The 59,407-nt window shown below is 50.5% G+C and overlaps 2 protein-coding genes and 1 pseudogene across 2 annotated transcripts; 2 read left to right on the forward strand and 1 right to left on the reverse strand.

Annotated features, from left to right (window-relative positions):
• Positions 1-2,877: 2,877 nt before the first annotated feature.
• IQGAP3 (IQ motif containing GTPase activating protein 3) lies at positions 2,878-44,146 on the reverse strand. The gene is made up of 38 exons (XM_070397670.1): positions 44,110-44,146; positions 40,274-40,361; positions 35,682-35,838; positions 34,973-35,050; positions 34,296-34,372; positions 33,536-33,603; positions 33,332-33,445; positions 32,952-33,130; positions 32,396-32,474; positions 31,732-31,895; positions 30,675-30,762; positions 29,607-29,770; positions 27,308-27,465; positions 25,660-25,781; positions 25,396-25,559; positions 24,338-24,428; positions 23,353-23,520; positions 23,121-23,260; positions 22,857-23,027; positions 19,685-19,768; positions 19,474-19,545; positions 19,304-19,373; positions 16,503-16,711; positions 15,553-15,705; positions 15,096-15,259; positions 14,519-14,743; positions 13,496-13,636; positions 11,480-11,564; positions 10,413-10,645; positions 9,941-10,073; positions 9,707-9,809; positions 8,840-8,966; positions 7,566-7,653; positions 6,545-6,757; positions 5,890-6,056; positions 5,545-5,646; positions 5,030-5,138; positions 2,878-4,004 (listed from the first exon to the last, which is right to left on the reverse strand). Exons 1-38 carry the CDS (start codon positions 44,144-44,146, stop codon positions 3,891-3,893), a joined length of 4,899 nt encoding a protein of 1,632 aa, XP_070253771.1. The 3' UTR covers positions 2,878-3,890.
• On the forward strand, positions 36,735-38,362 carry LOC138996094 (putative protein FAM10A4; annotated as a pseudogene).
• A 6,021-nt stretch (positions 44,147-50,167) lies between the features above and the next one.
• TTC24 (tetratricopeptide repeat domain 24) lies at positions 50,168-54,792 on the forward strand. The gene is given in 7 exon segments (XM_070397097.1): positions 50,168-50,873; positions 51,055-51,258; positions 51,697-51,825; positions 51,994-52,106; positions 52,439-52,537; positions 53,981-54,079; positions 54,724-54,792. Coding segments are annotated over 7 exon segments (1,419 nt in total).
• Positions 54,793-59,407: the final 4,615 nt, after the last annotated feature.

Genomic DNA, 59,407 nt, shown 5'->3' on the forward strand with positions numbered 1-59,407 from the left:
CAATGACTTCCTATCTCCAGCCTGTGACGTTCAGCGGCAGCATGGAGAGAATGTGCACAGATGGCTGTGGGGCCTTGTCCCCGGTCTGTGAAGAATTTTGGAGAATAGAAGAGGTGTCAAAAGACTGGAGGTAAAAATAGAAGGCTCCAATCTTTAAGAGAGGGAAAGATAGATTTTCAAAATTCTAGGCTTGAGCCTCCACCACATTTTGGAAAATCAGAGAAGAAAGCAGGGGTCATCTGCAGTAGGTGGGGGGTTGCAAGCCACTGCCTGCTCAGTGTGGACATCACCGGGAGACTAACACTGCCGAGAATCTCTGCCGACTCCAGGCCTGCTAATCACAACTTGCATTTGAACAAGATTCATAGGTGATTTGAATGCACGCATTCAAGACTGAGAAGCACATCTCATCACAAGAAAAAAACAGTAACAATGTGTGGTGATGGCTGTTCACTAGACTTATTGTGGTGCAATATATGCAAATATCAAATATTGCAATATACAGTCGTGCGCCACATAAGAATTTTCGATCCATGATGGACTGCACAGATGATGGTAGTTCCATAAGATTATAACAGAGCCAAAAAATGTATATCAGCAATGACGTCGAAGCCATTGTAATGTTGTAGCACAAAGGTTGCAAAAATCAGCAAGTCTGTGATTGAGACGGCAAACAGCTTTAGCCTGGTGTGGTGGAGGAGCTCCGAGAGGAGGTTCCTGAGGAACGGACTAAAGAGTTGTTGGTGCTAGAACAGGAACACATAGCTGAAGAAGGGGCAAGGGGAAAGGAGACTGCAGGAGAAAAGGATGAGCCCCCAAGAAAAGTCATAGTGAAAGGTTTTAGCAGAAGCCTTTGTTCCTTAAAAAGTTTGAGCCTAGCTGGTTTGGCTCAGTGGATAGAGCGTCGACCTGTGGGCTGAAAGGTCCTAGGTTCAATCCCAGTCAAAGGCACGTACCTTGGTTGCTGGCTCAATCCCTGGCCCTTGGTTGGGGTGCATGCAGGAGGCTACTTAGGCAGGTGCCCTGCCAGGGAATCCAACTGTGACCTCCTGGCTCATAGGTCGCTGCTCAACCACTGAGCCACACCAGCCAAGCTGAAGCACAAATTCTTAACTTTGACAAAGTCCAATTTATTAAAAAAAAAATTATTGTTTTGGTCACTTGCTTTTTAGTGTCCTAGGAAATCATTGCCTAATCCAAAGTCATGAAAATTTGTATCTATGTTTTCTTCTGAGTCTTACAGTTTTAGCTCTTACATTAAGGTATGTGATCCATTTTTTAAAATAAATATATTTTTATTGATTTCAGAGAGGAAGGAAGAGGGAGGGAGGGAGGGAGAGAGAGAGAGAGAGAAACATCAATGATGAGAGAGAATCATTGATCGGTTGCCTCCTGCACAACCCCCACTGGGGATCAAGCCCGCAACCCAGGCACGTGCCTTTGACTGGAATCGAACCTGGAACCCTTCAGTCCACAGGCCGATGCTCTATCCACCGAGTCAAACCAGCTAGGGCAGGTATGTGATCCATTTTAATTAACTTAACTTGATCTATGATGGATGTTTGTATCCCTATGGTGAGGTAGGGGTCCAACTTCATTCTTTCATATGTGGATACCCAGTTGTCCAGCACCATCTGGCAGGAAGACTAGTCTTTCCCGTTGAATTGTCCTGGCGCCCTGCACTTACAGTTTTTATCTCGCCAAATTGTCCTCCAAAGCGGTTGCTCTAGTATATACTCCCACCCACCGGAGCCAAGTGCCTGTATCTCAGATTGAGCACTGAAGGTTAGGAAAGGACACTGATAAACTGACGCTCCCCAGGGACAACCACTCACCGGGGAGGAGTCGGAGGAGGCTTGAAAGAGCGGGCTGAAGAAAGGGGAAATGTTTCTTTCAGAGGAAAATACCGGGGAATATAAATTCTGAGTGGCTGGGCCTGAATTTAAAGCCCTGTCCTGCCCCTTACCAGCTGTGTAACCTTGGACAGACACCAACCCTACGTACCTCAGTTGCATTACATTGAACAAAGACAGTGACCACATACCTTTGTGGAGGTGCCATATCTGCAAATATCCCACTCCATGACAGGCCCTAAATAATGGAGGCTATTGTGACATTCCTATATGTGCTGTATGGGGCCCAGATCATGTGACTGTGGGGGAGCATCACAGTGGGATAGTGCTGGAGTCATTTGGTGAGAGTTTTAATGACTGATCATGTGTAGAAACTTGGATCCACTGGGATGTGTCACTGTCACCCAGAGCAAGGCGGTACTTGAAGTATTTGCTGTGACATGTTAAGAGGGGAAAGGATGTGACAGACTGAATGTGACAGCAAGACAAATCCCGAGTGACATGATGGGATGGAGTGCAGGGAGGCAGGCTGCAGCAGGCAAACTTGTGGGGGCCCAACAGGGGCTGCCCTGCCCCTCTTTCGGGGGGAGGGGGGGCTTTCCTCACGGGAGGGGGATTGTGTGCCATGTCGAAGGAGCTGCCGCTCAGGTACCTTTGGTGTTGTCACCCAAGGCTCTGGAAAAGACCCTGCTGGAAATGTGTGCAAAACAGGTGGGGTGGAATCCGGACTGGTTTCTCCTCTTCTTGGCTTCAGTCTTCAGAGTGGCTGATAAAAACAGAATCGCAGAATCGAAACCTAAGAATTTCTTCCTCCTCCTCTCTGTCCCCTGGGGAGGTAAGAGTGGCATAGACGCCACATCTCATTAAGCTTTTACAAGCTCAGATGGGCAGAGTGGTCCCACGTGGGAGGCAGGCAGGGGGGCTTGGGGAGGCTGTAGGAAAGATCTGTCCAAGACCATGGAGGCCTGCTCTGCAGCACAGGAAATAAGGGGCAACGACTGACGTGAGGTAATAGCTGCTTTTATTAAAATGGTATCAGAAGGGCAACAGGGACAGGAAGTTGGTAGATGTGGGGACAAGAGAGAGCGTGGCAGAGACAAGACTGTAGATCTACCAAAACTGCCTCAGAAGAACCAACTCTAAGGGGAAGGCTGCTCTTTGTACCATATGAAGCTGAAATAATGAGGTCTGAAACACGAGTGGGAATCTTATTGCCCTTGACCTCAGGGAGACTTTAAATCCAAGGTATAAAAGATTGGCATAAATATTAGTTTGAATACGGGAAATGAGAAATACTTTTCTGAGCTCAAAAAGATGGAAGAATTAAAACCACGATCCAAAGTGTAAGCCTGGGAGAGAGGATAAATACTCTAGTGATCCACACATAAAACAGACCATAAACAAAGGAACGGGATTTGAGGTTAATGGAGGGTCATCTTGCCGATGCCACCATGGAGGGTAACAGAGCCACAGCTCCACATGGGCATTATCGAGTGCTGTCCACTCCCTCCTGGGTGGGAGGGGGAGGCTGGAGGGTGGGAGGCGTCATAGCAGCAGACTGGCCTGGGCTTCAGCAGGGCGGGAACACCCACTGCTGATGAAGCAGTAGGGATAGAGAGCCTAGCCCTGGCCTTAGGGACTGCAGAGAAGGGAGAGGGAAATAAGGATGCAAGTGCAGTGCATGTAATATTGGGGTGACCACGGGAGGGCAGCAGCAGACACCGTGCAGTTGTCTTCCCCGGCCAAAGGGCAGGGTTCTATCTATCCCATCCAGGTTCGCGCCCTACCATCTAGAAAACCATGGGGTCCTGGGACTTAAAAGTCGCATAGCCAGACTGTGGGGCAAGGCTGACTTGAGCCAATTAGAGACCCTGCTTGTGGCCAGGTAGGCAAATTCCTTCCAGCTAGGGAAGAGGTGAGGCTCCTTGAACCTTGTCCAGTCCTGAGCTCTGGGTGTCTGCAGGGAAGCCGAGTAGTGATTAGTGTTAAGAAAAGCATCCAGCGAAATAAGGGCTTGGGTAGCACCCACTGCCTCCGTCACTTCCGCAAGAACTTCTTGTTGAGGAGGAAGATGAGGAGGTTGACATTGACCTTGGCCTTGCTGAAGAGTTTCATGACAGCCACACCCTCGTACTGGAGCTGCAGGAGGTCCTAGGAGAAAGGGAAGGGGCAGGGAGGAGAGTGTAAGGGCTCTTCACTGTGGCCCTGCCAGTCCACAAAACACCTCGGAGCCTTACACAGTCACCCAGTGGCCCTGGCCACTTCAATGGGGCACTGCACCTCACTTCACAGATGAGGAAACCAAGGCCAGTGACATGACCAAATGTCAATTCAAGCCGAGTCGGGCCTGAAACCAGTTTTCTCATTTGCTCTATGGTTGGGCGTCAACCTCTGAACCAGGAGGTCGCGGTTCGAATTCTGGTCAGGGCACATGCCCAGGTTGCGGGCTTGATCCCTAGTAAGGGGTGTGCAGGAGGCAGCTGATCAGTGATTCTCTCTCATCATGGATGTTTCTATCTCTCGCTCCCTCTCCTATCCTCTCTGAAATCAATAAAAATAAAAAAATAAAATAAAAGCCAAAACAGCAGAACAAAAAGATTTTTTTTTGTTTTGTTAATCCTCACCCAAGGTTATTTTCTCCATTGACTTCTAGAGGGGAAAAAGGGGAGGGGAGGGAGATAGAGAAACATCTCTGTGAGAGAGACACATCCATTGGTTGCCTCCCGCACGCACTCCAACTGACGCCGGGGATCGAGCCTGCGATCCTGCAGTTGGCAGGCTGACACTCTAACCACTGACCAAAACTGGCCAGGGCAGCAAAAAGATTTGGATTTAAAACCACTGCTTTCCTGAATGGCCTCTGACTTAGGCCGGTTCTTAACCTTTTATCCTCAGAGCCTGTAAAACAGGCATAATGCTTCAGAGCTGTGGAGAGGATTAAACAAGATAACGTGTAAAGTCCCCGACTTGCCAGAGGGGTTCCAATATTAATCCTACTTCTGCCGTTGCCAGCCCAGTCCTTCTCCTGATGCAAAGACCCTCACCCTTTCCTTCAGGAACAGACGATGCTGATTGGGCGGGGAACAGAGCGGATGTCATCTGGGGTCGGCCTACGTCATTAGGCTCGCACCCAAAGCCTGGCAGGCGTCTTGAGGCTCATGAGCGTGTCCCCTCACCTGATAGTGAAGCTGAAATCGCTCCATGTCCACACCCAGGAACTTGGCATTCACTTCGAACTTTCCCGCCTCGTCTCCAGGACTGATGTCAAAGATCACATTTCTGAAGCTGTCAGGAACAGGATTCAAAATGGGGACTGCTGCCTCTTTCCGGGGTCATAGTCCCCCCTCTTCCACCCACGGCTCCTCATCCCGGGCAGTGCCGTGCCACCCGGAGCCCAGCCCTCCCCTCTGTCATCCCAGGGCCCAGCTCTGTCTTGTCCCAATTTTACTTCTGATCACCATCCCACATCTATCTGCCCGGCCCCAGGGGCCTCTGCCGTGGGGTGTCTAGAACGGTGCCGACTACGCCCACTGTCTTTAACTTTCTGTGTGGAGATGTCCGACCTCCCCACCATCCTAACAGCTCCTTCAAGGCAGGGACCATGCTTCTTCTCCCCTCCTACCTGGAGCCCAGCCCAGAGCTCCACCCCCAGATAATGGGACAGGACCTTCTGCCCTCCGAAGGAACATACTGAGAGGCGGGGAGATCTTCAATTTCCACCAGGACACCCTTCTCCAGGAGCTGGGCAGCAGTGTAATGAAGAGAGAGCTGCTTCTTCCCTTTCCCAGAACTCCTGATTAAAAAAAGGCTCCAGAGAATTAATCCAATAAACTCTTCAGCACTAAAGACAGTGTACTTTCTGTGGCTGGTAGGAAGGAAATTAGACCCTGAGGGGCAGTTTTCACTGGTGGGAGACAAAGGAGGGCCTGCACCTGAGACCAAAGACCCGAGTTAGGAAGGGGCCAGCTGGCAGAGAGTGGGGCAAAGGTTGCCACGGGCAGGGTGAGTGGTCACACATGAAGAAGGCAGCACCTACTTGGACCCGGGGCCCAGGTGGTCCAGGCAGGCCCGGATGTACTGGCTGTAGTAGTCGCCCTGCTCCTCATAGAAGCTGGTCTTAGCGTGCAGGCCTTGGAGTGTGGCCCGGAGCTTCACCAGCTCTGCCTTCCGCCGCTGCCGGTGCCTGCGCTGGTTACGGATGTCCTGGGGTTGGGGGACCAAGGGAGGGGGGGTTGGCCCTTCCTGGCAGGAGAGCCTCAGGGCCTGACCCAGGCCCAAGAACAACTCACTGTACCTTCAGGAAAAGCAGGAAGAGGAAGGTTTCAAGGCTACTTTTCCTGAGAGGGGGACAATCTCAAGGATGCCATCCCAAACCTTCAAAGGCTGTCTTTAGGACCTTCCCCACTGAGGAGGAACTGTTTCAAGGCTTCTTGATCTTCAGTAAAAGAGAGTTGCAAGAATACCTCCTTCCCTAATTTTAAGACCTTTCTTTCAAACAGGACCCTTTGGAGGTCTAGTGGCCTTCCCCTGGCTGGTGACAATTTGGGGTGGGCACTTCCCAGGGAGAGGCCTGCCCTTGAGGTGCCAAAACTATGCACACATGTGCATGCACACATACAAGCACACACGTGTACACACACACACACACACACACACACACACACACACTGATCCCAGGCTCAGGTCATTACCTTGGCCAGTTCGTCCACCAGCCCCTGGTAGCCATCGCTGGCACTGACCAACCCCAGGCTCTCCAGTCGGCGCAGGTTCCGCAGGGCGCGTTTCTGCTTCTCTGCCAGTGGCAGGAGGGAGTCAGCTTTCAGTGAGCGGTGGCGTCGAAGCGGCTCCGAGTTCTGTGCCTCACAGGCCTGGCGCCGGCACATCAGCCGCGTGTGAGCTGCTTCCTAGGGGGCACGGATGCTGCTTTGACAGGTCTGTCTGGCCCTACTAGCCTGTCCCCAAGCTAGGGCAGGCCCCAGAGGCACCAGCAACAGGGCCACTTCAGGGTGTCATCAGGAGCGTGCCGCCAGAGCCCGGCTTCTGGGGTGGCTTGTGAAGAACATCAGGGGGAACATCATAGACACAGAAGGCCTCATGGATCGCCAAGGGGAGCAGAGGCCCAAGGGAGACCCAGTGGAAGTACAGCATAAAGGATGCCAGACAGACACTGGCCTCTGGGATGTGCCAGGGTATCTGGGCATTTCCCTCCTGCCCTGAGTGCTGGGACGTGCCTCTACTGCCATCCCACTTTCCTCTGGGAAGCCCCTGGCTGAGTCTTCACTCCGCGGACCCAGTTTGCCCCTGGCTCCCCACCCACTTACCACTTTCTCCTGCCTCCAGGCCTTCAAGCGCCCACCCTCTCTGCCCAGCACCAGCCCTTTGGCGCTCGTTCAGGTCACCTGCCCAGACTGCCTCTTGGCACCCCCCAGCACCAGCCTGATGTCAGGGGCTGGTGTCCTGCGGAGCTCACCCCTGTTTCAGCGGGGAGTGAGGAGGAAGGTGGAGTCCCCGGGCTCTGCAGCCAGAGGCTCCGCACAGCTAGGCTGCTCTTCTCAGCCTGTGGGTCTCTGGGGTCAAGGGCAAAGGCCTTGGCCCACCAGAGTTCTCATTATTGGTGAGCAGGGGTGTCCGCTCGTGGTAGATGGTGGGTGGGGTCCAGGGGAAGGAAGCGGCAGTGCTGGTGGCGTGAGGTGGAGACGAACGATACAGTACCTGTGAGCTGGATACTGAGAGGGACAACATCTCCTTGAAGGAGTCCCCAGGGTGGAACTGCATGATGTCGGCCAGTAACTGCTTGGTGCTGCAGGAGGAGGGGGTCGGGGGGGAGGTGAGGGACAGGGCAAGGGTCTGGATGTGGGGCTGGCTAGAGAGCTGACAGCAAGTGGACCCCGCCTAGCATCATGGCTGCCAGGGACACTAGGGAGGGGGAGAGCGAGGGGGGGTGTGAGGAGAACGCAACCCCGGAGGGAGACCCTGTGATGCAGGAAGCGCTACACAGTCTGAACATTCTGTGCTCGTCCACTTCCGTGTCCTCTGCCTGCGGGGCCTCCCACAGAGTGTCTTTCTTTGAGTTTTTGGCTGACGTACGCACTGGCTCCTCTGTGAGACCTTCCCCAACCCAGGTGTCCTCCTCAGCGCTCAACGCACCAGACACCCACCTCCCTCTTGGTGGCTCTGGCTGTGTGTTCACCCCTAGTCTGACCCGCTGCAAGGCCTTGGATGGCAAGACGGAGCTGAGCACCCAGCTCCCCGGTTTGAATGAATGAGGGTGAATGAATGAGGGGCTGCCTTGCTGGCAGGGAGACCAAGGTGGTGACTTGGCTCCTCTTCTGCCCGAAGACCAGCCCAGCCCTTTGCGAGGCCTCTCTCACTTTTTAAAAAAAGTATGTTTTTATTGATTTTAGAGAGTGAGGGCGAGAGAGAGAGAAACATCAATTGGCTGCTTCCTGCACCCTCCCTACTGGGGATCAAACCTGAAAACTGGGCATGTGCCCTGACCAGGAATCGAACCGGTGACCTCTTGGTTCATGGGTCAATGCTTAACCACTGAGCCACACTGGCAGGGCCTCCCTCACTTTTGCAGAACTGGGGGAGCCAAGCTCCAGGCCCATCTCCTGACCATCACTTGGCAACAAGAGGGGTGAGAACACGAGCTCCACAACAAACTGGGCCACTCATTCACCTTGAGTTTCTTTCCTCAACTGTAAAGCAGTCTGTTATCCAGGTTAATGGTAACATAGAAAAGCATTTGATCAACAGCACAACGATACACAAAGGTCCGTTGTTGCCAATGTCCTGACTCTTCCTTTGCCTTCAGCTACCACACAGGTCAGAAGCGGGGCTGCCGAGAGGCAGCAAGGGGAATGCGTTAGGCTCAGGGAGAACCTTCTGCAGGACAGGGGAGCCCAGGAAGGAGGTGTAGGCCATTTTACTGGCCTGAGTGGGAAAGCTCAGGCAAGCAGGGCGCTGTGGCCACGCCCACTCACCTCAGAAGAAGGCTCCGGGCACTGGTATCATCAGCATCTGTCTCTAGCCCTTCAAACTTGTTGGTAAGTGTCAGGGACACCTCTAGCTTGCTCAGATCCACGCTCCCATTGGCGGCGACATTTCCCCCTGAGGTGGGGAGAGAAAAGGGAGAGACAAGCATACACCTTCACATGCAGAGACAGGGTCACGGTAGACACTGCTCCATGCACCCCTCTTCCAGGAAGCTTCCTCACACTGACCCCAGCACCACCTTGTGCCCTCAACCCTGAGCACCAATGGGAGGGCTGTTACCCACAGAGCTTACCCTTGTGTTACTGGAGACCCGCCTCCCCAACAGCACCAGCCTGGGTGCCCTGAGGGCAGGGGGCTGTACCTCCCTGAGCCTGGAGCTCCTAGCTCTCTATCTGTCAGCACCTCCATTCTGTCTATCCCAATCCATATGCTTCCTCCCAATCCATAGCTCCTGAAATCCTTAGCAAAACATTGATTGGCTGCCACCTGCAGCCTCCCCACCGGGGATTGAGCCTGAAACCTGGGCATGTGCCTTGATTGGGAATTGAATTGGCAACCTCTCGGTGCACGGGACAATGCCCATCCAACTGAGCTACACTGGACAGGGCTGTCTCATACGATTTAATTGGCCACTTATATGATGGTACTGTGTCTCTCTACTGTCTTCCCACTCTCTCCATAGTCTGTGTCCACGTGTCCACCTCCCAATCAGAGGGAGAGGGAGGAAGAGCGGGTAACCAGCTTCCTGGCACACATCCCTGGCTGAACAAAAACTCCAGAGGGCAGATGAGCATGCCCTGCTCACCTGCCTGTCCCTCCCTCCCTGCAGGCCCCCAGCTGGCCCCCGCACGCACCGATGAGGTCAGGGACAGTAGGCAGCTCCCCCAGGTCCTCCAGGAGCTCGTGGAGGGGGTCACGGTGATCAGGAGCGATCCAGTCCTGGTGCTCCAGCAACAGCTGCAGCATGGAGGCAGGAAGGAGATGCAGGGTCTGAGCCACGCCTTCCTCCAAGGGTCAGCCCGCCACCCACTGTGGGCTTCCAAAGCCCTGCCCACCTGCCCAGCACCCCCCAGGCTGCAGCCCCTCACCCTGTGTGTGTTGACCAGCTCCCCCACGGTGATGTACACCATGGGTTTAGACACAGCCACCATGTCCGAGTACTCGTCCATCGCAAAGCGCTCTTCTGGCTCTGGCACCTGGCAGGCGCGGCAGATGAACCTCCTACTCCACAGGGAGAGCGTGTGAGATGGGGCGGGTCAGCACCTCCTCATGCCTCTGGCCCTCTCCAGTGACTGGCCCAGCCAGCACTGACTCCCCAGTCTCAGCTCCCACCCTCTGTCCTGCCTCCCTCTCTCCCGGTTCCCCCCAAACCACTTCCTTCAGTGGCCCTCCTTCCCTCCACCGGGGAGTCCTTCCAACAATCTCCCCTCTAGCCCACTAACTACTCTCTTCACCTCATGCCTCTCTTCCTCGTGGATTCCAGAGCGGGGAAGTGGGACATGAGAGATCAGAAGAGGAGAAAAAGGGGACAGAGAGGAACAGGGTGCCAGGACCCTAGACCTGAACTTGAAGTGCGTCTCCTCCAGATAGTCGTTCAAGACTTGCAGGTGCCGGCTCTCCCCAGAGAAGGTCTTGCCAGCTGCGGCGTGCTGCAGGAGCTGGGCCACAGCCCCCAGGGTGTGGCGCTGGGGGGTGGCCAGGGCTCCGCCTGCTGCCATGGCCACAATGTCAAAGGCGTCGGGGGCCACTACCGCTGGGTTCAGGAATCGGTAGTACAGCAGGTTCCCTACCACCTGAGGGCACAGGAGACCGTCTCAGCAGCGCTCTGGGCTCTGCCTTGGCAGCCCAGCCCCACCTGCCCAGCTCACTGGGCTAGAAAGACACCAAGACCTAGAGCAGGCCCTAATCGGTTTGGCTCAGTGGATAGAGAGTCGGCCTGCGGACTGAAGGGTCCCAGGTTCGATTCCGGTCAAGGGCATGTACCTTGGTTGCGGGCACATCCCCAGTAGGAGGTGTGCAAGAGGCAGCTGATCGATGTTTCTCTCTCACCGATGTTTCTAACTCTCTATCCCTCTCCCTTCCTCTCTGTAAAAAATCAATAAAATATATTTTAAAAAAAAGAAAGAAAAGACCTAGAGCAGACCGGCAACTTGCTCAAGGTCACACAGCAAACTCGAGCAAGAGGTAGGACTAGAACCCAGATCTCCTGACAAGTCTAGGGTTGTCAGTTCATGTCCCAATTGCCTTTCCATCTTCCACCTGGAGCCCTGCGGGTAAGCCAGGGTCCATTTTACTTCTTACATTTTTACAGGACAGGGTTTTTTGTCCTCTTGTCTCAGTCTAGGGCAGGGGTGGGCAAACTTTTTGACTCGAGGGCCACAATGGGTTCTTAAACTGGACCGGAGGGCCGGAACAAAAGCATGGATGGAGTGTTTGTGTGAACTAATATAAATTCAAAGTAAACATCATTACATAAAAGGGTACGGTCTTTTTTTTTTAGTTTTATTCATTTCAAATGGGCCGGATCCGGCCCGCGGGCCATAGTTTGCCCACGGCTGGTCTAGGGGGTTCACAGGCACCATTGGGGCAAAGGTCAGCCCGGGAGGCTGGGGAGGAGAGACACTTGCCTTATAGATTTCATTTTCCGCGGCATCAGGGAACTTCTCTGCCAGAGTCGTCTTCAGGACCTTGGCCACATACCGCATCCCATAGCTGGGGATACAACAATTGGTGTACGATGTTCCTGCCCATTTCTGCCAGCGTTCAGAGCTCAGCAGGTCAGGAGTGCCTGCCTGCCTCTCCCTCCCCAGGCTCAGCCACACCGGAGTTAAGCATCAGCACTGACCCGCCATAGCCAGCTCCCTGATGCCCTCCTCCAGACATCTCTGGATCTTGTCCCTCCCTCATGCCCTTGGGTCAGTAACCCAAGACCAGGGCCTCATCCACTAGGCTCTCAGTTTCCCACCTGGCCTGAGAGTCTCTTCTTTGGCCTCTATAGTCTCCCCTGGGGACACTAGAGTATCTACCCCGCCGCCCCCCACAGAGGCACCTTTAGCCTGTACCTTGGGTGCCTGATCCTCACAGCCAGAGCCCTGTCCCAGGACAGCCAGGGAGGCTCTGAGGTGGCCAACCTGGTCGGCTATCACAGAGCACCTGTGACGGGCCTGGCCTGGGCGAGACAGGCCCAAAGACAACAATGAACTGGAGTAGGAGCTCCTGTCCTGACTCTACCACTAACCAGAGATTTCAGCTTAGGCTTTTTTTCTTCCCCTTTGGAAGCTGTTCCCTGGTCTGGAATATGGGAATGATTATTCTTTTTTTTTTTTTTAATTTACTGATTTAATTATCTTTTTAAATTTTATTTTTATCCTCACCCGAGAATATGTTTATTGACTTGAGAGAGAGAGAAGGGGGGAAAAGAAAGAAGAGAGAGAGAGAGAGAGAGAGAGAGAGAGAGAGAGAGAGAGAAGAAACATTGATTGGTTGCCTCCCATACATGCCCCGACTGGGAATCAAACCTAAAACCTAGTTATGTGCCCTGATCAGGAATCAAACCTGAAACCTTTTGGTGTATGGGACAACGCTCCAACCAATGAAGCCACTCAGCCAGGACTATTTATTGATTTTAGAGAGAGAGAGGAAGGGAGGCAGGGAGGGAGCGTGGGGGAGAGAGAGAGAGAGAGAAACATTGATCTGTTGTTCCACCTATTTATGCATTCATTGGTTGATTTTTGTATGTTCCCTGACTGGGGATCAAACCCACAAACTTGGCCTATTGGGATGATGCTGTAACCAACTGAGCTACCCAGCCAGGGTGGGGAGGATTATTCTTGCCCTCTCTATTTCATAGGGTTTTTGTGAGGATCGAGTGAAATGATGCCTGTGAAAGTAATGGTGGAGTGCTATTCAACATGGCAGACTTTTTTTTTTTTAATTATTCTTCTTCTTATCATGGATGGACCACCCACAAATTTGTTTAAAAGCCATTTCTATCTCCTAGGGTACCAGAGACAGAAGTTTACAGCTCATTGTGCGCTTTCCTTTATTAGCTCTAGCACAATCCTTTCTGAGTCCTAACTGTAAACTCTTAATCCAGGTTTGGGGAACAGTTTTAAACGCTGTGGGTTCCCCTCACCTGCATCCCCACTTTGCCTCTTGTAGCTCTGAGCACCAGGAAGACTGGCTGGCTGAATGATGACCTAGGTGAGGCTCACCTTGTCAACCTTTCCAATCATGTGCTTTTCAAAAAACCCTTACTGACAAATGTTAAGAAAGGAGAGAACTATAAAGTACTTAATGATTTGAAGTATTTCTTATTTTTGACTTTGTGGGCTGGAGAGTCCTATCTCCCCGCCCCCCGCCCCCCCATTTGCTCTCAGACAATAATATGTCCCCATAGTCACTTGATGTTTCCTCTCTGGCTCCAGTGAAGTCCTGACAGGCCACATGCAGACCTGCATCTGTATTCCAGCTCAGCCTCTAGCAGGGTATCCGTGCACTCTCTCCATGCATCTCCTAGAAGCCCTAGGGCACCCCCAGCCACATCCCTTCCTGTCCTGCCCCACCCCTTCAGGACTGCTCCTCTCTTCCCATCACGGCCTGGCCTGGCCTGGGCAGGGCGGGGCTGGGGCTGTTGCACTTACGGAATTTGGTCCACAGATGAGATGATGGCTACAAGGAATTTGTCAGTCACGGTGAGGAGGCTGCGAAGGGAGATGTCCAGTCGTCTCTGGACCTCAGGGTGGCTCAAGGCCTGCTCTGGGGTGACGTTGTAGGGGAGGTGGCTGTGGGCAGAGAGAGACAAGGTATCAGCCAGAGTCCCCCTCCCATGGCCTCCCCTCCTAAGGTCTTCCCCCTTAAACTCTTCATCTAACAGCAGGATTTCATGCACACACATGCTAAGGGCAGCCCAGCATGCTTAAGGGGATCAGGCCAAAATAAGGAGAAGGACTCAGAAAGGACTGGATCCATGTGAGTGGGAAGTAAAGAAAGAGCTGGAATAGCCACGGGGAGGTGGAAAAGTGCAGAAGAGAACGGAGAACCTGGAGTCTGCAAAATCTCGCAAGGGGAACTGAGGACACCAGGGCTGCGGGCACTTAGGCTTTGGCAGTCAGAGCAAGAGGGAAAGCTGGGCCAGGGCCTGGCAGTCCCCCCACCTACACGCCTGTGTGCCACCGCGAGAAGCCACCAGCACTGCCTGCCCTCCTCAGTGGCTCCACTTCCCTAGTGCCTATGCATCTGAGTAATGCCTCCAATCTGTAAGGCCAACCTATTTCTCCCGCTATCTCACTTGCCTATTCATCATAAATCTGAATATTCATCTGTACCCCTATCAATAAGGAGTCCATATCCCAACTCCTAACAAATCTGACATGCCATTTACAAGCACTGACACAGCAATTAAACAAATTTGCATGCTCATCTGTGCTGCTCTTTCTATGTTAAGCATACCAGGTCCAGTGTCATTTTTACATCAGTCCTATGTTAATTACCAGAGGAGGTCTGAAAGCTTACCTTATTTCAACCTATAGGGCTGGTGTCGTATTTGCATAATCAGCATGCTCATTTACATGCCACTTTCAAAGTACACCCAAGCTTCCCCAGTGAGGCCCAAGACAGATCTGATCAAAGAGAGCTCCCCCTCTGTCCTCTGCCCATCTGCTCACCTGCGCTGCCCTGTCTGGGCCTCGGTCTGGTTGACCCAGCTCTTGTAGATGTGAACAGGGTCTGTGTGGATGCTTAGCATCCTGTCCTCCAGCACGTCCTGGATCACCTTGCTCAGGATCTCCCTTAGGGCACTCTGTCCACGCCCATTACGGTAGAATCTCACCACCAGCCTCACCACAGTTGGGTTGCCTGTCACCATGTCCTGGGGTTGTTCTACCTTTGACCTATGGTAGAAAGTTCAAGAGGTCATTGAAGCTGGTCTCCTGCCTCTGTGTAGGGCAAACAATTGCCTTTCCTTTTTGAGATTCTGGCTCTTTGAAGCTTGCTCTGGTGTCCCTCCTCCTAAAAATGAGCTGTTAGCTCTAGCTCATCTTTTGTGCGAAGATGTCAGCCCATGTCCTCCCACTGTGCTGCCCTAGGAGATGTCTGGCAGGCACTCCACAGGAGGCAGAGAAAAGAGGTCTTCTGATTCCATTTCTAGCCTCAACCCTCAATGAATTGCTACCTTGTGAAGGAACCAACAATGGCATCTCTTAACCTGTGCTCTTTCCATTCCTTTGCATCTGGAAAACCTACTTGATTTCCTCCTGGAGCGCTGTCTTGAACAGCTGGAGCAGGAGATAGGCCTCGCGGCGGTTGGAGGCATAGTTGTACAGGCTGAAAATCACTGACTCCATGAACTTGGTGGTTTTATTCTGTGGCATCTGAAAGATCAACTTGGCCAGGTAGATGGGCTGAGTCTGCAAGCAATGGGGGAGACGGGAATGACTGCTCATGCGCCCTGAGGACTAGTGATCAGAGAAAGAACGCCTTTCCCGATGAGAACTTGGAATGGAGAAAGCTCCGTCACATTTTCTCAGGGGCACTGGAAACATTTCAGACACATGGGGGGGAACAGTCTCTCTCTCGGGGGGTAAGGCGTTAGGACCACAGGAAAGGACATCTCCCACGGACGCAAAAGCTCCTGAAGGCCTCAAGGTCCCAGACCCTCAGGAGATGGTGCAGACATCTCCTTCCAAAGTCCTCTGCTCACCTGGAGCAGGTAAAAGAGGTGCTGGTAAGCTTCTAGTTTCTGCCGTTTCTCTTTACTCAGCGACTTCAATCCCTTCTGCTTGTCCAGAACCATCATATCCGACAGCTGCTCCTTATTCTTCTTGGTCAGCTTCTTGCAGTGGAAGACCACCTCCTGCGGGGGCGGGGGCAGGCGGAGGCGGGGAGAGCGGATGATACAACCAGCCCAGGCCAGCCCCCAGCACAGAACATATGGTCTAGAATCAGCGCCTGGAAGAGCCAGGGATTTCTGCTGTTCAAGGCATTCAAGGCTGAGCCAAGGGAGATAAACAGTTCTAGGGTGAGGAAGGGCCCCTCCTTCTGCCCCAAAACTCCACCTGGCACCCCTGCTCTCACAGGGTGAGCCCCCAGAGGACTGGGTTGCCAGGCTGAGGCATCATGTCTACTGGTTGTGCTGTTAGTTCTTCTTCTTCTTCTTTTTTGAATTTATTTGAACCAAAACTGACAATAATTACCAGGAAGCAAGATCTAAAATGCTCCCCTGTTAGTTCTTACTGGACTGTTGTACAAATTTAAGTGGAGCTATCACTTCTACCCCATCCCTGCATAATTGTATGGTAATTTACAGTTTAAGGAGCTATCTATGTCTACATTTGGCCTGGTGAGGCGGGCCCTCTCATTATTTCCACTTTACTAATGAGGAAACAGGCTCAGAGGTTAAATCACCAGCCCACAGTGCCATCACTAAGAATCAGCAGAGCCAGGCATTCCAATTGGATGTCCAGCGCTCTTTCTACTATATCACATGTGTCCAACAGATTACTAGGGCAGAGGACTCCTGGATCAAGCACCCGAGCAAGGTGATGAGATCCAGACATTTAAAAATAGTGGATGAGCAACCACAGAATGTCACTATCACTGCTCCAGAAGCAGCCAGATTTGGGGGAGAGGGTGCGCCGGCAGGCCCCCCACCTGCAGGGTGATCCGGTTCTTCACCAGCAGGCCAATCTTGATGTCCATGAGGTTGAGGTCCTGCTCTAGCTGCTGGTTGGACCGGATCGTCCTGACCACTTCTTCCTGGAGCTTTAGCAGCTCTGCCTCAGCCGAGAAGTCCTGCTGGCTTTGATTCAAGAGGTGGACGAATCTGCGCACCACGCTGAGAGGGGGGTGGGGCGTGCGGACTGGCAGGAAGGAAAGAGGCATCAGGATCAGAATGCGCTCACCAGAGGCTTCCCCGCCCACCCCCACCCTAGTCATGCTACCCTCAGTCCCCCTTCTGGTTACGGCCAGCAGGCCCCCAGACCCCATCTGGTTCTGCCTGTAGCTGGAGGACAATGGGCAGCCTCCCAGTCAGTCCTGTCCCTGACCTCCTCATTAACCAGTATGATGAGGACGAGCTGTCCTTCCCATGCCGGTGGGCTCACCCCGACCTGGGCCTATCCTAGTGGTCTCCACACCAAAGTCAGAGCCCCCGCTCCCTTTGATGATACCCCTGGGCCCACCTACTCCGCTCTACTACCCACTTCTGCTGAGCTAACTTGCTCTCATCCTTCATCCCAAGTTCATTTTCACCTATCAGCCTCCACTCGGCCTTACCTGCCCCTCACACAACCCTCCTCTGTCAGGAGAGTCTGCACAGGGAGGAGCAGGAGGAGAAGGGATGTCCAGTGGGTTTTATATTAGAGGGAGGTCGGAGCTAGATGGTGCTTCTCCTGGAATCTCTTTTGGAATGGGTGTTTGAGCAGAGAGAAGCCTCTAAGCTACAGGCTATAACAACAAAACTACTACAGACAACATTCACCATGGGCCAGAAACTGCTTTATATACTTAAAACAAGCCTGTGAGGTCAGTATACTAAAACCAATGGATGAGCTCACTGTGGCCCAGAGAGGGTAAACAACTTGCCCTAGTTTACACAACCAGGAATGAATGAAAAAGAGTCAGACTGGAAGATGAATAAAACTGGGCCCTGTCCAGTAAGGGAACTAGACAAAGAAGCCACAATTCACGACAGTGTGGTTAGTCTTCAGAGGTGTGAACACGGGGACCTTCGGAAAAACAAAACCGGCCGCTCCGACCCACGTGAGGAGTGAAGAAAGGCTTCCCACAGGAGGGAAGGCTCACAACCTGATGACTGTGAAAAGGAGGGGAGAGCAAGGGAACACGGCTGTTTTAGGAAGTGCCAGAAGTCCCTCCCGTCTGGGGCACAGCAGAGGGTGCAGGTGGTGAGGGACACAGCCAGGGGTCAGTGAGGCGAGAGGCACAGGGAGAGGCTGGAGCAGAGAGAGCCTTAGAAGCTGCAGTTAGGACACTAGAGTTTATGCCCAGGTCAATGGGATCCCGGGCAGGATTTAAGTGGGAGAATGGCCAGATCACATGGACAGGTTTCATGGATTAATCTGGTTACTGCCTGGCGGGTGGGTCTTGGAGTGAAGGATGGTCACATCGAAGACAACTGATGGCATCTTGGATTCAATGACATATAGTTCATTAACTCATTTAATCCTCAAAACAAGATAGGCACTGCCATTATTCCCCTCTTATAAATGAGAAAACTGAGGCAACAAAGAAGTCAAGGCACCTGCCTAGGACCACGTAGCTAGTAAGTGGCAGTGCCGAGTGAAGCTTGTGATAATGAAACTGGGAGACAGAACTGGTAAAAGAAAGTTCTTCCAGGAAAACTATAAACTAAAGAGAAGCAAATGAAGATAAAGGATGGCCAGGGCAGTGTTACTAGTGCACGGCAAGAGAAAAATAGAAAGGGCTGGGGAAGAGGAGGAGGAAAAGCAGCTGCTCCGGAAGCAGATGGGCTGCGTGTCCCTGCCAGAGGGGACAGGCGGTGCCCCCGCAGGCAGGACAGGGTGGGATAAGGGACGGAGGAGGTGAAAGAGATGACTCTTGAAACAGCCTATTCAACTTGGAGCCCAGGCGTGTAACCTCAGGCCCAGAAAGGAAAGGGGCCAGTGGGGAACCTGGAGCTGGTTCGCAACAAGGAGGAGGATCTCCAAGGCTGGGCTTCGGGACTTTGGACAGGAGCCGAGAGCAGCCCAGAAGGACTTCTTTAAGGCTTTAGATGCACACCCACCACTGGGAACTGGGGCCGCGCCTTCATGCTCCCAGCCCTGCAGAAAGGACTCTATGAGCTGCACTGTTTCCCACGGAGGTGGGCGGGTAGAAGGGTCATAGGCAGGGAGAGGGCAAAGTGGGAGAAGGCAGGACTCTAGGGAGAGGAGAAAGTCCCTTTGCTTTTTGTGTGGCTTTGGTGGCAGCGACAGGAAGATCACCAGAGCCTGGCGTATAATGAACCTGAGCAGAGGAGCTGTCCCCGTGAGCAGGCTTTCTGTTACTGGGGTGGGCAGGGTGGCTTTTGTCACCACACCCATTCAACATTCCTGCACAGACAACCTGTACCTCCCCCTTACCTGATGTGTAGCCCCAGGAGGACTATCTAGACCTGCCTTACTCTGGGGGGATCCCTATCTCTCCCATCAAACTGGGGGATCCCCAAAGGCAGGGGCATCTCCTCACTGTTCTGCCCACTCCAGGTCCTAAGGCTTGCTCAAGGTCTGGGACAGCAGCACTCAATGAGAGGGAACGCCTCAAGAGGCCCAGATGACTTCGCCAAGGCCCCACTTTGCGAGTTGTGGGGTGGGGTGACAGTCCCCCTTGCTGGTGAAAACCATCAGACTCGCACAGCAGGGACACCCAGACACAGAGGAGGGAAACCAGACAGTTAGTTTCCTCAGAATGCAGAGAACGGCCAGGCAGCTTACCTAACATCCTGTAGTCATCGCGGGCCTTCCTAGCTCGGAAAAATGCCTGGATCTTCACAACAGCATTAACCTGCCGTGAACACGACAGAAAAAGGACCACTGACTGCCCTTGCCCTGGTTTCATGGGCAAAGACTGGGTACAGGGACAGGGCGAGGAGGACGACACTCACATTCTTCTGGAAGTAGCCCAGACGCCTCCGGTACTGCCTCCGAGCTGCCCACATCCGGGTCCAGGCCTGAATCTGGGGAAGAGACACACTGCCCTCAGACCCAGGGCAATTCAGCCATCTCCAAAGATCACACGTCGGTGAGAGGACCGAAAAACGGTTCTCGGGGGATCTTTCAAGAGAGACAGGAACCTGCTCGAATCACGCCAGCTACCTTGATGATGGCATCGACGTTTGCTTTGAAATACTGCAGCCGTTCCAAGTACATCTTCTTCTGTCTGTAACCCCGCCAGTGAGCCTGCACGTTAGGAGAGAAAAAGAATTAACCCGGGCTGGCCCTGTGGGCCTGAGAGGCTTATAGAAAAGCTTGTCCTGGGCTCTCCAGGGAAAGGGGGGAGCAGGCAAGTGGAGGGAGAGGGAGGAAACTGGCCCTGTTCCCCAAGAACTTTGAATTTCACAGGGGAGGCCAAATACTTGCACAAAGCCAACCGTGCCCTCTGCCACCTCCCCTGGTACCAGCTCGCATTATACAACCAAGCACACACACCCATGCTCGCCAACACCTCCTCACAGCAACTTAACTAAGATACAAGCTTAAAAGAAATTAATAAAGCATACACCTACTCACCAACTTAAGCAAACCGTGCACCACGTCCTCCCCAGATACACTCATCCACGCATTGAGTCCACCCACAGACCTCACACTCCCCGTCATCCCGCACACGCACCGGGAGGGCACGGTGGCATGGGTGTAAAGTGTGCGCAGGCACAGAGCCGCGTGCCCTCCATCTCTACCAATGGGTACAGGTCACGAAAACTCACGCTTCTCTTTACAGCTATACCGCACAGCTCTAAGTAAGTCTTCCCCAGCAATTCAGCTGTCAGTCGAATGGCCTCTCCCCTGACTGGTCTGCTACAAAGGATTCAAGTGACCTCCCTCCTCCATAAATCACACCCCCTTTGATCTCTAAGACACAAATCTCATGGCTCCCTTCTGTTTGGGTCTCCTTCCCAGGGGCTTCTTTCCTTTCATCCCAAGCTTGTGTGAGATTAATTTTCCTAAAGAACCACTTGGACTATGTCTCTCTCAGCCCCGAAGCCCCCAGAAGTTCTCACCATCTGACCCCACACTCCCATCTGAATTTTCCATTGGTCCCTACCTTCTTAAGGATTCTAGCCACAGCAGATATTTCACTTTCTTCTAATCATGCTTTATGATTTTCTGCCCCTGAATCTTTGCTTATGTCCCCCCTCGCCCCCCACCCCAGCCTTGTCTCTACCCTCTGAAATTCTTCCTCTTTTAGGGCTCATGTCAAATTTCTCCCAGGTGCTCCAGCCCTGGAGTACACTCTACCGCTGATAATGTCATAGTCTGGTGGGTTATGATCATCCCCTTTCAGCCAATGTCCTCCCAGCCCTTCTTAAAGCTAGCTCTCCTGGCCAGGCCTTCCCTAGCCTAAGGACTGCACTGCCCCTCTGTTGGGACAGGATGTGAGAGCCAGCTTGGCTGGAGTGACACCAGCTGCTGTCCATCCTGGAGCCGAGAGGCCAGGAGGCCCCATTTTCATGTCTTTCCTCATCACTCCTTCCTCTCCACCTCCAGGTACTGCCTGGCACACCCTCTGGACAGCTGCTGAGTGAAAGGCACAGGGGGCCTCGCAACCTGGATTGTTGGAATTTAGGACCTGGACTGGGGTCCTGGCCAAGGCCAGAGCTTTCCGGAGAGACTGCAGTCTCACACCCAAGCAGGCTCATTTCTGAATCTCCCTTCTCCATAGCTGGAAGGCAGGTGGCCCAAGGCTCTGTGCCACCTCCCCCTCTCTGTCTCCCAGGACTTAGGCCACACCCCGACAGCACCAGGACTGGTAGCAAATGACTCTATTCTCCTCTCACTGTTGGGCGGCTCTTTGGCTCCTTGGAGAGCTGGTAAGAAATTCCAGTCCAGGCTCATAGGAGGAATCCCTATGATTCAGACCACTAAGTGTTGATGACTAAGGCTCTGTATTGAGTTCTGGGACTGATGCCCTGAAATATAGCAACTCATAACGGCTACCACTGACGGAGCGCCTACTGAACTGTGTGCTACATGTAATTTTCCTACCTAACCCTCAGAGGAGGTGAGTACCATCATAATGAGTGAGGACACTGAATGCTGGAGAGGCCTGAGTTAGGGTGCTCGAGGTCACAGGACCCAGAAATAGTAGGACCAGGAGGCAAACCCCATCCTCTGTCTCCAAAGCCTGAGCTCTCAATTACCACCCACATGCCCTACATCATAATCCATAATCGAGGGCCATTTGCCAGCCTCAGCCTGTGCATCTGGGATGCTCTGAGGATGTCTTTTTGTCTCTGCCATCACAACGTCTAACATGAGCTGTATTGCAGTGATCAATCAGCTGTCTCACACCCATCTCCCACCCCTGCCCAGTGCCAAGTGGCAGCCTTTGCAGATACCAGGCATTCAGAGACGTGCATTAGATAAAGTATCTTTACACTGCCAGCATCTCCATGAGGCCCTCCAGGTCTCATCCACCCTGGGAGGTCTCTCTTTGTTCAACTCCCATCATTCCTGGCTTGTAAAGTGCCCCAGCCTGAGGCGGGTTGCAAGAATAAGACTGGAAAGGACTGGCTACAGACAAAGGGCGGAAGTTCTTTCCCTAAGAGCTATTCCACCCCTTTCTGTTAACCACTGCCCTGTCGTCACTCCTCCTATTCTAGTAGGAAGTCCTCCTGTTGTCTGAACTCTGATGTCTCACTAAATCATATTCCACCTTCCCTGTGGGGCAGCTAACAAGCGGCTCTCATACTCTCTGGGTGGGGATGGTGGTGACAGTGACCAGCACTGATGCCATGTTTATGCCTATCTGCCAGGCACTGTTTTAAAGCACTTTAGATATTATCTCACTGAATCCTCACAACAACCCTATAAGGTGGGTGCTACATTTCAGATTCTACTTTTCAGATGAAGAAACAGCGGGAGTAACCTGTCACAAGTGATAGAGCTGGGATGCAAACCCAGGTAGTCTAGGGCCCAGAATCCATGCTCTTAACCAGTATGTTCAGAGGCCAAAAGACCATCCCAAACCCACTCAGCAAAAAGGAAGTAGCAAGGGCCCGGCCAGTGTGGCTCAGTGGTGGAGCGTCGCCTTGTGAACCAGGAGGTAAGAGGTTCAGTTCCCGGTCAGGGCACATGCCAGTAGGGGGTGTGCAGGAGGCAGCCAATCAATGATTCTCTCTGATCATTGATGTTTTTACCTCTCCCTCCCTCTCCCTTCCTCTCTGAAATCAATAAAGAAATATTAAAAAAAAGAAAAAGGAAGGAAGAGGGAACCACGAGCCTCACATAAGTTCAGGCCCTGAAGATGGAGAAAGCCAGAGCCCGGCACCTGGATCTTGATGACGGCTGGGAGCCAGGTCCTCAGAAAGTGCGAACGCTCAGCAAACTTCTGCCGAACCAGGAAGCCACGGAGGCGGGCCTGGAGCTGAACAACAAAGCCGACGTTGGCCTTCCAGAGCTGCTGGCGGTCATGGGCAGCAGTGACCTTGGTGACGGCTGACTGTGGAGGCAGGAGAGGGAGCCGGTGGGTGGGAGCCTCTCTCGCAGCGGGTCCCTCATCCATGGCCCCCTCCCTTGCAAGGGCCCTGCCAACCTGGATCTCCTCCCGGGTCAGGTGGGAGGTGTTGAGGCAGCAGCCACGGGGTCGCTCCCAGGTCCCCTGGAAGGTCTGCAGGTGGAAGTAGTAGGCGGTGCCATCCTTCATGTCATGTTGAACCCAGAAGGCTGTGTCCCCTAAGCAGAAGCCAAGTAAGCAGAGAAGGGTCGGGGGAGGCAAGAGGTGGCTAAGGCAGGCTGAGAATGGGGGGTCAGGCTAGAGCCATTACCTGGGCGCCTCTTCTTTGCCATGGCACCTTCCAGAACTCGCTGGTAGCCGTCAGCACAGTCAGGAACTACCCCGCGGAGGGCCACATTGGGGTTCCTCAACACCCGCTCTGTCTGGTCTGCTTTGCCCTCCTTGATGGCCTGATTGATGGCGGCCACACCAAGAGCCACTGGCAGGGGCATCAGAAAGGAGTGGTCAGTCCTTCCCTGAGTCCTTCCCACCGGCCCTGTCCTGTCCACCGGTAAGGGATTCGGAGAAGGACACAAAAACACCCCGTGTGATGGAGACAGGGACTATCCCAGGATGGATGCAGACAAGGAAAGCAGCAGTTTGCAGCTGTGCTTAAAGAAAAGACCGAAGTCAGGAAGGCTTCCTGGAGAGGCAGCGTGGGGTTGGCTGGTAAAAGACAGTCAGCTGATACAGAAGGTCAAGGCCAGGACATGGGCACAGAACCCCAGGACAGTTTCTCAGGAAGAAAATGAAGTCCAAGAGGTGGAGGTGGTTGATACAGCACCTGCCTTCCAGTCACTCACAGACAGATGGACAAGGGACTCCGAACACTGAGAACTAACACGTTTGTGTCTGTTTGCACTGATCCTGCCTCCTTTTCCTCAAAACCAAGACTTCTCTACACTCAAGACTAAACGTTCTCTAGCCAGAGCCGATTGGTACAATAGCCAATAGCGCACATTTTTGGCCCCCACCTGATTTCTCATGCTCACATCGTGGGGGAAAGTGCCCACATAGGAGGAGGCAGTGGGGAGACAATGCGCTCTCAACCCCTGAGGCTGTCCTGCCCAGTGACTGCTGGGAAATCCATCCTATGGTCCAAGCAGCAACCCTTCTGTTCCAATTCCAGCCCACTTCCCCAAAGAGGTTGGGAGGGAGATAGAGGTGACTGGGGAGGCCCTGCTTATCTGGGCTCCTGCCGAGCCCACAGCTGCTTCCCTCCCCTCCACCCTGCTGCCCCTGCCCGGCCCATTTACTCCTCTGAGCCGTGTTTGTGTCCTGGTTGGCTCTGGCCACTTCCTGGCGGATCTCTTCCAGCCACAGCACAGCTCCAGGATCTCTTGTTCCCTGGAAAATTGAGAGACAGAAGAGCCCAGGTGGTCTCCCTGGTTCCCAGGTTCAGCCGCCCAGGGGAACCCAACTGCAGGCTGACATTGGGAGCCACGGGGACAGGAGTCTCCACTCCTCTCCTCCGGCCTGTGCTCTCTGGGACTGCTGCCCTCAGGTTTCTTCCTACCTGTTTTCAGGCTTGCCCATCATCTCAGATTGGCCACAGCATCCCCAGAACTCCCTTACACTTACCTCAGTATCCACCACCCTGTCAATAGCTCACTTCCCTGCCTTTGTGCCTGAGCCATGTCCCAAGAGAGCCAACACTGGAGACTCCACCTGCCTGCCCTACTCCCCATTTCCCTACTTCATACCTTCGTAGGCCCATCTGATCCCGACTTTTACCTTCTCCTTCTCAACCTTCTCTACCATACAAAGTAGTAGAAAGGTTACATGTGCCACACACATTCTTCAATTCATTTTATTTTTACCCCCATTCCAGGAGGTACATAGGACCAGGGCATGTAGTATTTTACAGATGAATGAGACCCAATGCACAAAATTCATGCAAGGGGCTTGGCCCTCACAGCCCCAGCTTTGTCCGGAAGGTCGTTTGGTCTAATTAGCATATTAGCTCTTTATTATATAGGAGAATAAGTGGAGCTCAGAGACATTAGAGATTTGCTAGAGGTCACATGGTCACTAATGTCAGAGCAGGACATGTCTAACCCAGTTCTCTGGCTCCCAGGCCTGTGCTCTTCCCATGCACAAGGCCCCACTGCCCTGTGCTGGCAACCAGAGCACTGCCAGTGCCCTGGCCAAGGGGCCATCTTTTCCTTTGGCCAGCTCGCACCCTTCCTACCCCCCTCCCCAGAAGGGACTGTCCATCAAGTTGGGGCTCTCCAATGAGGCATACTGGCCACAGTCCTACCCACAAGGGATGTTCTTCCTGCTCTGATGACCAACCAGACAGCCCAAACCTCACCTGGGCCTTCTGCCTTTTGGCTGCCACGAGGAGGAGATGGTACCGAGGGGCAACAGGGAGGCTGACATCTTCCAGGCCAGCTGAGGGAAGCAGCAGGGCGGATAAGGTCTTCTCAGGGCTGTCCTGGTTCAGAGCCTCATTGATGAGACTGACCGCGAGGACCTCTGGGAAAGAGATCTAGGTGGGCAGAGGGCCCAGACTGATGGCTAAGAGACAGGGCTCCGCACGGCGGGCCATCCTCCCCCAGCCCCAGACTCCACGTACGATCGGTCTCTTCCTGGACCTGGGCGTTGACCTGGCTCACAGTGGCCTGCAAGTCGTTCCAGCTCAAGAAGGTCCCATTCACTCCACGCTCCTGTCGCAGCTTTACCAGAGCATCAAAGTAACTGGCAGCAGGGTGAGCAACAAGGGCATCATCAGCCAGAAATCAGGGGAAACTCCTGAACGACTCCCCTCACCCGGCCTCCAGCATATCAGTCTCTTGGTTCTCTTCTCTCTTCACCGGCTGTTTTTTCTAAGCCTCCCCTGCTGGCCCCTCCGTGACCTCTAAACACTGGAGTATCCCCAGGCTCAGCCTCTTGCCCTCCTTTCTCCCTCAGAGGTCTCTTCTCATCTCATGGCTTGAAACACCAGCGTCTAATAACTCCCCAGAGCACACCTCAAGCCCATGCATAAATCCCAGCTGCCCCCTTGGCATGTCCATGTGAATGCCCGATAAGCACCTCAAATCCCACAGCTCACACCTGACCTCCTGATCCCCCTGCTCAACTTGTGTATCCCACAGTCCTTCCCATCTCAGAAAATATTCGCTTCAACCTCACAGGCCAAAAATCTGGGAGTCATCTGAATCCACCTTCTCTCACATCCCATACCCACTACATAAGCAGTTCAACTTTCAATATGTCTATCAAATCTGATTCCTTTTCACCACGTCCACTGCTACTGCCCTAGGCCAACCCTCCGCCGCCTCTGCCTGGATTATTCCAACAGATGTCTAACAGGTCTCCCGGCTTCTCCCCTTCTAACCTGTAGTCCATTCAAATCACCTCCCTCCTCGCTCAAAACCCTCCTCTGGCTTCCTTCCTCACTGAAGTAAAAGTCACAGCTAGTTGTCTGGCCTCTGCTACTTTTTATTTGTTATTTTTATTTATTTTTTATTTTTTAAAATATATTTTTATTGATTTCAGAGAGGAAGGGAGAGGGAGAAAGAGACAGAAACATCAATGATGAGAGATGATCATTGATTGCCTGCCTCCTAGGGATCGAGCTCATAACCGGGCATGTGCCCTGACTGGGAATCAAACTGTGACCTCCTGGTTCATAGGTTGATGCTCAACCACTGAGCCACTTCTACTGAGCTGGCCTCTGCGACTCCCTCTCCCACCATTCTCCTGTGCTCACTCTCCTCTGCAGGTGGCTTCCTGGTGTGCTCTGGACACACCAAGGGCACCTCTCGGGCCTGTGCCCCGACAGTCTCACTCATGCCCTGTAGGTCCCTCTCAAAATGACCCCCTTACCAAAGAGGCCTCCCAGAATCACACTCTGTGAAACAGACAAACCGCCCCTCCCACATCCCCACCTCTACCCCTAGTGTCCTGTTTTATTTTCACCACCGCTCTTCTCTTCCAATCGTCTGACGTGTTTGTTTTTCGTCTGTCTCCCCCTACTAACATGTAAATGTGAGGAGAGCAAATCTTCGTTTCCCAGCATGTAGAACAGTATGTGGCACAGGAGTAGGTACTCACATCTTTGCGATGCAAGAGTGACTAAGTGGAGGGAGGGGGAATGACTGTGCCCCACCGACTCCTAGGAAGGGTAGGCCTTCATGCAGGCTAGTCCCCAATAGAACTTGGCGTCTTGGCTGCATGCCCTCCATTCCCTCCCTCTCAACACGGGGCTGACCCCTTCTCACCGCTGAGCATTCTCGCCTTCTACCTCAGCCAGGCCCGTGGCGGGGCTCGCCAGGCTGCTCCAGAAGCCGCTGGCATCCCTGGCCTCTAGGGCCTGGTTAATCAGGACCACAGCTGAGAGCATCTCCACAGCCACGAAGAGCTCCTCCTGGCCGAGCTCCTACAAGAGGGGGAGGGCGGGCCGGTGAAGGTCGGGGGCCTACCTGCCATCCTGCCCCCCAAACTCTGCCATATCCCAGTCTCTATCCCCACACCCCATTCACTAACAATCATACTTAATGTTTGAGAATGCTGACTATGTGCTCAATGTATAAGTATTTCACACGTATTATCATTTAATTTTCATAACAAGCCAGGAGGTAGGTATCATTAATATCCCCATTTCACGGATGAGCCCATAATCAAGTAACGTAAGTTAACCCAGCTGCCTGATTCCAGAGCCCACACTCAACTGGCCAGCTCCACCAGCTCCTTCCGGGTCCCTTCTACACATGAAGCACTGCACTGAGACCCGGGCACACAGACAGGAAGCCACGGTGGGCACCTCCACCCTGCACCTCACACCCCAAAGGCCCTGGCCCCACTTCCCTGCCCAGGCCTCCTCCTTTTTATTTATTTTTTATTTTTTTAAAATATATTTTACTGATTTTTTACAGAGAGGAAGGGAGAGGGATAGAGAGTTAGAAACATCGATGAGCGAGAAACATCAATCAGCTGCCTTCTGCACGCCCCCTACTGGGGGTGTGCCCGCAGCCAGGTACATGCCCTTGACCGGAATCGAACCTGGGACCCTTGAGTCTGCAGGCCGATGCTCTATCCACTGAGCCAAACCGGTTAGGGCAGTCCTTCTCCTTTTTAAACATCTGTTTATGCTCTTCCCTGTCTGGAGCACCCCTCCTGTCCTCTACAAACAGAATATTGTGAATAATAATAATAATAATAATAATAGCTAACACTTACATGCCAGGCTCACTCCTAAGCACATATTAACTCATGAAATATGTCATTGTCCCCATTTACTATAGGAATTGAGAAACAGAGAAGGTAAATAACTTGCCCAAGGTCATGAGGCTGGAAGCAGCAGAGCTAAATGGAAGTCAGGCAGCCTGGCTTGAAAGTCCGCAACCTTAGTCACTATGCTTTCCCTTAGTCCTTATTTGATGCTTGGGCTATAGTCTCCTGTGCTGAGACTGTGCCCTCCCTGAGAGTCAAGCCTGGAGTCGATGCTCTATAAAAGCCTGCGGGGGCCCTGACTGGTTTGGCTCAGTGGATAGAGCGTCGGCCTGCAGACTGAAGGGTCCCGGGTTCGATTCCGGTCAAGGGCATGTACCTTGGTTGCGGGCACATCCCGAGTAGGGAGTGTGCAGGAAGCAGCTGATCAATGTTTCTCTCTCATCAATGTTTCTAACTCTCTATCCCTCTCCCTTCCTCTCTGTAAAAAAATCAATAAAATATATTTTTAAAAAAGATAATAAAATAAATAAAAATAAAATAAAAGCCTACGGGGGGGGTATGATTCTCTTCCTCTCTTCCAGGAAGCCTTCCTAGACTTACTAGCTCTGCTCGCTCCATTTCCCTGATTTGAAGTCCTATTCCACTTACATCATCTACTCTTCCCTCCCTGTGTCTCTGCCTAGACCAGCTGTGGGCAAACTATGGCCCTCGGGCCGGATCCGGCCCGTTTAAAATGAATAAAACTAAAAAAAAAAAAAAAAAAAAAGACCGTACCCTTTTATGTAATGATGTTTACTTTGAATTTATATTAGTTCACACAAACACTCCATCCATGCTTTTGTTCCAGCCTTCTGGTCCAGTTTAAGAACTCATTGTGGCCCTCGAGTCAAAAAGTTTGCCCACCCCTGGCCTAGACCCTCTAACAAACTGCGAAGAGCCTGTCACCCTAAGGAAGGGCCCTATCACCCTATTGTCAGAGCAGCTATACGGACTGGGGTGAAGTGGGACAGCAGAATTGCTAAAAGCACGGGCTGCCAGTACTTTCAGCTTAGCATTCATTCTGCACTGCCAGTTACACCCATATTGGGCCAGTTACTTAACCTCTGCATCTCAGTTTCCTCCTCTAAAATGGAAATAATACTTACCTTATAAGTTTCTTTGAAGGATTAAATGAGTATGTAAAACAGTTTTTGCTCAGTGTAACTATTATACTACACTCAGGGGGCAAGCCTGGTCACCCTCCTTCCTCCCCTAATCTCTAGTAGTCCCTAAGAGTAGCCTCAGAGGGTGCTCTGGGCTGACTTCCCGATCCCCCCAGCAGCAAAACCCCACGTTTCTGGGGCTTACCCCCTGCTGCTGCCGCTGGAGTACAGCCAGTTCCTGCTGGTACATAGCCGAGGCAAAGGCATACACAGGAGGCAGCTGGGCTTCAGGGCACATCAGCTCCTTCACAGTGTCAGCTGCCACCCCCTTCTGGATGGCTTTGTTGATCCTCCGCACAGCCTGGAGCACTGCAGGGGAGGAAGAAGAGAGCTGCACAGGCTGGCCATTCAGAGCCATTCCTACTCTCCTGGCCAATTAGGTTCTGCTGGGGATCTCTGAGGGGTAATGGCTTTGTAACTACTCTTAAGAACTGTTCTGCTAGGTTCAAAATGCGTTTCTAAAGGTTCAGGAGGAATGGGGGCTGGATCATTTTAAGAAGAGGCTCTGGAAGAAGCAATATGTCAGGACTAGAAGTTGAGTAGCTCAGCAGGTAACACGGAGTGGTTGTCATGGCAGAGGCGAGTCCTTTAGGTGGTGAGCATAAGACTGACAGGAGGCTACGAGCATAACGAAAATGAGGTTAGTCAAAGGGTTCCAGAGTGGATCAAATCTTGATGACAAAACAGAGGAATGAAAAACCAGCTCCAAGGTGGAGCCATCTGGGCTGTAAAGGGCAGAAGTAAGCAAAAAAAGGAGCCATGGTGCATCAAGGTAGTTTTAGCTTTGAAACACCAGGACTTATGGGCACTGGCATCAAGGAGCACACAAGCTACTGGGGAGAAATAAAAATACCCACAGCGCATTGCTGTCATTGCATCTGGGAGATCACTACATTTCAGAAAGCAAAGGAACTACAGCAAGTTGAAACTGTCAAAATAAAGGGGAAGTGCCTAGAAGGGAACTGCCTACTCTAGGAGGACAGCCGGGTGCAGTACTGTCATTATGTCTGAGGCCTTAATGAACTTATCTGTCGGGTCCCTCCCAGCAGCCAGGGATAGGGCACACGATGTGAGAGGAGACAGGAGTACGTTGCTAGGATGGAAAACCAGGCAGCAGTTTGCCCTGCGCTACACAGAAACCAGCAAAGGGTGAGATTCTCCTCCAAGAGCCTGTGATACATGCAGGCCAGACCTCCGCCTGGAGAGGACTTACTGGCTTGTTCCTGATCACCCTTCATGTTGGCAGCAGCCACACCAGCCTGAATCTCCTCCTTTTCCAGAAGCCCCACCAGGCCCAGCTCCTGGAAAAGGGAAGAGATGCAGTAGAAAGAGTCCTCCAGCCGAGACCGGTTTGGCTCAGTGGATAGAGCGTCGGCCTGTGGACTGAGGGGTCCCAGGTTCGATGCCAGTCAAGGGCATGTGCCTGGGTTGCGGGCACGTCCCCAGTGGGAGATGTGCGGGAGGCAGCTGATCGATGTTTCTAACTCTCTATCTCTCTCCCTTCCTCTCTGTAAAAAATCAATAAAATATATTTAAAAAAAAAAAAAAAAGAAAGAGTCCTCCAGGAGCCATGAATACGCTTTAGGAGCTGTCAGCATGAGCTCCCACATCCACCCAGTCACCCATCGTCAATGCCACCGCTCCCATTTAGGTAGACTAGCCCACCCGTCCCATTAACCCATCTCTAACCTCTGGCAATTCATGACCCAGCAAACATCTGAAGTAACAACACAGGTAACACAAATATAAATAGTGTCAGGGAGAAAGTCAACAGCATTGACAATGAGAGTACTAAATTGAGGTCCCAATTCAGCAATCAGGGAGCCCAACACTACCTACTGAACTGCCCCTAGGTCCCCCATCACTTGGAGATTATCAGAGAACAGAACCTGATCAGTCTAGTCCAGCGGTTCTCAACCTGTGGGTCGCGACCCCTTTGGCGGTCGAACGACCTGTTCACAGGGGTCGCCCAAGATCATCTGCATATTAGATATTTACATTATGATTCATAACAGTAGCAACATTACAGTTATGAAGTAGCAACGAAAATAATTTTATGGTTGGGTCACAACATGAGGAACTGTATTTAAAGGGCCAGAAGGTTGAGAACCACTGGTCTAGTCCATTAAGCTTTGGGGTGGCTTAACTGTTTAAACATGTAGTCAGCACTTACTGGATACAAAGAATTGACAGAGGTGACACCTAAGTATGAGGCCCTCCCCATCCTACAGTCAGACAGAGGAAGTAGCAGGTGATAGACGGAGCCTGACCTGTGCTTTCTGCTCTCTGTCTGAGCTCAGCTGGTCCAGGTACCAGTCTGCAAAATCTCTCCTCACTCCTCGCAGGGCCAGCACAGGGTCTTGAAGGGCCTCAAGTAAGGCCTCAGGGCTCTGCCGTTCCAGGGCATCATCAACAACTTCTAGGGCCCCATGGACTGAAAAGACAAGACTCCATAATGGACAGTGTGGGAAAGCCCTCTGCCACCATCCCCAGCCCAGCCCTAGAAGTCTGCCCTCTTCCTGCTGGCCCAGTTACCCCCACTCCTGCTCCCTGAGTTCCTGGGGCCCAACTAATCCAGCGCAAATTCTGCAGCTTGATCTGCACAGCTTTTCCCTTTTCCATGTCCCCACCCCAGACCTTGGGCCCACCCCTCCTGCCCTGATCTTCTCCTCCCCACCCATGCTCCACATCCCCTCCTTGAAGGACTCCATGGTCCTCTCTATGAATCTTCATTCCAACAGAAGCCCCCTTGACAGATACTGATAGCGGTGAAGTAGAGCACACACTGCCTTGACTTTGATCTTTCCCTGAGATAAGAGTTGGTCCCAGTGAGGCCATAGGGCCTTCTGGCCTGAGAACCATCCCCAAACCTCCCAGTGCAGGAGCTCACCCCGAGAGCGCTCCCCTACAGCCCTCCTGGCCTATCTCTCTTACCATTGACATGGTTGATGTTGCCCTGGATTTCCGCCTGAGTTAGGTAGCAGTCATAGATGTCCTGGCTTTCTCCATCATCCTGCAAATACTACATTGAAAGGGGAACCTGGGAAGGCCAATTCCATTTTCTCCTCCTCCTTCCTCCCTGTCTATACCTAGTTCTCCTTCTGGGGGCCTTCCCAAGGCCAAAAGTCAACCTGGTAGGGAGGAATCTGGGGAAATTGTGGGGTCCAACCCTCTGGCACTGACACAGTTAAGTCAAACCAACCTTTGGAACCCCCAGCCCAATCTCATTCAGTTCTACATTCCACAGAGTCTCTCAGCCCTCACTGAAGATCTATCTCCTCTCTCACCTCCTGAACCTCTTCTCCTATCTTATCTTCTGAATTCTCATTATTCTCCCAAGTTCCTTTCCTATTTCTCTAAAATAACTGACAAGTTAGTTTCTCTAAGCAACTTTGGAACCTAGAAACAGCACACACAGGAGTCCTGGTTTCACTCGGGCTTTCTAAGCCACCCAGCTTTTTAGCCCCTGCGTTCCAAGGTTCCTCCTTACGCAGATCCTGGCATTGGCAGCCTTCTCCATCTTGGCCTGGGCCAGCAGCTCCTGGTAGATGACTGCCAAAGGCTCTCGAAGATTCCCCAGCAGAGCACAGGGATTCTGCAAGGCAGCCAGGGTGTCCTCGACCACCCCTCGCTCCACTGCCTCATTGATAGCAAGAACAGCTGCATGGACTGGTAGGGGCATGGAAACAAGGTCAGGAGGCCAGAACACACCCAGCCCAGCTGCAAGCTACTCTGACATCATCCCTTTTCCATCCACAAGGGCCAGGCAAACCAGGATGAGGGATCCGGAATCCACCCGAGAGCTGTGAGGCTCAGAGTTCTCCCCTTCTCACTGAGCCTGTCCTTAGCAGAGCAGGGCCCAGTCCCTACCTGCAGCCTCATCCACTGAGAGCTCATTGGCCAGGATGCCCCCGATTTTGCTGAAGGCAGGCAGCTGAAGGCCGTATTTGGCAAGTTCAGAGGCCATGTTGCTGAGTTCCTCAGCTGCAATGATACCACAGAGTCCTTCATCAGGCCCGGAACCCCCAGGAGCCGGCCCGGAACCGTGGTGGTTGGGGCAGGAACTGGGCTTACCTGTGAATTTCACTTTCCCATATAGATCATGGATCTGAGGGGCCAATCCCAGCCGGAAGAGGAAGAGACTGGGGAAGAATGAAAGCATTGGAGCCTATTCATTTTGACAAGCCCATGACTATGGGCTTGCAGGGGACCTGGAGATGAAGACCACTCAACGTTTGCCCTCAAATCACCCCCAATCCACAGGAAGAGGTTGTTGCAAGTCAGCCCAAGGCAAGTGCTATAAAAGATTAACAAGATGCTGTGGAGATTTGGGGGTTGGGAAGGCTTCACAGATCAGGGCACACCGCAATAGCGAGTCACTGGATGGAGATGGAGCGTGGGAAGAGCATAATGAAGAGACCCACTGAGTTAAGGCCCAGAGGCTTGAAAGGACATGGGAAATAAACTCAGGAAGCGATGACAGGCGGGACACAAGCACTGGCCCATCACGTTCTAAGATTTAGCCAACGGGTTGCTGATGGCTGGCTGTGTACAGAACCAAACAGCCTTCACCATTCACACCAAGTTGCTCTTGATGGGTCTTGTGTACCCCAGTCACCAGCTGAAGGCCTTTCCCTGGATGCTCTTTTCCTTCACCCACACAGGTCATGCATAAGTGTCCCACCAACATGCACATAAATCTAAACACAAACACACACACAAACCTAAAACCTTACTCTCCTGAGATGTGCTCCCTATGGTCTACCTTCCATTCTTCCTGCTACCGCATCTGTTGCTGTCAGTTGTTGGTTGACAGACGTCTGAGGTCTCTCACCTGAGCGCATGGATGCAGTAGACCACTCGGGGCATGTTCTTCTTGTCGTAGATGTCCGTGGTCTCTGGGAAGAAGGTCTGGAGGGGAAACTAGCAGTTACTGCCACTGGGGACCTTTGAGCATCACCAGATCTGGAGAGAGGGGGCTGAGGAATGGGTCTTCCTCTCCGACCTGGGTGTCTGCTCCTTTGTTGCCTGGGGCTTCTAGGTCAGTCTCCCCAACCATTAACAGCGAGCCCAGTGTAAAGGGCAATAGGGACACATTCTAAGCCAAGACCCAGTCACAGACACACAGCCCCAAGGAACTTAAAGTCTTAGATTACGTTAGTTTAGAAAACACATGGAGACTGGCCGACATGGCTCTGTGGTTGAGCATCAACCTATGAACCAGGAGGTCACGGTTGGATTCCTGGTCAGGGCGCATGCCCAGGTGGTGGGCTCGATCCCCAGAAGGGCGTGCGCAGGAGGCAGCCCATCAATGATTCTGTCATCATTGATGTTTCTCTCTCTCTCCTTCTCCCTTCCTCTCTGAAATCAATAAAAATACATTTTAAAAAGAAAACACATGGAGATGAAGGCTAAAGGGCCCCAGGGAGATAAAGTGTATATGCATGGTGAGGGTTGGGGGGGCGCTGGTGAATAGTAAGGATGAACCCCAATCTTGAGGCCCAGTGTTACCGAAGGCAGACCGATGTGGGCTATTGCAGAGAGCCAAAAGTTGATGTTGTCTGTGTGACGAAAATGCAAGCCAGTTGCCTGAAAGGGAAAAAAGGAGAAGAGAATCCATTTCCACAGCTGTCAGAGTTCCCTATGAGCAGAGCTCAGACCACAGCTTGGAGATTCAAGTGGCTGGAGGAGCCAGAGGTCCCTGCCCCATCTTCCCACACAGAGTAACACAGAGCAACAGAAATCACCAGGAATGGGTGACCTGAGGGATATTTGAGAAGGATGGCACAGGGATGGGGTTAACCACCTTGTAAGGCTTCCTAGGAAAGGGGGTGCAGAACTGGGATGGGAAGAAGGCAGGCTGGGCTAGCCAGGGCACGGGGAAGGAGCAGTGTGCCCGGGAAGTACCTCCAGGTGGCAAAGCCCACAAGCCTCTGAATGTACACAAACTGCAGGTAGAAAAGTCTTCTTGGAAATTCTCATAGTAGGGGGTATCTTGAAGCCCACCTATCAAGTGTCCCTTACTAGGGATAATGTACGCTGCCTGACTGGGAGACGTCAACTGATACCTGTTGTCCCAGTGCAATGATCAGTAGTACTCTTTTCATCCTCAAAAGTATCCAGGTTTGGACAGTAAGTTATATGGTCACTCTACGCTCACAGCTTTAAGAAGGAGCATTTGAGAGGAACAAGGTAGAAGGTGGAGACCTCTATTCCTCACCTGGTACCGCAGTTGCTCCATATCATAGATCTTCTTCAAGGGAACCACGGAGGGTGCAAAACGGTGGCCCAGCTTGGCCAGCAGCACTCCATTCCGGAGGTTCTCCTCCAGCTCCACGGGGGGAGGAAGCTCCTCCTTCAGGCAGGCCTCCATCCAGCTGTGGGCACAAGAGCACGAGAGCACCTTCTCACCCGCTCTGACAGCCCACGCAGTTCATTCTACCCACAGGACCTTCCCTGCCTCTCCTCTAAGCAGCCTCTGCCTCCCCTGCCTCCTGTGGCTGCTCTACTCCCAATTCCCCTTTGCCTGGCTGTTCCCACCTTCTCCCACGCTGCCGCACACACCAGTGTGGTTTAGTTGGTCGAGTGTTGTCCCATGACTCAGGAGGTCATGGTTCAATTCCAAGTCAGGGCACATGCCCAAGTTATGGGGTTTGATCCCCAGTCGGGGGTGTGCAGGAAGCAACTGATCAATGTTTCTCTCTCATTGGTGTTTCTGGCTCTCTTTCCCTCTCCCTTCTTCTCTCTAAAATCAATAAAAATATATTTAAAAAATAAAAAACCAAAATAAACCTGCTCTACAATAGACAATGTCAAGAGAATGAGAAGACAAGCCATTGACTGGGAGAAAATATCTGCAAAACATGCCTCTGATAAAGGATTGTTATCCAAGATATATAAACCCAGTAAGAAAACAAACAACCTGATTAAAAAATGTGCCACCTATGCTCTAACCAGTTTGGCTCAGTGGATAGAGCGTCAGCTTGCGAACGGAAAGGTCCCAGGTTCAATTCCGGTCAAAGGCATCTACCTTGGTTATGGGCACATCCCCAGTAGGGGGTATGCAGGAGGCAGCTCATCGATGTTTCTCTCTCATTGATGTTTCTAGCTCTCTATCCTTCTCCCTTCCTCTCTGTAAAAAATCAATAAAATATATATTTTTAAAAAAATGTGCCGCCTTAACAGACACCTCACCAAAGATATACAGATGGCAAATAAGCAAATGAAAAGATGCTCCACATCACATGTCATCAGGGAAATGCAAATTAAAACAATGATAAGGTTCTGCTTCGAGGCAGTCAACCCCTTCTATCTAGCCACCCTGGAACTGGGCCATAGCCTCAGCCACAATAGCTGCCTCCGGAAACTTTCCAAGCATGGGCCACCCCCACTGCACTGCACCCCATTTCAGGCCTTCATGAAAATGTGTAACAGGATCTGAGCATTCTACACAACGAGGAAATATGCTTCCTAAGGGAGTGGGTGAAGAGCATGAGAGATGAAATACCACCTGCTACTCATAAAACTAACTCAGAAGAAAATATCAAGGAAGAAAAAACAGGTAGTAAGAAGGCGGAGGAAAACATAAAGACAGAGGAACCATCAAGTGACGAAAGTGACCTGAAATTGACAATGAAGATGTGACTGAACCAGACACTGATGGCCCTCAAGAAACTGGAGATGAAAATGTAGAGATAACTCAGGAGATGATGGATGAGGCAAAAAAAAAGTGGCTGCTGCCGAGCCGGTTTGGCTCAGTGGATAGAGCGTCGGCCTGCGGACTCAAGGGTCCCGGGTTCGATTCCGGTCAAGGGCATGTACCCTGGTTGCGGGCATGTCCCCAGTGGGGGGCGTGCAGGAGGCAGCTGATTGATGTTTCTCTCTCATCAATGTTTCTGACTCTCTATCCCTCTCCCTTCTTCTCTGTAAAAAATCAATAAAATATATATTTAAAAAAAAAAAAAAAAAAAGTGGCTGCCACTGATGCTCTAAATCAGCGGTTCTCAACCTGTGGGTCGCGACCCCTTTGGGGGTCGAACGACCCTTTCACAGGGGTCGCCTAAGACCATCGGAAAACACATATATAATTACATATTGTTTTTGTGATTAATCACTATGCTTTAATTATGTTCAATTTGTAACAATGAAAGTACATCCTGCATATCAGATATTTACATGACGATTCATAACAGTAGCAAAATTACAGTTATGAAGTAGCAACGAAAATAATTTTATGGTTGGGGGGTCACCACAACATGAGGAACTGTATTAAAGGGTCGCGGCATTAGGAAGGTTGAGAACCACTGCCCTAAATGATGGTGAACTACAGAAAGCGAATGACTTGTTCACAGATGCCATCAAGCTGAATCCTCACTTGGCCATTCTAAATGCCAAGGCAGCCGGTGTCTTTATCAAGTTACAGAAGCCAAATGCTGCCATCTGAGACTGACACAGCTATTAAAATAAATCCTGATTCAGCTCTGCCTTACAAGTAGCAAGGGAAACCACACAGACTTCTGGGCCATGGGAAGCAGCAGCCCATGATCTTGCCCTTGTGTGTAAACTGGATTACGACAAAGATGCTAGTGCAATGCTGAAAGAAGTTCTACCAAGGGCACAGAAAATTGCAGAACATCGAAGAAACTGAAGGGCAAGAGATCAAAGGAAGAATGGAAAGGGTTAAGAGGCTCGAGAAGAGCATGAGAGAGCCCAGAGGAAAGAAGGCAGATCACAATTAGGAGGTCAGTATAGCTCTTTTCCAGGTGGCTTTCCTGGGGGAATGGAATGGGAGGGGGCATGCCTGTACTGGCAGGAATGCCTGACATCAGTGAAATTCTTAGTGATCCAGAGGTTCTTACAGTCATACAGGATTCGAAGTTCTACTGGACTTCCAGGATGTAGCCCAGAGCCTGACAAATATGTCAGAGTATGAGAGCAACCCAAAAGTTATGAATCTCATCAGTAAACTGTCAGCCAAATTTGGAGGTCAAGTGTAATTCCCATCTAAAAAATAAAGCCCGCCCTAGCTGGTTTGGCTCAATGGATAGAGCAGGGATCCTCAAACTTTTTAAACAGGGGGCCAGTTCACTGTCCCTCAGACCGTTGGAGGGCCGGACTATAGTTTTAAAAAAAAACTATGAACAAATTCCTATGCACACTGCACATATCTTATTTTGAAGTAAAAAAACAAAACGGAAACAAATACAATATTGGTATTTGCATGTGGCCCCCGGGCCATAGTTTAAGGACCCCTGGGATAGAGCATCAGCCTGTGGACTAAAGGGTCCCAGGTTTGATTCCGGTCAAGGGTACATACCTGGGTTGCAGGCTCGATCCCCAATGAGGGATATGCAGGAGGAAGCCGATCGATGATTCTCTCTCATCATTGATGTTTCTCTCTCTCTCTCTCTCTCTCTCTCTCTCCCTCCCCTCTCTCTCTTTCTCTCCCCCCTTCCTCTCTGAAATCAATAAAAATATATTTTTAAAAAAGAAGTGTTAAAAATAAAGCCCTTGCCGAAGGAAAAGCAACTTAGATTACCCAATGGATGTCGCAATAATACAAACATGTGTACCTCTGACCTTCTCATGAAGAAAGCTGTGTGCTTTGAAGAAAATCCCTATCCCTCTGCCCCAAATGCAGCTGTAACCACATTATAGTGGTTAGCCATCAGGATATTCATTCGGGTAATGTTTTCCTACTAGGAATTACAAACTTCAAACGCTTTTAAACCTTAAAAATATTTAAAAACAAATTAAAAGAGTATGTTAATCCCTACATTTTTCTTTTTTAAAACAAATTATGAGATACCAATATACAACTATTAATTGGCCAAAATCTGGAACACTGACAACACTAAATGCTGGCAAGAATGTCGAGCAACAGGAACGCTCATTCATTGCTGGTGGGAATGCAAAATGGTACAGCCACTTTGGAAGACAGTTTAGTGGTTTCTTAAACTAAGCATACTCTTTCCATATGATTCAGCAATCATGCTCCTTGATATATACCAAAGTAGTGGACACTTATGTCCACATAAAAACCTGCACACAGATGTTTATAACAGTTTTAATCATAATTGTCCAAACTTGTAAGCAACCAAGATGTCCTTCAGTAGGGGAATGGATTAATAAACTGGTACACCCAGACAATGGAATATTATTCATCGATAATAAGAAATGAGCTATCAAGTCATGAAAATACATGGAGGAACCTTAAATGCATATTACTAAATAAAAGAAGCCAACTGAAAAGGCTTCATACCCTATGATTACAAGAATATGACATTCTGGAAAAGGCAAAACTATGGAGACAATAAAATCATCAGTGGTTACTAGGGGTTAAAGAGGAGGGAGAGGGAAATAGGTGGAACACAGAGGACTTTTAAGGCAGTGAGAGAATTCTGTATGATGCCATAATGGAGGATACATGCCATTATACATTTGTCCAAACCCATAGAATACACAACACCAACAGTAAGTCCTAACGGGTCTTATGGGTGATAATGATGTGTCAGTATAGGTGCATCAATTGTAACAAATGTACCACTCTTGTGGGGGATGTAGATAATGGGGTAAGCTAGGCATGTGTGGGGGCAGGAGGTATATGGGAAATCTCTGTATCTTCCTCTCAGTTTTACTGTGAACCTCAAACTACTATAAGAAAATAAAGTCTTTTATTTTAAAAAGTTGCTGTTTCAACTCTCCCTTTCCCACAGAATGGACTCTTGTCTTTTTGCATTTGCTTTGGGGGCAGGTACCTGGGGTGGGCAGGGTAGGAAAGGGAGACCAGAAAGAGACAGTCCCTCTGCTCACCGCTTGGCTTCCTCCAGCCGGCACAGGTACTGATAGGCAACGTTCTGCCGCCTCTGCTCATCCATCTCCTCGGCTGTGAGGCGTTCATCTGAGGAGTGAAGGGAAGGCCAATGAAGGAAGCGTTGCACAGGGAGCCATGGCAGTGAAGCTGCTCCTTGGTAGACTTTCTTAAGCAACTCTGCTCGGAGACCAGAATCATCTCCCAAATATGTTTCCCATTTCCCAGGACAACCCGACTCCAATCTTCTGCTCCCATCCAGTAAAGCTATTCTAGTCAGCACCCTGTAGAAGGGTGGCCTTTGTACCCTGTATCAGGGGGATCTGTCCTGTAACGGAGGAATTCCTTCCCATTCCTCGTCAATCTTCCTAACCTCCTCCTTCCCAAGTCTACATGGACCTTCTCACAGGGCCTCTCAGCTGGGATATCCAGATCCCTCCTTGGCTGGCAAATTAGCTTCTTATTTTATCCCTAATTAATTCTCAGTTCTCCAATAACTGACTTGTGTCATCCTCCTTAAGTACTCTTCCTGAGGCTAGGTTAACAGAACCAACTAGGGCTCATCATTCAACGGCCATTCATTCATTCAATGCCTCCTATAGGTCAGTCACTAGGCTAGTGGACCACTACTCTCAAGAATACAGATGTAATTATTAGAATAGAACAATATGTAAGTAAAAAAACTCCAACCTAATGTGTTAAGTGTGATTATAGCCCATGCATAGTTTATACAAGCAGCAGGGGAAGCAAAGGATTCTACCTATGAGTAGAATCTTTTTAAAATATATATATATATAGCCGAGACCGGTTTGGCTCAGTGGATGGAGCATCGGCCTGCGGACTGGGGGGTCCTGGGTTCAATTCCGGTCAGGGGCATGTGCCTGGGTTGCGGGCGCATCCCCAGTGGGAGATGTGCAGGAGGCAGCTGATCGATGTCTCTCTCTCATCGATGTTTCTGGCTCTCTATCTCTCTCCCTTCCTCTCTGTAAAAAATCAATAAAATATATTTAAAAATATATATATATATATATATTTATTGATTGATTTCAGAGAGGAAGGAAGAGGTAGAGAGAGATAGAAACATCAATGATGAGAGGGAATCATTGATCGGCTGCCTCCTGCACGCCCCCCTCTGGGGATCGAGCCTGCAACCCGGGCATGTGCCCTTGGCCAGAATCAAACCTGGGACCCTTCAGTCCGCAGACCGACACTCTATCCACTGAGCCACACTGGCTAGGGGCTATGAGTAGAATCTTAAAGAATGAACAGGTGAAAAGGGGGAAAGGCATTTCAATAGAGAGAACCCCATGAAAAAGGCCATTCACTTGGGATTAAGTGGAAGGACAAAGAATTTTAAAAGATCACAAAGTTATCTTTATTCTCCTTTTTGGTACAGGTCACCTGAGGAGGAAATAATCTCCAGGCTAAATAAAATGCAGACAATACTAAGACCCCCAAACTCAAGAATAGGGGCTCCCTTAAATGAGTTAGCATTCATAGTCTGCCTTAGCCACAGCCTCCCTTTATCCTTCTCCTTCCTTTTCTCCCCCATCCCTCTGGTCTCCTTAGAGAAGACAATACAAAATTAGATATAATGTCTTTTCAATATATCCTATATAATAAAAGCCTAATATGCTGTGTCTGGTCATCTGGTCAGCCATTCAACCAATCAAAGTGTAATATGCTAATGATATCCTAAGGCCGCTCAACCGCTCGCTATGATGTGTACTGACCACCGGGGAGCAGATAGTCACCAGTCGCTATGACATGCACTGACCATCAGGGGGCAGATGCTCCGACCAGTAGGTTAGCTTACTGCTGGGGTCCGGCCTATTGGGACTGAGTAAGATGGGACAGACACGCTCTGGAGCCCTCCTGTGGTTCCTCCCCAGCTGGCCAACCTCCTATGTCCCTCCCTGGCCCAGATCGTGCACCAGTGGGGTCCCTCAGAGCCTGGCCTGTGCCCTCTTGTAATCTGGGCTGAGGGACACCCCCCAAGTGCACAAATTTCATGCACTGGGCCTCTAGTATATATATTTTACTGATTTCAGAGACAAAGGGAGAGGGAAACAGAAACATCAACAATGAGAATCATCGATTGGCTGCCTCCTGCACGCCTTCCACTGGAACCAAGACAGAAACCACCGGGCACTTGCCCTGACCAGGAATCAAACTGTCAAACAGTGACTTCCTGCTTCACAGGTCAAAGCTCAACCACCGAGCCACACCTGCTGGGCTCAATCTGTCTTTGATTCAGCATCTAATGTCATTCCCACTCTTTATCATATTTCTTCTTTATATTGTGTATCCTGCAATGATTTGGGAGAGGGGCAGGGCTTATTTGAATTGGCAGTTAAGCAAGTTAAAACACACACACACACACACACACACACACACACACGTTCAAATTTGAAAGCACTGGCCAACCGCAGAAAATCCATCAGTTCCTCCAATGGGGTGTATAAGGAATAAGTGTTGGTTGCTAAGCATGGAAAATAAACCAGTAAGTGAATGATATCATCTCAGAGTTATGAATCGAGGACAGGGCTATGAGACATGGGCAGGGCTTTGTACATGCACACACAGAGTCTAAAAAAAAATACATCAGTCTTCCTGCCCTACTGAAGTCTGGAGCTAGCTTTCCTTCAACAGATTGGTGGACATGGGCTTTGTTTTTTGAATCCCAATGGAGAGGAAGAAGGAAATGTTGCCTTTTATTCAGAAGGTCTGCTGGAAACCTTTCTGCTGCCCCATCCTTCTCATCCCAGTCTCTCTTTCTAAAACAGTGTTTTTGAAAGTGTGGTTCATGGACTAACTGTCCAGACCTACTGGAGCTAAAGCTCTGGGATAGGGCTCATGAATTTGCATTTTAAACAAGCTCCCCAGATAATTCTGACACCCTAAAGTTTAGTAGGCATCTGGAAAAGGCATCAAAAAATCAAGGAGCCCCTATGGGGGGAAAAAACACAACAACTTTCCTCCCACTTTCTAAGTCCCTCCGACTGGGCTAATAATCAAATTAACATGAGACAGATTAACAGGAGAAATTTATTATGGATGTACATGCCATAAAAATATGAGACCCAAGGAGGCATGGGGCAGTTGAGGCTTATATGCCATTCTCAACAAAGGAGATGGAGGCAGGGGTCTGGGATTGCAAACGGAAATTAGATAGATAAGTCACCCGTAGATGAAAAAGAGCAAACATGTGGTAAAAAAATTCTCGCTGGGCCACCCAGAAACAAGGGTGCACAGAGGGGAGTTCAACAAATAGGCTTTACTGGATTTCTCCCTGTCTATCACATTTAGTTTATAGTATATTAAGCAAGCTTTTCTGAATTCTTTAAGTGGGTAAGGAGAGAGGGTCACAGGTTCTTTCTGAGTCTTGTGTTTCATAATAACTAGCTTAAAATCAATATCCCAAAGGCATATCCCAAAACTAGCCTCCCTCACGCCCCCCTACCATCGCCACCCCCCCTCCCCAGCTTCCAGTCCCCTAGCAGCGCTTAACGAGCAGGGCAGCAATCAGTAACTGCCGATCTGTAAGGAGCCATCCAGACCACCTACCTACATTCACTCAAAATGTAGGAGCCCTAGAATTAGGGAATAAGGGAGAAAACCCTTTGTAAGCACAGAAGTCGGGGAAGTTTTGCTGCTCAGAGCTTCATTCCTGCCCGCAGGAGTCTGGACTCGGTGCTCCCACCCCACTGAACACAGTCCCCCAGGCCTTGGACTGATAGACCCCGCGCCCAGCCCCGCCCCAACCTCTCCCAGGGCCATGGAGTCCCCCACAGGGCACAGCACCGCGGGGCCCTCCTCGGCCACTTCTGACACTCACAGACCGCCCGGCCAGGGCCCGCTCCTCTCCCTTCCATGTTTTTCCTTCTCCAGGTTTGAATCTCCCGCCGTCTGCCACTGTACCTCACCGTCACCACGGTCCCACCGAACACTTCCGGTATGCGCGCAGGGAACACTGGGACTTGTAGTTCTAGGTTGCAGAAGCGCGCCACCAGGTGGAGAGGACAAGAGTACCCTTGTGCTTCCCTCCCAGCGGTACCTGGGTTGCTACTCCTCCAGGGCTCCTTAGTTACTAAACCGTCTTAATTTCAGGTAGCTTCTGCCCTTGTCTTCGCCTTTATCATTTCATCCCAGTATTTCCATTAACCTCGCTCCGCGTCCTATAGTATTCTTTGGTCCCACTAACTTGGATGACCTGCTTGGGTGGTGTGGATGCACAGATAAATAAGCACGGTAAATGCCCTAAAGAAGCTTGCTATTCTAGAATGAGTGATAAACATATAGTCAAATAAATTAGAGGCCAGTGATACACAAAGGATAAGAGTTGATTGCTGTAATGAAGAGCAGTGAAGGATAGGAAGACTTCCTTGAGGTGACAGCTGATTTGGGTTGAAAAGTTAACAAGGATTCAACAGACTGATGAATTTCAGTCGATGGAAACAGCATGTGCAAAAGCAAGGAGGTGAGTTCAGGAAGTTAAAATCGGTTCAGTTTTATAGGAGAACAAAGCTCAGCCAGGGAGATGCAGGAAGTAAGCCAGGAAAGGCACAGAACCAGATCCTGCAGGCCCTGGGGCACCATGGTCTGGGGAGCAGTCATGTGCCAAAAAACCCACTTTAGACATAGCTCAGAGCCAGATTTACATTTTATAAAGATTTTGCAGCAGAGGCTTGAAGGGGAGTGAGGCTAGGGGCAGAGACCAATTGGGAGTTTATTGCAACAGCACAGGTGAGAGAAAAATAAGGTGTGGGAAGCCACCTATTGTCTTCACTAGCAGAGAGGTGTGGACAAGGAACCCGGAAGGCTGGTGACCCTTGGAGCCCTGGCAAAGGTCAGGGCTGTGCACCCACTGTTAGTCCAGACAATGGTAGCTGAAGCAAATTCCCCATTTATTATTATGTAAATCCTTGCTAAAGGGCAAGTCTGCCTGTTACTGGAAATTGCCTACCTAAGGGCTATGGGTGTATCCCAAACCAATAAAAGGTTGGTGAGGCCTGAGCACCAGTGGAAGTCCTTCCCCTTGAGTTGGACTTGCCCACCTGGCCCCCCAATATTTCCAAATTATTATTTCTTGTCTTGTCTCTTTCATTTGTGTGTGGCTCCTCTTCCAGATCCTGAACCCTGAACCACGCGGGACGTGGGGGGAAACAAATACATATAAATGTACACAATAAGGGTCTGAACAAATAAAAACAATTATAACTACAACTATACTGAAAAAATGTGGGTTTTTTTGGTATATTGCCATCTAGTATTTCTCCTTTTGCCCTTCTCCCCATGCCACGTTCAAGCAGCTAGGCAGCCTAGGTTCATAGTCTCAGGGGAGAAATGTGAAGGGGGAAAAAACAGAAACTATCCAAACCTTCAGAGAAACAGAGGAGACTCAGGGCTGAGACAAAACCGTTTGGGAGATGCGGGGTTTGAAGAGAGTGAGTATTCTCTGAGACCAGAAGGGATTCCCCCTTGCCCTCCACCACCAGCACCAGGGGGGAGTAGGGAGAATCTAGATGTTGGTGACTCCTGGTGATAGAGATCCACTCCCTGCTTCCTGGGAAGGACTGGAGGAGCACAGGACCCTGAGAAGGAACAGTTGCATAACCAGCTGGGCAGCTATGCCTTCAGACTGTTGTGCAGAAATTACCCAACCCAGCCAGAAAGGAAGTACCTAGAAGACTTGCTCCCTCTTCTGGTTGTGATGAGGTCCCTGAGCCTGAAAGGCCAGATAGATGAGAAGAAAGGAGATATCCGTGGAGAGCAAATAGGTGGCCAAAGACCAGATGGGCCTCCTCTCTTAAGTATTAGCACCCATACTTCCCCTAACTTGGACTCTACCTTGGGAGAGAGGAGGAGGCAAACCAAACTGACATCGTTTCCACCACCCCAGTGGGAGCTTGAAACAGGAACTATGTAGAGATGTAGTCTCAAATACCAGAGTTATAGACCATCACATTAATGTGTATTGAGTGCTTATTATAAGTTGGTACTATATTTAGCACCATCTTATAAGTACCATCTTATAAGATCTTCACAGTATTGATGAGGAAACCAAGGCTTAGAACTGTCACACAGTTAAAAACTGGTAGAGCCAAAATTCAAACTCAGTCCAACACTAAGCTTGAGTTCTTGTTCTTTTTCAAATTCATTTATTTTTATTGATTGATGGTTATTATTTTTTATTGATTGATTTTTTTAAAATATATTTTATTGATTTTTTACAGAGAGGAAGGGAGAGAGATAGAGAGTTAGAAACATCGATGAGAGAGAAACATCGATCAGCTGCCTCCTGCACATCTCCCACTGGGGATGTGCCCGCAACCCAGGTACATGCCCTTGACCGGAGTCGAACCTGGGACCTTTCAGTCCGCAGGCCGACGCTCTATCCACTGAGCCAAACCGGTTTCGGCTTGATTGATTTTTTAAAGAGAAAGAGAAACAGTGATTTGTTGTTCCACTTATTTATGCATTCATTGGTTGATTCTTGTATGTGCCCTGACTGGGGATCAAACTCACAACCTTGGCATATTGGGATGATGCTCTAATCAACGAGCTACCCAGCCACAGCCTCCACGCTTGAGTTCTTAATCACTATATACTATACCACTTCCAAGGCTATGGCTATGAGACTGCAGAGAAGAGGGTACACTGGAGAGAGGTTTCAGAAGTAGAACCAATAGGATTGAGAGCTAGAGGAGAGGGGGGACTCATGGGTTTCTACCAGGTTTCCAGCTTAGAGACCAGGAGCATAGAATGGGTAGATTTGAGGAACTAGGAATTTTGTTTGGACAAACTAAATTGAGAGGTATACAATTAAAAATTATTAGCTTATCAGTGATGTTAAAATCAGAGGGGTGAATAAAGTGTTTGTGGAAGAGTAGATAAAGGGAGAAAAGAGCAAAAAGCAGAGTGTTGGGGAACACTGGCATTTAAGAGGTGGACAGAGAGCCCAGAAAAGGAGACAGAGAAGTTGGCAGAGCAGGAGAAAGAGAGTCAGGGACACAGAAGCCAAGTAAGGAGAGAGCTGCAAAGATATGTCAGAAACAGCAGGAAATCAAACAAGAAAATGATTCCAGAAAATAATCACTAATCACTCAGAGGTCTTGAGAACCTTGGTGAGAGCAGTTTTGGTCTCTGTCCCCTTCCCAGATCATCCTCTCTCCTTAAGGGAAGCCTGTGGAGGCAACCACAGACTGAGTTGCACATTTGGTTCTGGCCAGGCTGTGACAGTTCTGAAGGCCCAGCCCTGGGGCAGAAGCTGCAGGCAGCTGGGAGAGCCTGCCTCTGGCATGGCACAGCAGGCACTCAGCAAAGGCTGACAGACAAATACAGGTGAGCCCAACAATGTCCTTATAACTTTGTTTCTGGCAAAGTCCTAACTATTTAAAAGAGGCCTTTCCCCAAGAAAAATGCGGCCATTTGCTTTCTGATGCAGGCACCCTTGGTGAATTAGGGTAGTCGGTTCCCATTGTCCTGGGGCCTGCTGTCCTCGAATTAAGCAGAACTTGGAGGTTTCAGATCAGTGGAGCGGGGGAAAGGAGTCTGGGGACAGGAAGGCTCTTCTGATCTCCAGGCCTTTGCTAACTGTCAACCTTTCACCCTGTTCCAACTGTGAAACTACCACTCAGAAGTAGTGTGTGTGTGTGTGTGTGTGTGTGTGTGTGAGAGAGAGAGAGAGAAAGAGAGAGAGAGAGAGAGAGAGAGAGAGAGAGAGAGAGAGAGAGAAAGAAAGAAAGGGTTACAACCCTTGGCTAATTAGCCCAAAGTTAGAAAACCTGAGGTCTAATCCCAGCTGCATGACTGCTTTGTGACCTCGGGCAAGTCACACCTGCTCTCGGAGCCTGGTCCCCTTCTCTGAAATGAGGGTATGGATAGATGGTCTTTGAAGTTGTAACTAGTAACAAGCCCATGATGCTTTGATTCATTGCTTCAAGTGAGAGACTTGAGGGTGTCTCTGCAGGTGGGCAGGAAGGGCAATGAAATTCAAGTTTCTGTGCCCAAACACCAGCAGGGTTCAGCACTAAGATAGGGCACCTCAACTGTCAATCAAAGAATTCCCTAGGAGTGGAGGGCGGTACCTGGTTGTCGGGTAACTCGAGGAAGCTCTGAGCAAGGAGCTAGGAGGGGATGTAACCCAAGCCAGAGGGACCATTCCAGAAAGCCAGCTTCGGAGAAGATCGAAAGAGGTAAGGCGTCCTATGGCTGGAACCCCAAAACCTGGTGAGCGTAGCCAGGAATGCCTTAGGGATGAAGGCCTTGAAGAGGCAGATTTCCTAGGTGTTCTTAGGAGCAGGAGAAATTTCTTTTAAAAGAGGTAGAATAGAGAGACAGAATCCTCATTCCTGGAAGTTGGCCCCTTGCCAATTCAATAGCCTCTTCTGCTTTGTGACCCCAGTGCCTCTTATGGCTCCTGGCACAGAGCAGGGGGCCACTGAATATTCATTGAACTGACTTGAGATTAGACAGCAGGAACACCTAGATTGTGAGTGGATGGGTGTATGTGGAGGCACAGGATGAAAGAGATGATGGAGGAGAGGTCCTGTGTGTATTCAGTTCATTCGTCCATTCATCCATTCATTCGCTAAACATTCTTATTATAGTAAAATATGTATAACATAAAATGTATAGTTTTAAACCATTATAAGTGGCATTAAGTATACTCATATTGTGCAACCATCAGACCATTCATCTCCATAACCTTTTTAAAAAAAATATTTTATTGATTTTTTACAGAGAGGAAGGGAAGGGAGAGGGATAGAGAGTTAGAAACATCGATGAGAAATATCAATCAGTTGTCTCCTGCACACCCCCTAGTGGGGATGTGCCCACAACCAAGGTACATGTCCTTGACGGGGATCGAACCTGGGACCTTTCAGTCTGCAGGCCAACGCTCTATCCATTGAGCCAAACTGGTTAGGGCTCCATAACCTTTTTATTTCATGTGATAAATATTTACTGAGAATCTACTATGTGCCAGGCCCTTCAAGTTGCTCCAAATCTAATAAGAGAGACAGACAAGAAAGTCAACAACGCTAAGCCAGTGTGATAAATGCCACACAAGGCATAAGGTACTGTGGGAGTGTATTAGTAGAAGGACCCAGTTGGTGGAGGGAAGGGAACTTTCTAAAAGAAGCTATTACTTGAACTGAGTCTGGAAGGAGGACTAAGAATTTGTTAGGGCATTAGAGAGAGTTGATACCGTGCCCAAGGGAGAGATGAAACAAGGTGAGATAGCAGAGAGGAATTCTTAAAACTCTGAGGTTCACACCAGGGCGGGGGTCCAGCTGGATTGCCCTGGAGCAGTGATTTTGTGTGCTGTGTCACACGGGTGTGCCACAAGGATTTTTAGAACACTGATCTCTTTTCCCTTAGATTGTCTAATACAACGTGACAGCAGCCAATTCAACCATAGCCATCCGGTGTGAATGAATCGAAATTATACTTATTTTTTGTCAGATTGACAAAAATATGTTTTTTGGTGTGCTGCAGAATTTAAAAATTTTTTTTAAATGTCATGTTTTTATTATTTTAAATATATTTTTAATTAATTTCAGAGAGGAAGGGAGAGGGAAAAAGAGAAACATCAATGATGAGAGGGAATCATTGATTGGCTGCCTCCTGCACGTCCCCTAATGGGGATCAAGTCAACAACCCAGGCATATGCCCTTGACTGGAATCGAACCCGGGAAACTCCAGTCTGCAGGCCAACGCTCTATCCACTGAGCCAAACCGGCTAGGGCGTGCTGCAGAATTTTAGTAATCATATGTTTAGTTTACATGTGCCATGAAATGAAAAAGGTTGAAAATCGCTGCCCTGGAGGGATCCTGCTTTGGAGGAAGCGAAGGCTGACATGTTGAACCCTGTGCTTTCCATTGTCAGTACGATGTCTTCCCCCAACCCTGAGGGTACCCCACAAGAGCCTGAGACTGAGCCCTCCAGCTCCAAGGAGAAAAAGAAGAAAAGCAAGTGTCAGCAGCATGAGGCCAGCATCCAAGCCCTCACCAGGGCTGGCCACAGGGCCCTACTGGCTCGCCAGAACCAGGAGGCCTTGACCAGCTTCCAGAGGGCCTTCCTCCTGGCCTCCAAGGCCTCACGGGAGAGGGACACTCCTATTCTCCGGGCCTGTGCCTTCAACCTGGGGGCTGCCTACGTGGAGACTGGGGACCCAGCCAGAGGCCTTGAGCTGCTCCTAAGGGCCCAGCCTGAAGAGAAGGCACAGGGCAGGTGTCATGGTGACCAGTGTTTCAATGTGGCTTTGGCCTACCAAGCCCTGGGCAACCTGCCTCAAGCGTTGGCCTGGTACCACAGGGCCCTGGGCCACTACCAGCCACTGGGTGACCAGGGGCAGGCCCAGGCAAAAATGGGAGCCTGCTACCAGGCTCTGGGACAGCCTGAGCTAGCAGCCCAGTGCTTGCAGGAAGCAAGCCAGGCCTATGCCCAAGCAGGGCAGCCCCGGGCGGCAGCCCTGGCGTTGGGGGCTGCGGCGGGGTGTATGCTGAAGAGCGGGCAGCACGGCGTGGGTGAAGTGGTGCAGGTGCTGGAGGAGAGCTGGCGGCTGGCGGAGATGAGCACTGAGCGGCGACTGCTTGGTGAGGCCTTTGGTCAGAGGAGTGTGGGCTCTGACCTGGAGACACTCTGAGAGGTGGGGTGGAAGCAGGGGCATGTCTGTGGCTGAGGAAGGGGATGGTGGGACCCTTTGAGCGCGGGACAGGGACTACAGCAGTATAGCCATCTGACCTGGCTACCAGTGACCCCGGCCTTGCCTTCTAGGGCAGCTCTATAATGACCTGGGCCTGGGCTACTCCCAGCTCCAGCTGTTCCCACTAGCAGTAGAGGCCTTCCTGCAGGCCTTGCCCTTGTGCCGGGGGCCAGGAGAGGAGGCCACGGTGCTGAGAAACCTTGGGATGGCCCACAATGCCCTTGGCAACTACCAGGAAGCCCGGGGGTTTCACCAGAAAGCTGCTGACCTGCATGGTGAGTACCAGGGGCCCAAAGGCTGAAGAGTGAATGGATCTTTAGGACTTGTTATGGGGTCAGGAAGCCCAGAAGCAGGGGGCTGAAGATGCAGGAGATGGGATAGCAGATAGGACAGAGGGTTGTGGGCCCAAAGGCTGAGGCCTAGGAAAGGGAAGGCAGCAATGGGCAGAAGGAAGAGCTATCAGTACCTGCCTTGCATGCCTCACAAGATCATTGCATGGCTCAGAGTCCCCGGGGAGAGGCGTTCAGGCCAAAACTCGGGACGGAGGAGCAGCTGAATGTGGTACTGAAAGTCTGGGCCTTGAGGCACATCTGAAGGTGTGTTGGGGCTGAGCACTGGCATTCCTGCAAACCCTGTTCTGGTTGTTGGGGGGTGGGGTCCTAATACCCCAGCGGCCAAGGTCCCCCTTAGAATTGTGTGGGCTCTGTCATCAGGTTCTGTGGGGCAGCGGTGGGAGCAAGGCCGGAGCTTTGGCAGCCTGGCATTTGCACTGAGCCAGCTGGGGGACCACAAGGCCGCCAGAGACAACTACCTCCATGCTCTGCAGGCTGCCCAGGACGCTGGTGAGGGTGAGGGGGTTCGTGGGTGGCTTGGGGGTGGTGGAGCAAAGGCTGAGAGTCCTTGGGGCTGGTGGGGAGGCAGATTGGGAGTTGGGGGTGGGGAGTGCCTCTGGCGGGGGAGGGTTGGGGAGGTAGGAGCCATAAAAGGACCTCTCAGGCTCTCTTCCCCAGGGGACGTGAAGGGGCAGTGGCAGGCCTGCGAGGGCCTGGGGGCTGCTGCAGCCAGACTGGGGCAGCATGACCAGGCCCTGAAGTACTATAAGGAGGCGCTGGCCCAGTGTCAGGTGAGACCTCCCATCCCAGAATCTCACTCTTCCTGTTGGCCTTCTCCGGCTAACAGTCCTGCCTCATGTCTTGTCTTCTCTGCATCATTCATTCACTCATCGAACATGCACTGGGCACATGGGTGCTAAGTCCTGGGACACTACTGTGAGGAAGACTTTGTCTCTGTCCACAGTTCTGGGCAGGACCCTGGCAAGGGCATGGGGGTGGGGCAAAAGAGAAGGAAGACAAAACCTCCTTCCTTTCTCCCTTTCCTATTTCTTTCTTCCCCAAATCCCAGAGAACCACAAAGCCCAGGCCCTCCCCATCACTGCATTATCCTCCCTCTCCCCAGAAGGAGCCAGATTCTGTGCGAGAACGGCTGGTGGCCAAGCTGGCAGACGCCATGAGGACCCACTTGGCTCAGGGTGGGCTGGACCCAACTCATACCCCGGTGAGCTGACACCCGAGACAAGGAGCTGGGGGTGGGGAGAGGTTGCCTGGAGGAGGAAGAGGTAAGGTAAGCAGAGCTGATGTTCTCAGGGATGCCGTGCCTGACTGCTCTTCTGTGTTCGTGTGCCCCCCGGGCCAGCATCAGGTACAGGTATCACTTTCCCGAGGCCGCCTGGGGGTGGGAGGTGGGCGGGGGATTGTGGCCTGTGTCCAACACTAGGGCTGTGCCAGGGCCTTAGCTGAGTGGTAAGGAGCTCAGTGCAGTTAGGGACCCTGAGCCACACCAAGGAGGAGGTGGTGTTTTAAGTTTTCGGCTGCAGTTCTCAAAAGGGCCACAGGATGGGGGCAGTGCTCCAAGGAAGTCCCTCTCTCCCATCGCTGGTTCTCTGGGGCCGTTTCTCCAGGACCTCCACCAGGCTCCTCCTCTGGCTCTCCACCTCTCAGCCTCTTCAACTGCCTGCTCCCCCACCCTCTGAGATGCCCTCAGGAAACCTCCCATCCCAGAAATTGAAATTACACTTTAGTATTTATTATATTTATTTAATAGGTTTTATGTCTTCTCTCTCTCTCTTTTTCTTTTGTTAATCCTCACCCAAGGACAGTTTTTCCATTGAGTTTTAGAGAGCAGAAGAGAAGGGGAAGGTGGGGAGAGAAAGAGGAAGATCAATATGAGAGACACATTAATTGGTTCCCTCCCATACACCCCAACCGACCAGGCGGAGATTGAACCTGCAACCCAGGCACATGCCCTTGACCAGAACTCAAACCTGCAATCCTTCATTACGTGGGCCAATGCTCCAACCACTGAGCAACACCAGCCAGGGCATGTCTTCTCTCATTTTAAAGACTGGGATACCCTATTTGTAATTTTCAAGCAATATTGAATTAGCCTGCCCAGCCAGAATGGCTCAGTTTGCTTGAGCATCGTCCTGTGCACCGAAAGGTTGCCAGTTCCATTTCTGGGTTGCGGGCTGGGGCACATACGGAAGGCAATCAATTATTGTTTCTCACATTGATGTTTCTCTCTCTTTCTCCCTTCCTTTCTCTAAGCACATCCTCAGGTGAGGAATAAAATGAATTAAATCAGCCTGGTACAGAAAGAGGACTGAATTGGGAGTCAAAGGACCTGGGGTTCCACCCAAAATGGGCCACCAGCTTTCTGTGACTTCGCTTTTGGAGGCCTCAAGCAGGACGGGGTGGTGGTCAGGCCCTGGCCACATCTGACAGTCCATGAGCCTGAGCTCTAACATGATAGTTCCTAGTGGGGACCTTGACCGAAGACAAGGCCTCACCCTGAAACTGTATTCTCAGGCCTGTGGCGTAGCCCAGTTTGCTCTGGCGCTTCTCTGTCTCTGGGGCCAGGTCTCTGGAGGGAACATGTGCTCATGTGCACATCCACAGCCATTTTTCTGAAATGATTCCCTTTACTCCCCTTCGTTCCCAGATCTCAGCTCCAGGGAAGTCTCAGCCTCCAGGTGGGGCCGGCCTGGCAGGGTCTCCAGCCAGACTGGGAAGAAGCCCCGCAGAAGCAAAGCACAGGTGAGCGGGGTGGGGCGGAGCTTCTGGGGTGGATGTGGCTTCTGGAGGGTGTTGGGAGGTGTTGCAGCAGTGCTGTGGGGGTTGGGGGCCTCATAGGCACCCCAGGAAGGAGGGCACCTGATTGGGTGCCCCTTGGCCCCTGTTACCTGACCCTATAGAGCAGTGGTTCTCAACCTTCTGGCCCTTTAAATACAGTTCCTCATGTTGTGACCCAACCATAAAATTATTTTCGTTGCTACTTCATAACTGTAATGTTGCTGTTATGAATCGTAATGTAAATATCTAATATGCAGGATGGTCTTAGGCGACCCCTGTGAAAGGGTCGTTCGACCGCCAAAGGGGTCGCGACCCACAGTTTGAGAACCGCTGCTCTAGAGTATAGTATAGTATAGGGGCAGTGCTCCATGTAAGGTTTTATGTCTTCTCTCTCTCCTTTTCTTTTTTCATTTGTTAATCCTCACCCAAGGACAGTTTTTCCATTGATTTTTAGAGAGCAGAAGAGAGGGAGGGAGGGAGAGAGAGAAAGAGGAAGATCAATATGAGAGAGACACATTAATTGGTTGCCTCCCACCACACCCCGACTGACTAGGCGGAGATTGAACCTGCAACCCAGGCACATGCCCTTGACCAGAACTCGAACTAGTATAGACCTTTGGGTGGTGGAAAGACGAAGAGTTGGAGGAGGGCCACGAGGAGAAAGAGGAAGAGGCTTCCTGAATGTTCCCTGCGACTGGGTTGGCTTGGGCAGGGACTGGAGTGGGAGGTGTAGGCTGTCCGGGCTGAGGGGAGCACTCTTCCCACTCCCTTCTTTCCTCCCACCCCAGGCCTAAAACCCCAAACCAGCCCTACCCGCATTTTTGCTCCTCTCTCAAGACCCTGGCCCATTTTCCCGACTCTTTCTGGATCACCTCTTCCTCCTTGCTTCCACAGCCTTCCTAACTTCTAGATCTGCATCTCAGAGCACCAGGGTTTGTTGGAAGCCTACTAGGCGACAGGTAACTGGTGCTTTTCTTACCCTACCTTGCTGTTTACTAGTCTCTTCCCTCAAAGGCTTCCAAATCTAGCAGCAGAGTTCCTTGCTATTTGCTGACTAGAATTCACTGACATCTTTTCAGTGTGTTTCCTTCCAGGCACTGCAAGTCATCCCCATGCCTAGCCACTAGACAGCCCAGGCTCGTCAATCTTACCTGCCCCAAACCATAGTCCTTGGTGTACGTACCTACAGTGACCAACACACTTCCTCACACCTCCCTCCTTGTTCTCCCAAAGCGTTCTCTCTTCCACCAGGATGGTTCTGGACCTAGGGCCCATCTCTCATTTGGAGACCATTCCCCCCGCCCTCAGAATGGAGTGCTCTGGCATCCCGGTACCCAGTGGCCCCCAAGCCAATGAGTGGGTCCCTGGGGGAGGGAAGGAGACCTGGAGAATGGATAAAGGGAGTAGGAGAGGATGTGACTTTGGACCATTTTAATGGGACATTATTGCTGTTAAAGTTGGGGGAAGGTATGGACTGGTGCTTGGGAATATATAGTGCTCTGAGTCTCTTTGTCTTTGCTCCTTAGTAATCTGAACGACTTTTACCCAGCTCAGGAGGCCTGGCCGGTCCCCTGCCTCCTGCACGGCCTGACTGTAGACCTCAGAGAAAGGAAGAGCCCCGCTGAACGTGGGGATATGCAGCTTACATCTCCTCCCTACTGCTCTGCAGCCCACCGGCAGAGGTAAGGGCTAGAGAGGGCAGCAGAAGCTGGAGTCAGAGCAGGCTGCCTCTGCTCTTTCCATAGCCACTCCCACTGGCAAGCTCTGCCCTGCCTCCTTCAGGTCATTCAAACAGCCCAGGGAGACCTCCAGCAGGGACCCACCAAGGAGACCCACCACATCTGGCTTCTGCATGATCATGTGACCCCACCCTACCGGCTTCAGCGGTACCTCCCCAACATACACACTTAAGGGTGTGGTTTCTGGGACCAAGACCCTTCCCAGTTGTTCAGACACGGATTACAACACAGGCAGCAAGTGGGCTCCCGAGCAGGCTGCACAAGGGCTTTACACTCTCAGCACTGAGGCTGCTCGCTCCTTGCTGGGAGTTTTGGACTCAACAGGCAAAAGCGAAAAGGGAAATGGATGGTGAATCTCCCCCTGTTCCTTCTGGATCCAAACCTCATGATCACTTAGGCCAGTGGTTCTCAACCTTCCTCATGCCGCGACCCTTTAATACAGTTCCTCATGTTGTGGTGACCCCCAACCATAAAATTATTTTCGTTGCTACTTCATAACTGTAATGTTGCTACTGTTATGCATCGTCATGTAAATATCTGATATGCAGGATGTATTTAGGCGACCCCTGTGAAAGGGTCGTTCGACCCTCAAAGGGGTCGCGACCCACAGGTTGAGAACCGCTGACTTAGGCCCTTTCCAGTTCTAAAAACTATAACTTCTTGACCAAGAGGCTTTGAAGTCAATGACTCTCCAGACCTCCATTTTCTCATATGGGAAATGGGGTTATAATACTAGAGAAGGTACAGCTGAACCAACCCATGCACTCCACTTCCTCCATGAAACATAGCAGGGGCTGGGTGCAGGCCCGAGGCCAGTAGCCTGTGGCACAACTGCTGCCAGTAGCCACAACAATGATATTCAATATGGGTTTTTAATCACTTGGCACATGCCACACATTGTTCTAAGTGCTTCACAAGTATTTTCTCCTGTAATCACAGCAGGCGAATCCCCTTTCACAGTGAGGAATAGAGAGCAAAAAAATCTACGTTGTTTGTCTTCCCAGGTCACGCTAGTAAGTGGAGAAGCCGTGATTCTAACCTAGGTAGTAAATCCCTTCTTCTGTAATGCTGGGCAGTTCCATGCCCAGTTAAGCCATTGTTTACTTGACAACAAATGTATTTATGCTGGTTGTATGTGTTATTGTAATTTAATTAAATATTATATAAATTGCTGAGCCAAGAGTATGATTAGGAATCGAATCTGCATCCTCTCAGTGCATGGGACGATGGGGTTAGATGCCCAGTAGGGGACGTGCAGGAGACAGCTAATGATGTTTCTTATAGATGTTTCACTATCCCTCTCCCTTCCTCTCTCTCTCTAAATCAATAAAAACGTATTTTAAAAAAATAAAAACATATTTGTAGAGGACCTACTATGTGCTACGCACAGAAGTAGGTGCTGGGGACACATCTGTTAATCTTCCTTATGTAAATGGAGTATATTATTTTGTCTTGATTAGGATGCAGTTTTACCAATTATATAACAAAAGCCAACATAACAGTGCCTTTATCCAGAGAGAACTCTATTCCTGTCTCATATAAGTAGCCCAGGGCTAATATAGTGCTCTGTGGAGCTTGGGGAGGTAGGCAGGATACTCTGCCATCCTCAACCTGGGACTTACATCTCATGGTCTAAATGATTGCTCCAGCTCCAGTATAATACCTTCCTTCTAGCCAGTAAGAAGAGGAATTGGAAGAAAACAACTTTTTAAAGGTTATGACCTATCAGTTACATATATCATTTCTGCTCAAATCTCAGAGTTTAGTCACACGTGTATGATTAGCTGCTGCAAGGAAGACTGGAAAATGCAGTGTTAGATGGGCATCCACGTGGCCAGATAGATTTCAGGGATTCTGTTATCAAAGGGAAAAAAAAAACAAAACAGATTTTGAGTGATAAGTAGCAGTGTCTGCCACCCAGGAGTATTTCCAACTCAGTATTAACCATCACTGGCTCTACCATTTAATAGCTGTATTATCTTAGAAAAATTACTTGATTTCTCTCTGCCATTCAATTTCCTTATCTATAACATGAGGATAAAAATATATCATAGGATTGACAGGATTAAATTAGATAATCTATGTAAAGCATCTGGCACTCAGTAGGTGGTCAATTCATGTTCCCTTTCTAAATTGACTTTGAAGGTATTTCCCAAAGAAAACTCCAAAGTGAAGAACAGCAACAAAGTGGACTAGGTCTTGGGCACTGCCTTCCTGGGGACAGCTGTCATTTGGTTGTTTGGTAAATTCTGTGTGTGTGTGTGTGTGTGTGTGGTGGGATGAGATGCTTTGTGTTATTATTTTATAGTTACATCTCATCAAAATGAAATCAGCAGTGACGAGCCTTTAATTACATTCATATGCATTTGGGAGTCAGTTCAGTATAGAATGCTGCTTAATACTGCAGACTCTAGGTTAAGCTGCTTGAATCCTAGTTCCACCGACAGGTATCACTGTATTATTGGGCATGTCATTCAACATCTTGGAGTCTCAGTTTTCCCTTCTGTAAAATGGGAATAACAGGATTGTTGTGAAGATGAAATAAGATGATTCATGTTATCACTTGGCACATATAAGTATTCAAAATGTTAGCTATGTCAAAGAAAAATGCTTCACATTATGTTTTAGAAATGAATTTTCAGAATCACCAAATTAATTTCTCAAACAGGCATAAAAGTAAAGCTATTTATATACTGGTAAAGTTACAAAGTTAATGAGGTCTTGGGCAAGATTATCCAATTGTAATGTACACTGTAAACCCAGTTTCCAACCATAAACACAGCTTAACAAAAAGTTTCCCACCACAATCACAGTCTGGTAAATTCAATTTCCCACCACAAACTTGTAAAAACAAGCATAGCTGGAGACCAAGCTATGATAAATGAGATGATAAATCTCATAAGTAAAAATGAGATTATCAGAAGAGAAGTTAAAAGGTGGAGGGGTTCTTGCTATTCACAATGAACTAGTCAGGAGGCATTTCATGATACAGAAAAGAATAAATCTAGCTTAAAAATGATCTTCATTCCACCTGAGTAATCATCTTAGTGCCTTAATGGTGACTTGTTATTCCACAAACTTCTCCCTTAACCATGCAAGGATGTGTTTACATCTTTAAAAGTTCTTGGGTAAGAGATTTAGTTTTCCTCTCCAGGTTTTTCTTGAAATAATATCGTGACCTGGAGTCCATGGTTTCAGCATTTTTGACCATGGCATACTCAACCTACTTCCTATTACTATTATTTTGGTAAAGAGGTAAGGATTCTGTGTGATTAGAAAATATATTGTGCCGTGCTGGTGAACAGAGTTAGGGGAGCTAATGTGGTGAGGAGAGGGCACTAAGTTATATAAAACGCTCAGCAGCAGCGTACATAAGAACACTAGCTTAGCCCTGGCCGGTTTGGCTCACTGGATAGAGCGTGGGCCTGGGGACTGAAGGGTCCCAGGTCCGATTCTGGTCGGGTCATGTACCTTGGTTGCGGGCACGTCCCCAGTGGGGGAGTGGGGGCGGGGGGGGTGTGGGGTGGGGGGGTGCGGGAGGCAGCTGATTGATGCTT

The sequence above is a fragment of the Myotis yumanensis genome, unplaced genomic scaffold, assembly GCF_028538775.1.
Source record: "Myotis yumanensis isolate MYYU_CA2020_CCGP unplaced genomic scaffold, mMyoYum1.0.hap1 SCAF_17, whole genome shotgun sequence".
NCBI classification, from domain to species: Eukaryota; Metazoa; Chordata; class Mammalia; order Chiroptera; family Vespertilionidae; genus Myotis; species Myotis yumanensis.

What these genes read in the sequence shown, in the direction of transcription:
- IQGAP3 (XM_070397670.1), bottom strand. Translation starts at nt 44,146, where the DNA reads ATGGAAGGGAGAGGAGCGGGCCCTGGCCGGGCGGTCT. An exon ending in CGGCTGGAGGAAGCCAAGCG is followed by an intron (nt 35,839 to 40,273) that starts GTGAGCAGAGGG and finishes TTGTGCCCACAG; the next exon opens with CTGGATGGAGGCCTGCCTGA. An exon ending in TCATCTGTGGACCAAATTCC is followed by an intron (nt 11,565 to 13,495) that starts GTAAGTGCAACA and finishes TTGTATCCCCAG; the next exon opens with CTATGGGATGCGGTATGTGG.